Here is a 72,089-nt window from a genome sequence, read left to right on the forward strand (position 1 = left end):
ATTTCCAGTAGCCCCACAATCCAAGAGTGCATGGACCATTATGGGTTTTACTCCAGCAATCTCTAATGTTACACACACATTCATATGTGCTACAGAATTTTGTATCGTGTTGACCAAAGCGGGATAGACCTCTACATTCTCCTGCCTCAAACAAGGGGTCTCTGTCAAGTTTGAGGATATCAGTTTTCCGCCATCTCATCACGAAAATCCACTACTGGCACCTTCTTCACTTCTTGATTGTCTTTGTACTGGGCTTTGGTTTAAGAAGCACAATTCTTGATGAAGTGTCCAGCCTTTCCCCAATACATACACAACTGCAGCTGCCGTCTTCTGTTCCTTTCTTCTGCACTAAGCGGACCTCGTATTCCACTGACTTGCATTGGCTCTGTTCCATCTGCGGATGAAGTGCGCTCCTCCGCCATGGTCTTGGTCTAGTAAACAGGACTCTAGTGTCCACACGCTGCTTATCTCCCTTTCTTTCCTGTAGACGATGATCCACTGGACTGTTATTTCAATTAATTTATCACAAGTAGCTGGCATATGAACAACCTGGGCTAATACATCCTTTAACTCACTTCTTAGTCCTTGATAGAACAGCGATGTTCTTTTTTCCACTGGCCAATCTGTTTCAATGACCAGTCTATTAGATGTAGTGATGTATGTCAAGAGGTCTTGTGACCCCTGCTTAAGTGTGATGAGTTCTCTATCTAAGGAAAGTAAATGTGCCTTCCTATCAACAAGTTTTCTCATCTCCTCGCAGAAGTTAGGGAAATTAGACAAGACTGGGTCATTTCTTTCTATTAATGGGAAGGACCAGCTAGCAGCTTGTCAAGGGGCTGCTCATATACAGCCAGTAACCACACAGGAGCAGAATGCCGCTAAGTCCCCAATACCCCTCTAAGGACCCCCCTGCCAGGTTGGTTGGTACTCCTTGCAGGTAAGTACTAAGGGGGGGAAAGAGAATTGGGATAGAGAAGAGACCGCTCCAAAACTCTTGCCTGTTCTGCTTCTTCCGCTCTTCTTCTTCTTCTGTTTATTAGGCTAAAAATAAGTACTCATATAACCTTTTCTGTTTGCAATAAACTTACTTCCTTATTAAGCATATGAATAACTTATCTTACCAGAGGTTTGTTTTGGGGCTAGCCTCTCTTCTTACTTCTCTTAATGTAATGTCTGTTTCACCAAAAGAAGCTTTCACTAGTTTCTTGTTCTTTTCTTTACAGGTCGTTCAGCTTCCTGATCTGCTCTGTCAAGTATGGAGAAAATAAGGTAAGTGTGTGTTCTTCCTATAATTCTAGTGTAATTGCTAGAGTTCCTTCCTTATTAATACTTACTAAACAAGTAAACGTAGTGGCTTTTAATGGGGGTCTGGAATGCTGTGTCGAATCCTTCACTTCTCTGAAAGAAACCAATTCTCCCTGCCTATGTTTGTTATTTCTTTTTAAAAAGTGAGAAGAAATGATTTTCACATTTACAGACGACTTTCAAAGCTGAAAATCACTGCCTTGTGAAGTTAAAGTTCGACTTTCTAATTGAGCTCAGAAGAATATTTAACGTGGTAAACTGAAGAGCTCACACATGTTTGTATTCCTTAATTAAACACAGTGAGCAACTGTCAAGTAAGATGAATAGCAGGCTTTACTCAAAACACGGCAAGATATTATAGTGCACGTGTTAATATTTAATCATTCTTTTAACTAGAAGGTAAAATCCAGCACGAAAGGAGGAAGTGCTCACATAAACCTTCAATTGAATTTCTGCTCGTTACAAGCCTCAGAGATTTCTTCTCAGACACTGTGTGTTGAAAGGTCACGTCAGTGGCAACTCTTAACTGGAATATTTTACTAAGCTTTATTCTTTGGAAATTAAAACGTTCTTTTATTTCACTGCAACAACATTTCTCGTACTTTTAAACAACCTTATTTCTTTCTTTGAAGCCAAGGTTATTTTTGACAAGGGAAAAGATTAATCATTTAGACTCCAAGAATACATAGAATAATACACTAACCTTTAATTTTTAACCTGTGATAATACCGACAAAACTAAACCCGGATATTTCGAGTCTACCCTGACTAACTTCCACGACGCTCCATTTTCAGATGCTCTTCTAGTAAATTCTTCAGTGAAGTGTGCAGTAGAATGTTAAAGCACACTTCACCAGGCTGTAATTGCTTGGAAGACTAGACTGCTAAACAGAAGTAAGCTGTTGCAGTGTCAGGATGTTGGCAGCCATGTTGGAGTTTACAGAATATGATATGGGTTGAGGGCTTCAAAGATTAGCTAAAAGAATTTTTTCTAGTAAATAAGGATTCAGCAGAGCCTTTCGCGGTATGGGGTGCATTTAAAGCAGAAGCCCGGGGGCAGATTATAGCATGTTCCAGCAATAAAGCAAACGTTCGAAAGGGAAGAATATCCGCCCTGCAGTGTGCTGCCGAGAAGGAGTACGCATTAAAACTGAATCAAAAGCCTAATAAATGGGAACAAGCCAAAGCGTCGCTTAGGGACTTCTTCACTCTAGAAGAGATAAATAATTCAAAAGCCTTTCAGCAAAGGCTGTATGAAGATAGTCAACTTATGGGGAAGCTTCTGGCTAACTCGATTAGAAAAAAACAAGAGTCTTCCATCATTTTGAAAATTCAAGACCCTCTAGGTGGAATAGATACTCGGAGCGAGGGAATCGCGAAAATATTCCTTGATCACTACGAGAGAATTTACTCTACAGATATTCAAGTGGAGGCAATATTGATCAGGGAATATTTTGATAATTTGGATATTCCCAAAATCTCCAATTCCAGACGTAATCAAATAGGCTGCGAAATTAGTTCCCTAGAAATTCAAAATAGTATAAAAGAAACAGCGGGAGCAAAAGCTTCAGGTATGGATGGGTTTCCGATCGAATTTTATAAGGTTTTCTCGAAGGAATTAGAAGATCCCTTGAAAAATGTATTTAATTATATTAGAATAGGCGGAAGGGTTCCTTCCGAGTTTAAAGAGTCCACAATTATTAGTTTCGTCAAGAAAGGTAAAAAACCAGAGGATGTGAATTCCTATAGACCAATTAGTCTATTGAACTCAGACTATAAGGTTCTTATGAAAATCTGGGCTCAAAGATTTGTGTTCGCAGCCCAGGAGGTAATTCACCATGACCAGACGGGTTTTATAGCCGGTCGATATATGGCAGCTAACACAGAATATTTGATACAGGCGTTAGATTATTTTAATGTTAATTCAATCTCTGCATGCATTTTTATGATTGATGCAGAAAAAGCATTTGATTTAGTCAACTGGTCAACGTTATTTTCTTCCTTGGGTTATTTTGGGTTCCCTGCCCCAATTATTAGTATGTTACAGAATATTTATGAGGGGGCATCAGCCCAGGTGATAATAAATGCTAGGCAAGCAGGGAAGATTAAAATAAACCGCGGCACTAGGCAAGGTTGCCCTTTATCTCCCCTGCTTTTCACCTTTTTTATCGAACCTCTGGTAATAAAAATAAGGAATAATGACGCAATATCTCCCCCAATTGCTGGAATGTCAAAGCTAAAACTGTTTGCTGACGATATTATCCTGTATTTGGCTCCCGATAAAGAAAATATTTTTCATCTTATGAAAGAGCTCCAGGAATATGAGAAGATCGGGGGATATAAGATCAACGAGAAAAAGACGGAAGTTCTCATTTTTAATTCAAATTTAGATTTTCTTCCGTTAGATCTTCAGTCTCAAGCAGAAAAAAGGGATCCAATAAGATGCCTAGGGATTTACGTGACCAGAGAGTATCAAGAACTTTTTCGACTGAATTATATAAAAACGAAGAATAAAATCAAGAGCCTGTTTGAACAATGGGATCGATTGCCCTTGTCATTGATTGGCAGAGTGGCATTGATAAAGATGAACGTACTGCCCTTGCTTGTATTCTTGTTTAGCAATATTCCAATTAAAGTTAATATGGCCTTTTTTAACGAACTTGAAACCATGATGAGAAGATTTATTTGGAATAAAAAGGCCACAAGAGTCAAGCTCGCGGTGATACAACTTCCTGTAAAGCAAGGTGGGCTTGCTCTTCCCCATTTTAAGACATACTACGAAGCAGTTTTTTTCGATATAATTGCAGGATTACTAAGGGCTAGACAGACAAGAGACAAATTTTTTTTAGATAGAATGCTTGAGGAATCAGGCTCTCAACTTTTTTTCTTTTTAAAAACTGCAAAGCTTCCCAAGAAAACAAGATATAAGACACTGATAGGGTACTCATCAAGATTACGGCTTTTATTTAAAAAACACGGTTCAGATGGATCCATTTATTTGAAATTGTCAGAATGTGCTAAAATGGGTCTCAAGATATCTTTGAATCACCTGATAGAATGGGAATCTGCCGGATTTTGTGAAATAAGGCACCTACTTATTCAAAATACGGTAATTAGCTGGCATATGGTTAGAGACAGAACGCATCCTAGGCGGCTCATGTTTTTTGAAAACTTACAATTGGTTTATTTTATAAGGAAAGAAGTAGGAGGTTTAGATACAACACCCAATGTCTTGTTAACAGCTCTATATGGGGAAAAACATAAGGGTATTGGATTCTGGTATAAAAAGTTACTCCCTTCTGGATCATCTCCTATAATAGTTAAGCATTTAGTAAAAATAAGTCTCACATTACAGTGTGCTTTATCGGATAAAGACTGGGAAGTAATATGTTATTTAGGAAATAAAGCACTCCAAGCAGCTAATTATAAACGAATGTCCTTTCTTTCTCGCTGGCTGGCGTATTATACCCCGGAGGCCTTGCAGAGAATATTCCCTGAATGTGAGAATAAATGCTTCAGATGCAAAACTAGGGATCAGGGTGGTTGGTATCATATTTTCTTTTCATGCCCAAAGTTAGAATCCTTCTGGAAGGGGATTTTCGCAGACTTGGAGATGGCAACTGGGAAAATTCTATTACCAGAGGCGGAGGTGGCCCTTTTTGGTATCTGTAAAGAAAGGAATAGGTTTAATAAATCAGAAGAAGTGTTTATTTGTATCTCTACTGTTGTAGCACGGTCCCTGATTCTACAAAATTGGAAATGTACGGTGATCCCATGTCAAGTAAAATGGGTTAATAAAATGAGAAGAACATATAACTTTGAGAGAGCTTACGCAGGTAGAGTGGGTGCGATTGCAAGATTTGAAAGGAATTGGAAACATTTTGAGAAGCTTGAATTGATAAAAGGAAGGTGATTGTTGTTTTCTAGTCAATTTTTAGATGTTATTGCATTTGCACTTTAAGAACTGAAAGTATATATTTGCTGTGTTATATTGGCTGTTTGTGAACTTTATCTTATATATTAGCTAATTTTGGTACGATGTTGCACTTGCACTTTAAGAAACGTAATAATATTTTTGCTGCTATACATCGACGGTTTCTCCACTTTATTGCACTAAATGTAAATGTAAATGTAAATGTAGTTGAGCTTATATAGCGCACAGCTACCCGCAAAGCAGGTGTCCCGGCGCTTGCTTAGGGAACCCTTCCTGATATTCCCCTGTGAGATAGCAGGGTATCCACAAGGTGAAAGTCAGGCATCCCGCCGCGAGGGGCCGTTGTGGAGATTAAGCAAGCTGTTGCCCAGAGTCGCAGAGTGTGAACCCGTGAGTTGAGGAGGCACCGGGGTGAGAATTATCGAGTCCGTGGAATTTTTAGCCCAAGACCCGCCGGGGCGGGGAATTGAACCCTGGTCCAGGACCGATCTCAGCTTCCGGGTCTGCTGCCTCTAACCCCTGAGCCACACTTCTCCACTAGTCACTTTATATAAGCCAATTTTGCACGTTACTGCACTAGCACTTTAAGAATTATAATAATATTTGTGCTGCTTTAAATCGTCGGTTCTCGCACCTTTTCGCACTAGCACTTTATGAACCGTATAGTAATTTTGATGCTTTTTATCAGTTGTTTTTATATTAGCCAATTTAGCATGTCTTTGTACTAATATTTTAAGAATAGCAATAATATCTTGGTATAGCCTCATTGCATTATATCAGTAGGTTTATACGAATTATAGCAGAAATTTTGATGTACAATATCAGTTGTTTTTCCTGTACTAGCACTTTATTATCGGTATGTTTAGTCGTACACTATTGCAGTTTTTGTATTTTCGCTGTGGTATTCTATTGTCTAGGGTTGTCTCTTGTATATTGTCTGTAAATTTTTGTCTAATTATGAAGAATTTAATGTACCAATGTTTTCCTACGGCTTGTTCAATAAAAAAAAAATAAAAAAAAAAAAAAAAAGAATACTTCACTTCTCTGAAAGAAACCAATTCTCCCTGCCTGTGTTTGTTATTTCTTTTTAAAAAGTGAGAAGAAATGATTTTCACATTTACAGACGACTTTCAAAGCTGAAAATCACTGCCTTGTGAAGTTAAAGTTCGACTTTCTAATTGAGCTCAGAAGAATATTTAACGTGGTAAACTGAAGAGCTCACACATGTTCCCATTCCTTAATTAAACACAGTGAGCAACTGTCAAGTAAGATGAATAGCAGGCTTTACTCAAAACACGGCAAGATATTATAGTGCACGTGTTATTATTTAATCATTCTTTTAACTAGAAGGTAAAATCCAGCACGAAAGGAGGAAGTGCTCACATAAACCTTCAATTGAATTTCTGCTCGTTACAAACCTCAGAGATTTCTTCTCAGACACTGCGTGTTGAAAGGTCACGTTAGTGGCAACTCTTAACTGGAATATTTTACTAAGCTTTCTTTGAAGCCAAGGTTATTTTTGATAAGGGAAAAGATTAACCATTTAGACTCCAAGAATACATAGAATAATACACTAACCTTTAATTTTTAACCTGTGATAATACCAACAAAACTAAACCCGGATATTTTGAGTCTACCTGACAAACTTCCACGACGCTCCATTTTCAGATGCTCTTCTAGTAAATTCTTCAGTGAAGTGCGCAGTAGAATGTTGAAGCACACTTCACCAGGCTGTGATTGCTTGGAAGACTAGACTGCTAAACAGAAGTAAGCTGTTGCAGTGTCAGGATGTTGGCAGCCATGTTGGAGTTTCTGCGATGCCAACAAGCACTCCAACTCAAAGGATGAATTACTCTCTGAGTTTGGAATGGGAGGGTGGAAGCCACCTAGGAGGTAGGAGGAGGAAACCTCCCGTGATTCCTGACAGTACCCTCTCCCAATGGGGTTTCCTTCTGTCGGGGTTTAGTAGGGAATTTAGCATGAAAAGCTTTAATTAGGCGGGGGGCATGGACATCAGTACTCTTTTCCCAAGAGCGCTCATCAGGTCCATAACCCTTCCAGTCAATGTGGTAAAAGAGATCATTGTGGAGGATTTTGGAATCTAAAATCCATTTAAGTTCATATTCAGTCTCGCCATGAAGGATTAACGGGGTAGGAGGAGAAGACCTCTGCAACTCTGGGTGAATTGGCTACAGGAGAGAAACATGAAATACAGGATGGATTTTTGAAGTACTAGGAAGAGACAGTCTATATGTGACTGGGTTTATGACCTTCTCAATTGGGTAAGGGCCCATAAAACGAGGCTGAAATTTACGAGGACCTTTGAGCCTGAGATTCTTTGTACACAATCAGACTAAATCGCCTACATGAAGTTCAGGAGCTTTTTTACGTTTTCGGTCAGCGAAGTGTTTGTAACGAGCCTTCGCGACTGACAAATTCTGAGTGACTGTGCGATGAATCTTGGTTAATTGGTTAGCAATATCTTGAATCGTAGGGATGGTAGCATTGTCAAAATTAGCAAGGGAATTAGGATGTCTGCCAGAATTTGTAAAGAAGGGGGAGCAGCCTGTGGATACATTAAGGGCATTATTATAGGCAAACTCCGCCGCCCACAAATGATCAGGCCAATCACCCTCTTCGTCTAACAAGTAAAGTCTGAGATGTTGTTCTGATTCCTGATTTATGCGTTCAGTCTGACCGGCAGTTTCTGGGTGAAAACTAGTGGAGTAACGGTGGTCAATATTAAGGCCCTTGATGTAAGCCTTCCAAAATCGGGAAAGGAACTGAGAACCCCTGTCTTAAATGAGTACTTTAGGAATCCCATGAAGGCGAATTATGTGTTGGTTGAAAATTTGTGACAGTTGCTTAGAAGTGGGAGTACCCTTAAAGGGTACAAAGTGTGCCATTTTACTAAAAGTGTCAACAACTACAAGAATTGTATCATAACCATGGGAAGAAGGTAAGTCCACAATCAAATCTAACAAGACTGTGTGCCAAGGATATGGAGGAGTGGGCATGGGTTTTAAAAACCCTTTGGGGGCCTGCCTCTCCGATTTTCCCAGTGCAAAAAGTTCACATCCTAAAACATATTGGCGAACATCACGGCACATATATGGCCACCAAAAGTTTCGTTTGAGCAGATCTTCAGTCTTTAAGATGCCCTTGTGACCAGCCAATGGGTTGTCATGACATTCCTGCATTGCTTTCAACTGGAGGTCCTTGGTGGGTAAATGCAAGGCAGAGTCCTGATAAGGAAGGCCATTGCGGATGAAACGTTGAGGATCTTCGGTGGCCCAAGTTTCCATATCTAGGTCCGACATCGAGTTCCGAACAAGATGCTCAAAAGGTTCCAATGGAATTACTCCAATGAATTTGGTATCGGGAATGATGGGTTTATTTTCAACAACAGAAGATCGATTTTCTGTATCAAGTCGTGAAAGTACATCAGCCTTTCCATTCTTGGATCAAGGACGAAAGGTGATAACAAAATCAAAGTCGGCGTAGTACAGAGACCAACGCAACTGACGTGGTGTGAGGGTACGAGCAGATCGCAAAAATTTTAGGTTGCGGTGGTCTGTGAACACTGTTACCGTATACTTAGTCCCCATGAGGTAATGCCTCCAATCCTTGAAGGCATCCTTGATCGCCAAAAGTACTTTTTCCGTAATCGTATAGTTGCATTCTGCAGGGTTAAGCTTGCGTGAATGATACGCTACCGGATGCAGTTATCCAGTGTCCTTATGCCTCTGAGAAAGTATCCCTCCGATGGCTAGGTCTGAAGCATCAGTCTCCAAATAAAAGGGCTCAGAAGGGTCTGCGTGAAGTAACACTGGTGCAGTGGTGAAACTCTTTTTCATCAATTGAAAGGCCTCTTCCGCCTCCTTAGACCATTGGAACGAAACACCCTTCTTCAAAAGACGAGTCAGAGGGAGTAATTTCGATGAGAAATCATGAGTAAATCGTCTGTAAAAATTGGAGAATCCAATAAAACATTGAACTTCCTTGATGCATGTGGGGGAATTCCAATCCGTTATTGCCTGTACCCTTTGTTCATCCGTTTGAACTCCATTAGGCGAAAGTACAAAGCCTGGAAATTCCACTGTGTCTGTATGAAACAAACACTTCTCCAATTTGACATACAGGGAGTTCTCCCGTAGACGTTGGAGAACAGCTCTGACCTGGTTACGATGTTCCGCCATGGTGTTAGAATAAATCAGGATGTCATCGATGTAGACTATAGCACATTGATCAATAAAGTCGCTCAACACATCGTTAATGAAATACTGGAAGGCCGCAGGTGCATTACAAAGACCATAGGGCATTACCAGATACTCGTAGAGTCCAAATTTGGACCTGAACGCTGTCTTCCACTCGTCACCTTCACGGAGTCTGATCAAATGATACGCTCCCCTTAGATCTAAATCTTGGCTTCCTTTACTCGATCATTTAGTACCGAAATGAGGGGTAACGGGTATCGATTTTTGATAGTGATCTTGTTGATAGCCCTAAAGTCAATGCAAGTCCTGAGATCCCCCCCTTCTTCGGTACAAAAAAGAAGAGGGGAAGAAACGGGGGACTGGGAATGCCTAATAAAACCGTTTTCCAAATTTTTTGTTAAATATTCTTTCAGGTGGATATTCTCTTTTTCAGTTAAGGCATAAACTCTGCTGCAAGGTAGGTTCGCGCCAGGTTCTAGATCAATTTTGCAGTCGTAGGGTCTATGTGGAGGTAGAGTTTCAGCTTTGACCTCGTCAAAACATCTGCAAAATCCTGATAGGGTTCTGGTATTTCTGTAGTCTGAATCAAACATACTGAACCTCCATTAGTACATAACTGAATAACCGGACTTGTAGTCATGGAATGAGTCAAACTTTCAGAACAATGTTTGGTGCAGTATTCTGAATTTAATTGAATAGTACGGGCTCCCCAATCTATCAACGGGTTGTGTTCAGTCAGCCAAGGAAGAACTAGGATCAATTGGAACTGAGGGGCGTCTATCAAATTAAACTGTAAAGTCTCTTGATGGCCTTCAACAGTGGTCATGTGTACCAATTCGGTATGGCAGGTAATTGGTCCAGAAGTCAACTCAGTGCCATCTACTGCTCTGACCTTCTCACTCTTCTCCTTTTGTATAGATTGTAATTAGGCTTTCCTGTTTTCAGTTTCTATTTTTGGTAAATTCTGGTGGTGTTTTTTCAGTGTTTTCCAGTTATTTCCACACCTCAAAAAAACAGTGCTTTTCAGTGTTTACTCATTTTCGCGCCATAAAAAACAACTGAATCGGTGTTTTGCCGGTGTTTATGGAACGCTTTGCTTTTATGATTGCTTTTTCAATTTCTATTCAGAAATTGTATATTGCTCTACAGTTCAGAAGCTTAATAAAGTTATGAAATACTTTCCATTGTTCTTTGATTCTGCAGCTCAAATTTAACAAGCATTTGCAATGCAATAGTTCTCGCATTTATGTGAGTTTAAGCTATTGGCATTGTAAATGACAAAGACTTTTATTTATGTTTTAAAAACAAAAACAAAAATAAAAGGCATTGTTATTCGCAATGTGAATAGCTCAAACTGCTTAAATGCAAGACCTATTGCATTGTAAATGCTTGTTTTAAATGGTAGCATGCATTGGTCGCTCAGCAAGTGTTTGTCAAATATACATAGAGAACTTTTTTTAATGCTATTATGAAATTGCAATGTGGCTGAAGGGGCATATGCAAGTCAAACAAGCATTGGCATAGCCATAAGGTCTCACCTTTGGGACCTTACAAGTGTTTAGTTATCCAACACAATGTCCTTCGTGCATCAACATCAAGTGTTGCATGGCTAAACACTTATAAGGTCCCAAAGGCGAGACCTATTGCCTATGCCAATGCTTCTTTGGCTTTGTGAGCTTGCACATTCTGTGTGCTCAGCGCAGACTTTGAATAATTTTAGCGAGGAGGTCAGGCAGAGGATGTATACAAAGAAAGTTGTTTTTTGTTTTGTTGAAACAATGCACTTTGGTTCTATTCACCTGAGAGTATGGGCTCGCATTACGGCATTAAAGCACCCAAGCCTTAACAAGCTTGTTAAATGGAGAGTAGATAAAGGAGCCCTTTGCTTGTGCTCCCAGGTTACCCTGGTGCCCTACCCTTTTGTTTAACTGGCTATCAGAATTTGGCGCCATTCCACTAATCTGTATTGCCCTGCCTCCATAGCAAGTTTAGTCCTACAACAAACTTACTCTGAGCTTTCCGAGCACGAGCAGCAAGGGTGTAGGAGACATCCCATTTCTGGGGAGAACGCACAGCCTGGGAGAGCTAAGCCAGGGGCTCTGGCTCGGCCCCAAGAGCCAAAGCACGAGCCATCAAATGATGTAAATCCGACAATACGTCATGAAACAATATGATCACGGTTTTAAAATTAAAAAAATAAATGTACCAGTGTCTCGGGTACATAAGATTTACATCAAGGCATTTTTACTTTTTTAAACATTAAATATTCAAGAACACATACATATTCCCATGCCCTGACTACCTTCCCACGAGTTACCCAAAATGCCGGTTTACTTTTTCTAATTGTTTATACAGCCTATATTACTATTAAATGTAAAGCAAGATTGTTTTATGTTACACATAGAGAAGTTCGGTTTTTAGAACACAGATCCTTTACCAAATTATTTCAATGAGCTCGCAAAGTTAATAGCTAAGGAAAATGATACGGAGTTGTGGGGCACTGGAATTTTGCGGCAGAAGAGGGCCAATTATGCTGCATAAGAGGGCCAATTATGCTGCAGAAGAGGGCCAAATTAAGTGGCAGGGTTGACCGAATTATGCAGTAAGAAAATGTAAACTTTGCTGCCTAATGCGGCACATTTGCTGATAGTATTGCTTCACTATTTCAACACTTGTTAACACTGTCTGGGAATAGGTTGTACCTCATTAGTACCAAGTTTAACAGTCAAACATAGCCATAAGCAACAGAAAGGTGACCAGTCAACCTTTACAATGGGCCTTCCGTTACACTGCAACACATGTCCCAAGGCTTTGCCAATGCTTGTAGCTAATTGCGATCAGGAGCTAAACTTTCCTAAAAACACTTTGTTTTCAAAACAGGCGTTCCAGCTGTAGCTTTAACATAAAATAGCACCTTCATTCCCTATCGCTGGGTCCCTTGGCTTACATAACTGAACGATATTGGTAGAAGTTCAATACCTTAAGTACCACAATTAAAAGAAGAAAAAAAAATTAAACAAAGATGTTGTGCAGTCCCCAAAGAACTGAAGAAGATTTGATTATTCTTCATTTGCCACTTAAAAAATCTGGTGGTGGGAATTGCCCCTAAACTCCCCACTCAAAAATCTGGTTGAAGGGTGATACATCCCTCGTAGTTTGTACCCCCACCACGAGCAGTGGGTGTTTACATGTGCACTGTCCGCAGAAGCACGACGGAGAGCACTAGGTCACGAGTGTGATTTATTTATATTTATTTATTAGGAGCTGATACAATGAAGACGAAAGGCGCCGCGAGTCCGCTTTAGGCTGCTCCCTGTTACTGTGTGGCATTATTCTCTGGGCTCGGCAGACCCCCCTTGCCAGGACGATTCTTCTGTGTGGTCCTGCTGGTGATCTGCTACCATACTTACAGAAGGCAATTATTTTTTTAAGCAATTTTCAGACATAATCCTCAAATTACGCAAGTGAGGTTCATTGGAAGGCATAAACTCTTGCCGTATACGAGGCAGGTTATTACGAGTTGATGCCCCATTACAGATGAAGCATTAGCATTAGGGTCTGCTCTGTGACACCTCGGTGCTCTCCGTGACCCCCAACACTGCGGCAACTCTCTCCTCACACCAAGGGGACGAAGCAGGGCCCTGTAGCACCCCGCAGTGCCTGTGTTAACAACATCAAAGCCTTGTTATGGAAATGGTCTTTTTAAAGACCTGTCAAGTACTCAGGAGCGGCCTGCGGCAGTAAGACAGCAGAGCACAACAGCTCCTCACCCCCCACGTGAGCCAGGCTGGGGGCCTGGTGTTGCTATGGCCCTTGGGCCATTCATACCATGGCTCCCCATGTGCATGTGCTGGACCGGCCCAGAAGCACTGTTTTCGCCTCAATCGTCCGCGCCAGGCACCACAGTTTATTATGCTTTGGCTCCCTAATGTGGCCTACACCTGCAACAACGATGAAAATCAGTGACACTCGGTTTAAACCAGGTCAGCTGATTTTCATCCTGTAGGGTATTTTCGAGAAGAGTCGGTTTTAACCGAATTCCGGACAGCCTAATTGTAATCCAATTTGGCTAGCAAATTTGAGATCGCAAAAATTACCAGTTGCCCCGGAATCCACCATCACATTGACTCCAGCCAACATTATACCTCTAAACCTTAGAGTTACAGCCATTATCAAATGAGGAGAAGAAACTTGTAGCGTATTTGGTAACTGGTGACCAATTGGAGTTGTTACTCTATTTGCATCCACAGGTCTAACCCCACTTACCTGTGGTGCCTCTAGTCTTCCTTCTCCTTGGCAGGCAACTTTGGCCTTTTTAAACAATTCTTGACAAAATGTCCACTTCCTCCACAGTATAAAAACAATTTGTTTAATCTTCTTTTTTCCTTTTCCTCTTTAGAAAGAGGACCTCTGACTGCTCCAATTTGCATGGGTTCGATTCCAGTAGAACTCTCGGCAGATCGTGAGGAGTCAGTACTGGCTCGGTCGAAACGAGGAACACTAGACCTGAACTCCCTTTTGAGCTCTCCTTTTCGCTCACTTAGTCGATACTCAATTTCTAGAGTTAAATCCACTAAGGCCGAGATATCAGTTGGTCTATTCGGAATTTGCGAAAGGGCGTCCTTCAATTCTTTTCGTCACCCTCTGTAGAATACTGTGGCTCTTTAATCTTCAGGCTAGTTTATCTCAACCACCAGTTTATTCAATTTGGCTAGATAGGCCACTAATTCTCGGTTTCCCTGTTTTAATTCTAACAGTTTGTTGTCTGAGGCTTGAGATGCAGTTCTACGATCAAAAATACGAAGGAATTCCTTTTTGAAGTTATCTAGGCTGTATAAAATTGGGTCATCTTTGGACACTAGTGGCATGGACCAAGAGGCGGCGGCTCCACTCAGATAGGAAAGGATGAACGCCACACGTGATTGTGCATCAGGGAAAATCGTTGTTGGGTCGGCACATAAAATGCAACGTACACTGAGTCAAATAAATTTGGGCTTTCTGTGGGTCTCCGTTGAATCTCTCTGGAGGGGCAAGAGGAATTACTGGAGACAAGGAATGGATAACTTGTGTAGGGGCATAGGTTGGCCTGCTAGCATTTGGGTTATGTGTTGCAAAGGATGTGGAAGCTTGGCTAGCACCCAAAACTGGCGTTCCTGTTTTAAAGGTTATTATCTCTTGTCTTAATATCTTATTCTCCTCTCTCAGTGCCTCCAAGTCCCTCTGTATATTACTCAAAATGTCGCATAGATTCTTAAGGTCTAGACCTTCTGCCATTCTGCTCAGGTGCTTGTACCAACGTGGGAACTTCACTCTGTCAAGGGGCTGCTCATATACAGCAGTAACCACACAGGAGCAGAATGCCGCTAAGTCCCCCATGCCCCTCTCAGGACCCCCCTGCCAGGTTGGTTGGTACTCCTTGCAGGTAAGTACTAAGGGGGGGAAAGGGAATTGGGATAGAGAAGAGACCGCTCCAAAACTCTTTGCTGTTCTGCTTCTTCCGCTCTTCTTCTTCTTCTGTTTATTAGGCTAAAAATAAGTACTCATATAACCTTTTCTGTTTGCAATAAACTTACTTCCTTATTAAGCATATGAATAACTTATCTTACCAGAGGGTTGTTTTGGGGATAGCCTCTCTTCTTACTTCTCTTAATGTAATGTCTGTTTCACCAAAAGAAGCCTTCACTAGTTTCTTGTTCTTTTCTTTACTGGTCGTTCAGCTTCCTGATCTGCTCTGTCTAGTATGGAGAAAACAAGGTAAGTGTGTGTTCTTCCTTCAATTCTAGTGTAATTGCTAGAGTTCCTTCCTTATTAATACTTACTAAACAAGTAAAGGTAGTGGCTTTTAATGGGGGTCTGGAATGCTGTGTCGAATCCTTCACTTCTCTCCAAGAAACCAATTCTCCCTGCCTATGTTTGTTATTTCTTTTTAAAAAGTGAGAAGAAATGATTTTCAGATTTACAGACGACTTTCAAAGCTGAAAATCACTGCCTTGTGAAGTTAAAGTTCGACTTTCTAATTGAGCTCAGAAGAATATTTAATGTGGTAAACTGAAGAGCTCACACATGTTCCTATTCCTTAATTAAACACAGTGAGCAACTGTCAAATAAGATGAATAGCAGGCTTTACTCAAAACACGGCAAGATATTATAGTGCACGTGTTAATATTTAATCATTCTTTTAACTAGAAGGTAAAATCCAGCACGAAAGGAGGAAGTGCTCACATAAACCTTCAATTGAATTTCTGCTCGTTACAAACCTCAGAGATTTCTTCTCAGACACTGCGTGTTGAAAGGTCACGTTAGTGGCAACTCTTAACTGGAATATTTTACTAAGCTTTATTCTTTGGAAATTAAAACGTTCTTTTATTTCACTGCAACAACATTTCTCGGACTTTTAAACAACCTTTTTTCTTTCTTTGAAGCCAAGGTTATTTTTGATAAGGGAAAAGATTAACCATTTAGACTCCAAGAATACATAGAATAATACACTAACCTTTAATTTTTAACCTGTGATAATACCAACAAAACTAAACCCGGATATTTTGAGTCTACCTGACTAACTTCCACGACGCTCCATTTTCAGATGCTCTTCTAGTAAATTCTTCAGTGAAGTGCGCAGTAGAATGTTGAAGCACACTTCACCAGGCTGTGATTGCTTGGAAGACTAGACTGCTAAACAGCAGTAAGCTGTTGCAGTGTCAGGATGCTGGCAGCCATGTTGGGGTTTCTGCAATGCCAACAAGCACTCCAACTCAAAGGATGAGTTACTCTCTGAGTTTGGAATGGGAGGGTAGAAGCCACCGAGGAGGTATGAGGAGGAAACTTACCGTGATTCCTGACACAGCATTACCTCCCTGATAGGACATGACAAAATCAGTCTTTGACTGGTCATCCGAAAAGACAGCAGGTTTGCACATAAAGTGCAGCTTACATTGTCCCGGAAATATGCAAAATTTTTGGGGATCTCAAAAAAACCTCTCTGGGGGGCTAGTGGCAGTTGGAGTGATTGAATAAGCTGGATAGTAGAAGAACTAGCTCCTCCACTGTGGGCCTGTGTGGAGTCCTGAGATGAGGGAGGAGGACGCGTCCAATTCCCTATGTACGAGGGCCCTCGTGCTCCTGTAGGACTACCACGTGAGAGGCCTGCTACCTCCCTCCTTATGGTTACCATTTCATTACGTAATTCCATGTTTTCCCCATGAAATGCATCTACTTCCATACGCAGGGCTGTCAGGGTTTCTAACACTGACGTAAGGACGGTGTTAGTGTCTATCGCTCAGGCTGTAGTAATCCGTGGGCTTGTCACTCTGTCACGAAGTGAACATAGGTTACCACTAACCTCTTCAGCCGGATACAGTGGGAGCGATGACTGATGCTTGTTCTCCCTGTCCCCCTGTATGGAACCACCTGCGAGTACTAATAAACTCAACAAATTGAACCACACCTGGGGAAGGGGAAAAAGGGACAAAGAAACAATAAAGTTGCAGCAGTTTCAATAATCAATCCTGAACTGGCTGGGAGCTGCGTGGGTCTCACTCCTCTCTAACCCATGAATCCTGCAGGGGAGAGAGAACACGTCATACATACAATACATACGTCTAGCGGGGTAGATCAATATGACTATGTGAGTGAATAAACTTACATTTTAAACTGCTGCAAGTTTTCTTCAAGAAAGTTCAAAAGTAAAAATAAAGTGAAGAAAAAAGAAAACACTCAAGCGTTGATCACTCAAATCCGTGATTGTCAAATAGCAAATAAATGTACTAGTTTGTACATCATAAAACATATACTATAAGAAACTATCTGAATACCAGACGGACTCCTGGTTAATGTAGTTCTGGTTCCTGAAGCTCATGCGATTCTTCTGAGCCTTCCAATTCTCTGTAACTATGAATTCTGGGGCATCTCACTCCCAGAGGTTATCACCATTACGCATGCAATGTGCAAAAAATAAATGAACGAACTAACAGCTACACTTCAGCTGCTATATTTTTTGTAGCGAGCTCGCTACCAATTCTACTTAGAACACCAAAAACAAGTTTCGAGGGTGAAACGCTACCTCGCACTTCCGAGGTCACTATCCTGGCAGTTCCCTAATCCAGCGCGGTAAGCGCTCTTGAACCCAAAGCTCCAATCCAGCGCGGGAAATGCGGTCCAACTCTAGCGCGGTAAGCACTCGTCATCCAGCGCGGCAAGCGGTTCAACTCTAGCGCGGCCAGCGCTCATGATCCAGCGCGGTAAGCGCTCGTTCAAACTCCCCGGAAACAAAAACTGGGTCCTCAGCACGAAGGAACTTCACAAACACTCGGCAACAAAATCAGGTGACAAGCACCTGATCAAGGAAGAGGATGTAGCTAGGACAGACAGAAAAGAAGGAAGGAGAATACATTCCCTTAGCATTCTGGGAATTGTAGTCCCCACATTCATGCCTCACATATTCCTCTCAATGCAATCAACCTAGGGTAGAACGTGACAGAACCCCCTCTCCATGACCGACGTCCCGGCAGTCCACCAGGCTTCCCAGGGAACCGAGCATGGAAATGCCGAAGAAGCACCGGGCAATGTAAGTTGGACCGTGGCTCCCAAGAACGATCTTCAGGACCATATCCTTTCCAATCCACCAGGTAGAGCACTCTCCTCCTAACCCGTTTGGAATCTAGAATGTTATGAACCTCATACTCCATCTCTCCTTCAACCTCCAACGGCAATGGTTTCCTAGTCAACCTAGTGTGGGGAAGACAAGGTTTCAAGAGGGAAACGTGAAACACTGGATGAATATGCCACGTAGAAGGAAGAGTACGTTTCATGGCTACGGGGTTAATGATGCTGTGAATGGTATATGGCCCTACATATCTAGGTTGTAGTCTGGTGTTTCCCTTAAACTTCAAGTGTTTTGTGTTGAGCCACACCTTGTCTCCTACACTAAGACAGCTCAGCTTTTCTCTTCATGTCTGCATTGCGCTTATCTCTATCTCTGAATGCCTCCAAATGTTGTTTAGCCTCCTGTAACACTGCTCTAAGATGTGCATGATGTCCATGATGATGATGTCCCTGTATAGTAGGATGTGAGGAGGTAACTGGCTGTTCAAATGGCATCATATTAGGGCTAGGATAGAAAAGAAGGAAGGAGAATACATTCCCTTAGCATTCTGGGAATTGTAGTCCCCACATTCATGCCTCACATATTCCTCTCTGTTCAATCAACCTAGGGTAGAACGTGACAGGTGTTTCCCTGTAGCAGGGCTGCAGGTTTCACAGCTGTACTCCCCTTTTATTCACCCCACCTGAACACTTAAGTCACAGTTCTACGGAGTCCATCATAAACCAAAAGGCTTCCGTCATCGCTAACTCACAAGACACTACATTTCACCCTTTGTTAATTTTTTTTATATATGTATATATATATCTATACTACTATTATAAAGAGAGAACACAAACCTTTGAGCCAGGTAAACTCAAAAAGTACTGCACCAATCACTACACCCAATACACCATTTGAAAGGGGAGATGTAGCAGAAGGACATAGGCTATAGATGTGGACACCATATACATTAAAAAAGCAAAAACGCCAAAAGTGGGAAAGTAGTCCCTTGTGGGCGTTAGCGTGGGCGTGTCAAAAAAAAGATGTGGGCGTTTAGAGGGGCATGTCAAAGAAAAGATGTGGGCGTTTACAGGGGCATGGCCCAAAGTACAAACAATAAACATATGCCAAACGTTTTCACTGTGCAAGGCACACACTTCACCACACACTTCAATGTGCATAGCGCAAATGCGATTTCAATGATTTCACTGTGCAAGGCACACACTTAACTGTGCATCCCACGCATTTGCAAAGGGCCGCCTATCACTCGCCTCGACATTCGCGCATTCGTCGGTGTTACCCTTCACACATTAACGCCTTCGTGGGATGACATCCAAAAAGGGATGCGCCTTCCATAATAATACAGTGCCACAGGGGGCAGGCTTACAAAAAGGGCCGCCTATCATTCGCGTTGCTTCGCACAGCCCACCAATCACGACACACAATGATTAACACACACACGAGTTGCGATACAAAAATATAACAAATGTTTAACCATTTGACAAACGACAACATTGTCACAGGGGGAGGAACGTAAACAAATAGGCGCCCATTTCTTAGACAAGAAAGCCAATCGACGGAACATGAACGAGACTTTACTCACAAGGCTCCGAATAATTACGTATGCTGCGGACAAAATTTACAACTTACACAAACAGTTCCGAATTTCAAACACTCTGCGTTATCAGTGGAACACTGCCAGTACTTGCGCCGATAAAAACAAAAAAAAAGACATTAGTAAAGGGATCGAAAACGTAAACAAGGAAAGCCCCTTTCACAAACAAGCAATTTCAGGCTAAAACATCTGAGCGACCACTGTAACACTTGCTGCACTTACGGCGCAAATTACAACATTTGGGAAACAACAACATTCGCACACAGGGGGAACACTCAACACGGACAGCAAAACAAAATTAGGTGTGGCTCAATGAAAACCTGTGGATGAATTAAACACACATTACTACGCAAACAAAAAGTAAAGGCAACACTGAATATTGGCCATCCACGGACAACGTCGGGACAGGCTGCTAGTATATATATATATATATATATATATATATATATATATATATATATATACACACTGAAAAAAACAAAGGTTACAGGGACGTTATAGTTAGGGGCAGATTTCACTCATACAACAGTAACATTTGCCAGTTATTTACCTGAGCTAACTATAACTTACACCCCTGTAATACACTGCTTATGACATATTACATCACTCATGACATAGTCAGTGACATAACTAATGACATCACTGATGACATCTCAATTGTATCACTGATGACACCATCCAGTGAGTGTAAGTATTTTGTACGAGTTTATGATTGTTAAACTTATATACTAAGGTACTACAAAATGTAAAGTAGTATACTAGGTGTAGTACTAATGAGTGATACTACTTTTAATATATATCATGTGAGTGGCTGTGTGACTGTATGTATCCTTGTGCGTATAGGTATGTGAGTGGATGTATGGGTGTATAAGTGGTTGTGTAAGTAGCTCTGTGGTTGAGTGAGATGCTGTGTGAGTGGCTGTATTGGTGATTGAGTGGGTGTGTCAGTGGATGTTTGGGTGGGTGAGTGACGGCATAAGTGGCTCTATCAGTGTGTAAGTGGATGTGTAGTGACTAAATGGGTGAGTGAGTTGGTGTCTGAATGGCTGTATGAGTAAGTGACTAGGTGTGTAAGCGGCTGTATGGGTGAGTGTGTGGCTGTCCAAGTAGGTGTTTCTTTAATTGACTTCATGCATGAGTGACTATATTAGACAGTGAGTGTCTGTGTGAAGGGCTGTATGGGTGAGTACAGGAATATGTAAGTGCTTATGTGAGTGAGTGTATGAGGGCTTCTATGGGTGAGTGAGGGGTTGTGTTGATAGGCTTATTGGGTGAGTGAGTAGGTGTGTGTAGGTAAATAAGTGGATGTGTGGTAGCTGTATGGGTGAATAACTGGTTGTATGAGTGGCTATATGGGTGAGTGAATGGTTGTTTGAGTGGGAGTATGAGGGAGTGAGTGGGTGGATGTGTGAATGGCTCTATGGAGGAGTGAGTGGCTGTGTGAGTACTGGTATAGGTCTGTGAATCGGTATGTCAGTTGTACAGGTATATGAGTGGGTGTACAAGATGTTGTATGGGGGTATGAGTAGGTGTGTGAGTGGTTCTGTGGATGAATCCATTAGTGATGTCTTTTGAGATTCCATCAGTGATGTCATCAGGGATGTCACTGAGTGATTTAATATGTGAGGTGATAAGCAGTGCATTGCAGGGGCGTAAGTTATAGTTAGCTCAAGTAACTATAACTGCTGAATTTCACTGATTTTGTACTCGTGAAATCTGACCCTAACTATAACGTTCCTTTAACCTTTGTTTTTTTCAGTGAATTTCTAAGGTTTATCAAATTGTATTTGTTAACTATAATGTCCCTGTAACCTTTTATTTTTTCAGTGAATTTCTATGTTTTTTTAACTAGTAATTGTGTTTGTAGATTGGTAGAGAAAGGGGGCTGGGCCTCCAATCAGCTCTCAGGAACTCCGCTGTGTAGGACTTACAGGCGGCACCTGGAGGGCTTCTTGGCGCCCAAGGTGCCTCAGGAGTAAAGTGGACTTCATCCCCCAACCAATAGTTCACTATGAGCCATATTTACAGAGTGGTGAAGAAAGGGGGCGTGGCCTCTTAAGACCTCTTAGCAATCCCATTGGGTGGTACCACCTGGTGGTACCAGGAGGGCTTCTTGACCCCCAAGTCCCTCAGGAGTAAAGTGGACTTCATCCCCCAACCAATAGTTCACTATGAGCCATGTTTGCCGAGTGGTGGAGAAAGGGTGTGTGGCTTCCTAAGACCTCTTACCAATTCTGCCATGTGGGACTTACTGGGGCCAACTACCCCGCCTGTTACCTCCAATAAGTACCACATCGCGGGATTACTGAGACATCCTAGCAGGCCACGCCCCTTTTTCACACACTCTGCAAACATGCCTCCTGGCACACTACTAGTAGAGGGATGAAGCCGCCTTGGCTATTGAGGGTCTTTGGGGGCCAATTACCCCTCCTGTTATCTCCAGCAAATCCCACACAGTGGGTTCGCTGTGAGTTTTTTGGTGGCAACACCTGCTTTCTTCACCAATCTGCAAACACACCTCCCGGTGCAATACTAGTTGGGGAATGAAGTCCCCTTGGCTCTTGAGGGTCTTTAGGAGCCAACTAGCCCTTTGGTTACCTTCAGTAAGACCCATACAGCTGGATTGTTGAGAGGTTGTCAGAGGCCACGTCCCCTTTCTCCACCACTCTGCAAAGGCATCTTGTGGCACACTGCTGCTTGGGGGATGCAGTCCACTGTAGTCCTGAGGTGCTCAGGAGGCAGGGGGACCTCATCCCTCTACCAGCAGTGTGCAGAGAGGCGCATATGCAGAGTGGTGGGGAAAGGGGGCGTTGCCTTGGACAAACTCTCAGCAATCCCGCTGTTCAGGGCTTACTGGGTGTAACAGGATGACTTTTTGGCCGCTAAAGACCCTCAGCAGTCAAGGGGACTTCGTCCCACACCCAGCAGCACACCAGAAGGCTCATTTGCAGAGTGGTGGAGAAAGAGGGGTGGGGCCTCGGGAAGTTGCTGGCTTAAAAAACATTTTTTTTGCTATTCTTTACCTGGACCATTTTGCACCCAGGGGTCCCCCTTTCACCTGGCCCAGGCCCATTTTTTGTCTTTTTTATTTTTTTTAAAGGGAGGAAGGGGCCATGCGGTCCCCCTTCTCAAGCAATTTTTGGCCCTGGGGACCCCATCCCCGGGGGCCTGCATCTTTTTTTAAGTATAATTTTTTTTTAAAAGGGAAGGTGGCCCGATTTTGGTTCCATGGACCCCATCCCTTGGGGCCAGGCCTTTATATTTTTTTGGGGGGGAAAAGGGAAGGGATGCTGTGCGGGCCCCCTCTCCAGGCAGATTTCAGCCCTGGGGACCCCATCCCCGGAGTCAGGCCTTCATATATATATTTTTAATATTTTATTTTAAATGGGAGGGGTCAGCGCGGCCCCCTACCTTAGACAATTTCGTCCAGAGAACCCCATTCCCCAGGGCCTGGCCTCTCAATTGGGGACCTCGGGGGGGGGCTCAAGACTCCCCATGGTTCCTGCCAGCTCCCCGCCTCCTGCGGGAGCCGGCATTGCTTCTGGACAAAGGGCGCTGCTAAAAAGCAGCTCCCTCTGTCCAAAAGCAATTTTGCTCCGCTTCGTGGAGCAGTGTTTGCTATGGCTTGGCAGGAGCAGGCACCCCGGGACACTGCTGGAGCTAGCCCTGTGAGGTGGCGGTCCCCAGGGCCATCAAGGGTTCCCGGAGGTGGGAGTTGAGCTGCCCCCCTCCTATGATCGCATTTCCGTCAGGGTGGTGGCAGTCCTCGGGGCTGAAGGGGTCTGCGAGGCCCCCCACATAATTTTAATTGGCCCGGAGAGGCAGGAGGAGTCCATGAGGCCCCCCACATCATTTTAATTGGCCCAAGAGGTGGCGGTCCCCTGGGCAGGGGGTGTCCATGAGTCCCCTCACATAAGTACAATTAGATCCGGGGAGGTAGCAGTCTCTGGGGCTTTGTTAAGTCCAATGAGGGGGGGTCCTTTGTGCCCCCCTCCTATATTAATCATATGCCCCCCTGACCTGGCTCACCAGGAGTTATTGTAAAGCAAGTGCGGGAGTCCGCGATTGCTTTTGAAAAACAATTTGCAATGAATTCGCAAAAAATGTTTGAACTGAAAATGAAACTAGGTCCCAACTATAATGACCTACTGGCAACCGCCAGTTTACCTACAGGCAGTTGCTAGTAGGTCATTATAGTTGGACCTAGTCTCTATAGGAGAAGCATTTTTTGACTTGCCTATAACTTTGTAGTTGTTTGACCAATCTCCATGAAATTTTCCAAAACAAGTTTCAAGTAAGTTTTGTGAGTCATTGATATATGTATCCCCCCCCCCCCAAGCGGTCTCACAGTATTTGGCTGCGACTTACTGCTTTGGGGAAAGAGGCTGCAGCGTGTCTGCAGGGGCCCCACCTGGTACCGCGAAAATTATCCCTGAAGACGAGGTCGGGGGTGTGTGAAACTTCGAGTCAAGCCACTGGGCTTTGGCCAGCCATCACTGTATGAGCTGTAACCGAGGACTCGAAATACCAGCATGCCTTTGGCCTCAACATCGTCACAGGAGGCATTACTGCTGAAAGCGGAGGCGGGGGATCTACATCTACAAAAGGAGTGACCAGAGTTATGCTCCGGACCCTGATTATCCCCAGGTGTGAGGAACTATGAGGAAACGAGAACCGGCACTGATGAAAGCTAAGACACTCGCTAGAAACGCGTCTGCCTGGCGTTTCCTGGACTTTGCTGTTATTTTACACGGAATAAATCCTGGTGGGAGCCAGCACATGTCGGGCTCATTCTTTCTTTTGAGGGTGAGCGTGGGGTTCATATATATATATAATTTTTCAAGATCTAATTCTCTCCAGTAAAATACTTCTTTCTTTCAACTGGATAGATAGATTTTTGGCTTAGGCTTCCTTATTTCCACATGATTACAAAGGAAATTTAGATCATTGGATCTAACACCATCCAAAGAATAAATGAAATGTTAAATGTTGATTTAAAACATTTCAATGTGGAATTGGGATTGATTATATAATTGTGAATTTGAAAATATTCATTGATGGCCAAATCATGAGAGCTTGACTTATAATAATGTAGTGGGAGGAGTGACTTGTTGATTTTGGAAACTATGAGCTAAACAATTGTGTTAGAAAGGTGTTGGTTCATTTATACTGTGACCTTGTCCAAGTTGTACCAGTCGGTGACGTGCCGATACACGGCCAGATTCGACCTAAACTCACCGACCAGGGAATTAATTAATTAATTTAATTTATACCTCATTTACTTTGGATGACCAACAAATGATGGAAAATTTGTAATTCCCCAACAACGAGGATCTGATCACAGTAATTGTTCATAGATTTTGAACAATGGGGTTGAATCCTGTATATATATTGTAAATATTTGCAAATAGGGCTGCCGAAATGCCATTTACATGCCGATACACGGCGAGATTTAGTTTACTTTAATAGTTAAACTGGCATGAGTATAACATCTGGTAAACAACACATTGTAAAAATTGCGATTGTGTGAAGTATAACCAACTCAGTAATGGCTGCCCCCTTTTGGATGTAGAATGTTGTCCATCTTTCCTTTTCATGAAACAGTGAATGTATTGTATATATTGTGCCTGGAAATGCGGCGCATGTAAACACTGACGAAGGACTTGATGTCCGAAACGCGTCTGCCTTTTTGTCCAGAAGCCGAATAAAGTATTGCTTTTCAGAAATAACCCCCGCGAGTGCGTTATCTTCTCCGCAAGGGGGGACGAGTGAAGCTGCATATATATATATATATATATATATATATATAAATATATATATATATATATATATATATATATATATATATATATATATATATATATATAAACATATATATATTTATATATATACATATACACACATACATAGTAATTTTGCCATGGGAGATGTATTTGCATGAAGCTTACAATCAATTAAATGACAATCAATGTTATTTTAAAATTACTTAAAGAGAGTATCATGGTTTGAAAGAAGGGTTCTACAGAGATCTCAAAGGATGTCAAGAGATGAGTCTCATAAGCAAGGAAAAATTACGTTTTTTACACATTAAACACCCTAGATTGCTAATCTCGTATCTTTTACCGATGGTACATAAGAACAGTGTAAGCCCCCCCTGGGAGACCAATTATATCAGCAATTGGTAGTTTTTTGGAGAACGTACCAAAATATGTAGAGTACTTCTTTCAACCCTTTGCATGAGCTTTGCCCTCATACTTTCAAGCTAGCACAGATTTCTTGAGCCATACCTTCAACATACAGCGGGAGCCAGAGTTCTAAATGGTGTGTTTAGATGTGAACTCACTCTGTATAAGCATACAACATGCAGATGGAATCAATGCCATACAATATTTTCTGAGAACACGATCGATCCAATACCTAAAACACAATTAGATGCTGATTGATATGATTGAGTGGTGCTTGAAAAGTAATGTGTTCCTTTTCGATGAAGATATGTTTCAACAGCTACAAGGAACTGCGGTGGGCACCTGCTTCGCCCCCAGCTATACAAATTTACACATGGGCTGGTGAGAGGAGCAGGTGCTCCTCAGTACACAGTCACAGGACTGATCATCTAATATTGTCATCTGGCTCAGATATATAGATGACTTATTTATATTTTTGAAAAGATCAGAGATCAATCATCGAATTTGTCAAACAGATCAATGTGAACATTTTGAACCTCACTTTTACTAGTTGAGTGAGTGACAAGTGCATTGACTTCCTCGAAATCAGTTTAGAAGTCATTAGAGATAGGATTACATCAAGGGTATACAGGAAAGTAACATCAGGTAATTCAACCCTACTTGTCACTAGTTCACAACAGGTGCTCTTAAAAAGAGTATACCATATGGAGAACTATTGAGAGCTAAAAGGATCTGCAGTACCCACGATGCATTCCTACAAACTGAAAGGGAAATGACAGAGAGGTTAGGAGCTAGGGGATACAATGAAACTATCCTCAGTCAAGCCAAAGAGAAATCAGCAACAAATCACAAGTGGACTTGTTGTTTAATCAACAATCTAATGCAAATGTCAGGAATGAAGACAGGGTAACAGAAACATAGGGAAACTACACACTCATGAATGAGGAAAGCAGGTTTGTAACTACTTACAGCACAGCACATAACCAGATAAGGATGATTCTGCATAGACAGTGGTATCTGATTAAACAGGATCCAACAATTGGGTTGGATGTAGGAGACAGACAGAGCAAGGTCTGTAAAAGATACCATAGTGAAAAATCAAGTCACAGATCATGAAATGTGGTTAAAACCAGCTAAAGGATTCAGAAAGTGCAAATCCTGGATACATGGTGTGAACACTACGATACTTCACACTGACATAGGAGAGAGAATAACAATAAACAAAGCCTTCAATTGCAAATCGGAATTTGCAATATATATGTTAACTTGTCCTTGTGACAAGAAGTATGTAGGAAGCACTATACTGCAAGTACATAAGAGAGTTTTACAACACATAGAGGCAATTAAGAACTTAGATGAATCCTACCCAGTGGCATGTCACTTCAAGCAATACCATGAATGTAATTCTAAATCTTTGAGGTATACAGTGATTGATCAGATAGAGAAATCACCTAGAGGTTGTGACAGAGAAAGGGCACTCAGGCTTTTAGAATGCAGGTACATTCTCTGACTAAATACGAAAGAACCGATGGGCTTAAATGTAGATGAAGAGATGTACACTTATTTGTAGTAATACTGAAGAGATCAGCCTGTCTCTACATGATTTTGATTGTTTTTAATTTGCACAGTTGATTAAATCATGGTTTTGAATTTGCTAGAAATGTAGGCGCTAATGGAACGTTTGACTTCTATATACTTTTGCATTTTATTATTTTCAGGGCCTGCCTAGCTATAATTGTCTCATTAGAGAACAGATTGACGGTTCATTGAGAGCGACACAAAAGAGCTGAGATAAACCTTTCCTTTTTTCTTTTCTCATTATGTTGTTATGTATGGATTATTCCCCTGTTGAATTCATGTATCTCACAAATATTTAGAAATGTTTAACAAAGTTTGAAAGTTCGGGATTGGGGCCTACAAGATAATGTCTGAGGTAATATGAGTACAGGGTTACATGACATAATGCTACTGTTATTTGCCAACTAGGCCCAATGGGGCAAAATTATTCTATGCCATAAGACTATGCAAGCCCCCCTTTTACTAATTAGGTGACAAGGATTCAACAAGGGGTAACGTTTGCCCAATGGGGCATTATTGGAAAAAATATAGAGACATTTGTACAAACACTGCCAAGGCCGCCAGGTGGTGAGCAATGGGCGATGTATTCAAGAAGGAGAAATTTCCTTTGAAGTTGTGATTAATGGCAAACAACTGAATTTTTCCTAATTTTCCTTTTCTTTGTCTTTTTTACATTAATGATGTAGTATGAGTCGTAATTGAACAACATATAACAAAACGATACTGTTTTTTGTAAGATTGCATGACCAAAAGATGGATTACCCGTTTCTTTTCAATTATGATATTCATTTTGTTTTGGTGTTGTAACCATTTCACAAGATGGCCGCTGTAATTTGAAGAGTTGTTGATGAACTAGTATGCACTAACCCTGGACGTATTGGGCTTAGTGGGGCTACGTGGAGCATCACGAAGTTGGGGGGAATCTACGCACACACGCACACTCCACGTAGCCCCACTACGCGCCGCCCGCCTCCCTCCCGCTCTCTTTTAAATGCCCTTACAATCATTAAAAGTATTGTAAAAGTAATTAAAAAGACTTACCTGAAATGCGGCGTCCCAGGGCTCCCTCTTCCTGGTTTATCGCTGACTTCTCCTCACAAATGTGCATGTGCGTGTGCCCGTTCGTTTCTCGTGAGAAATGCGCATGCTCTCACCCAGCCTCGTGGCAGGGTGAGGGCTGCCGCTCTGGCAGACATGTTGGCCTTCCCAGAAGTGAACCACACCCAGAGCCCCGGCCAATTTAGTCACACTTCTATGCTGGAGTGGCATACGTTGGACCAGCCCACTCTGCTTCTGCATAGAGGGGGGACGACACAGTTACATGACTGAGATCTTCCCTACTGCCTGAGGTAACATGGTTGCATCCAGTGTCCCCAACACTGCAAGCACCAGCAGTATATGTACACATGGAGAGGTCTGTGCTCTGCATAGTGAGGTCTGTCCAGCACATCACCGCTACATTTGGCATTGTGTGCATTGTTATTGATGGGTGACTTGCGTCCTTCACACATACTTGATTGCCACATCTCCCTACATTCAGCTGTTGTGTGGCTGAGGGGCCATGCCGTTTTGGGAAGGTCTGCTGTCTTGTTCTGCACTGCCTCGGTGGTAGTAGGGGGGGCGGTCTGGGGGGAGGTCCTGGGGGGGTGGCGGTGGGTGTTGTGGCCTTCTTAGGTGTTGGAGATGCATGATCAGTAGCTCTATGACATGTTTTGGTCTTCAGATGTGGCTCTGGGTTGGGCTCCGTTTCATATTGTAGGTAGTCATCCTGCTTTACACCAGCAAAAGGCAGATGTTAAATTCTTACTGCTAACGCAGCTTTTCGCCTGTTTTTGGATCGGATCGCAGATTTGGCTGGTCATTGAAAATAGAGGGATGTGGTGTTTTTGTGTTATCTTTGCACGGGAACGCCTACTCTGCATATCATTATAGTTAGTTGTCGCTCTCATTTGTGGCAATTCTTTTTGCGGAAGGTATAGCTGCAAAACTAGCGATATTGGCAATTTTCACCAGGTTGAGAATAGGATGATAATTTAAAATTACTGAAAAAACCATAGGTTTAATTAACATTATAATTAGAGATTAGCATTAAAACAAACCTTAAAAATTCACTGAAAAAAACATAGGTTTCAGGGACATTATAGTTAGTTTGACATTTCATTCGTACAAAACCCGAGAAATTCGGCTGTTATAGTTATTAGAGCTAACTATAACTCACACCCCTGCAATGTACTGCTGATGATGTTACATATTACATCACTCATGACATGGTGAGTGACATCGCTGATGACATTTCAAATGACATCACTGATGACATCATCCATGTCATAGTTTTATGCACCTCCTCACACCCTAATATAAACTTTGATACACCCTCTCTAAAATACAGACTATCATTTTTTGAAACCATAGACAAACCAATAGCAGTTACTACATACCCACTGACTGATTTCTAGGTATACACACACATCCATTCATTCACCCATACAGTTACTCATACATGCAGTCACTCACCATTAAAGCACTATCATATGCACTCATACACCTATACGGACACTCACATACTGCCACTCATCCATAGAGTTATTCACACATCTAGCCAGTCATGTAAAGAATCAATAACACTGCCATTTACTCACCTATACAGTTATACATTCACTACCTCAACTATTCATACAGATACTAACATATACTTACTCTTTTATACAGTCACTGACACAAGCACACACTCATTCATACAGCCACTCTCCGAATGACTCGCTCTCATATATAGTCATCTATATACTCCAACACTCACATATACTGGCTTTCACATATGTAGTTACTCACACATATACCACTGAGACATCCATTCACTCACCAACACACCCATACACACAGTCACCCACCCATACAGCTATTTCCACGTGCACTCTTGAATTCATACACCCAGTGAATCACCCACTCACACATCTATGCACAAAGTCACATGCCCCCACCAAGCCACAGAAACACTCAGGCACCCATACAGATACTCACACAACCAATAAATAACCCATGTAGACACTCATGTAGATACTCACCAACCCATGCAGCAGCTTACACAACAACAGACAGACTGATACAGATATTCACACAGTTTAGTCACTAACCCATGTATTCACTAAGACACAATGAATCACTCACTTATACAGTCAGTCACACACCTATTAAATCCTCCACCCAGACACTTATACACCCACTCATTCTTCAAAACACCTTGGCGTGTATATATAAAGCATATTTAAACTTTATAGAAACACACAGTCACTGGATGATGTCATCAGTGATGTGATTTGAGATGTCATCAGTGATGTCATCAGTGATGTCACTGACCATGTCATGAGTGGTGTAAGATGTGACGTCATCAGCAGTGCATTGTGGGGGTGCAAGTCATAGTTAGCTCAACTAACTATATGGGATGAATTTCTCTGGTTTTGTACGAGTGAAATGTCCTACTAACTATAATGTCTCTGAAACCTATGGTTTTTTCAGTGAAAATAAATAAATAAATAAATATCTATCTATATATCTATTCACTGAAAAAACCATAGGTTATAGACCATATATAGTTAGGAATTAGCATTTAAAAAACCTTATTTTACTCACACAAAACCATTGAAATTCCATATATAGTTAGTTGCACTAACTATATATCGCGCACCCGTAATCCACTGCTGATGATGTCACATATTACATCATTCATGACATGGTCAGTGACATCACTGATGACATCACTGATGACATCTCAAATGACATCACTGATGACAACATCCAGTGATTATGTGTTTCTGTAAAGTTTAAATATGTTTTACATATTGAAGAATGAGTGGATGTATAAGTGTCTCAATGAAGGTTTTAGTAGGTGCGTGATTGACTGTATGAGTGAGTGATTAAATGCGTCTTACTAAATGCACGGGTTAGTGACTAAACTGTCTGAAAGTGTGCATCAGCATGTCTGTTGTTGTGCAAGCTGCTGCATGTGTTGATCAGTAGCTATATAAGTAGCTATATGGGTTATTGATTGGTTGCACAAGTATTTGTATGGGAGACTGAGTGTGTGTATGACTGGCTGGGAGGTGTGTGACTCTGTGCAGATCAATGTGTACTTGTATCAGTGATTCTATAAGAGAGTAAGTATGTGTTAGTATATGTTTTAAAATGTAAGGTACTCTATGTTTAACTGTGTAGATTAGAAAATGGAACTGTGATTGATTCTTTACAGGACTGACTAGGTGTGTGAGTAACTCCATGGATGAGTGGCAGAGTGTGAGTGTCTGTATAGGTGTATGAGTGCATATGATAGTGTTGTAAAGATGAGTGATTGTATGTATGAATGATTGTATGGGTGAATGAGTGAATGTGTGTGTAGACGTAGGAATCAGTGAGTGGGTATGTAGTAACTAGTATTGGTGTGTCAATGGTTTCAAAAATTACACTCTGTATTTAACACTGGGTGTAACAGAGGTTATATTAAAGTGTGAGGAGATGCATTGTATTGTCACATTAATGATATCATCATTAATGTGACCATTGATGTCAAATGAGATATCATCAGTGATGTCATTTGAGATGTCATCAGTGATGTCATCAGTGATGTCACTGACCATGTCATGAATGATGTAATATGTGACATCATCAGCAGTGGATTACGGGTGCGCGATATATAGTTAGTGCAACTAACTATATATGGAATTTCAATGGTTTTGTGTGAGTAAAATAAGGTTTTTTAAATGCTAATTCCTAACTATATATGGTCTATAACCTATGGTTTTTTCAGTGAATTTTCAAGGTTTTGTAAATGCTAATTCCTAACTATATATGGTCTATAACCTATGGTTTTTTCTGTGAATTTCATTGGTTTTTTAACAGCTAATATCTGTAGCTGTAAAATGTATTCTTCTTTAAATCCAAAAATATATTTTATATGTTTATGAATAATTTTTTTTTTTAAATATTTTTTTTTCTTCGTTCCCGCTTCGCGAATCGGGAAGCTTCCCGTTAGCTGACCTTGATGCCGCGAAATAGACCGCGAGCCGGTAAACGTTTCTTTACCGCAACTGCCGCGTTAGAAAACAACATCGTGACGCCTCCCGTCCGCATGACGTTTCGCGTTGTCGCGTGATACGTCATATGACGTGCTACGTTAGCGAACTCGTACGCTTACCGAGTCGCAAAGCACAGGTTTCTGGAAGCAAACCGGGAGGCCCTGCAAAGCGCGTAACGTAAACACAGCAGGTCATGTGACTTGGTAATAACACTTTTCATTGGTTCATTTCACTTTCGGTTTCCTAATGATGTAAGACTAGGTCATATGATCTAAAATGAACACTTTTCATTGGTTGAGAACTATTTTTTTTCCCAAATGGTGAAAATCCCTCCTTCTTTCCTCACTCTGACTTTCATCATTGTGAGAGAAAGACCCTTTGTTACCAGTGAGCAATGGCTTCTTTACTAGCTTCAGCTGGTGCTTCCCCACCACCTCCACCACATCCAAGGAAGAGTGGACCACCTGCTAAAGTTATAATTCAGCAAGAAGAGGAAGAAGAGGAACAGGACGACCTAGATAATCTCCCTATTATGGCCAGAAGATCTGTTGTACCGGAAGTAACGGGACCAGAGGGCAGGGAGATGGTGCCAAATGTACAAACGAGATTTCGTGAAGTAAAACAAGTCTGCGTACATTGCAGTGGAATCATTTGCTACGCAGAAAGTAGCATCACTCTGATCAACAGAGCTATTAACAATCATGCTCATGTTTGTCCGAAACTCCCCAAACAATAAATTCTTTTTTTTGTTTTCTTCCTCCTGTTGAGCCCTTTACAATGAATCGTTTTCGTTGCCCCCTCCGAAAAAAAAACAAAAAAAATATAAAACTGTTCAGAAAAATTCAAAAAAAGTAAAAAAAATGTTCAGAAAAATAATAAAAAAAATATAAAACAACAAAAACAATTTAAAAAAAAGTTCTTTTCAGAACTACCTCCCCGTTATAAAAAAATTGGTACAATATTTGCAACTGTGCCAACCTCTATTTCTCTTAGTTCGCTTCCCAGTTCGCTCCCCGGTACGCGAACCGGAAGCGAACCAAAAAAAATTTTTTATAAAAAAGAACAGTAAGTATAAGGGAAGGAAACAGACAGTTATGTTAAAAGAAAGACAGCTATAGGGGAGTAAACTAGAGATACTATTACCCGTAATCCACTGCTGATGATGTCACATATTACATCATTCATGACATGCTCAGTGACATCATCAGCAGAGGATTGCGGGTAACAGTATCCCTAGTTTATTCCCTATAGCTGTGTTTCTTTTAACATAACTGTCTGTTTCCTTCCCTTATACTTACTGTTCTTTTAAAAAAATTTTTTTTAGATCTGTCAGAAACAGTGAAAGTAATGAAATATAAAAGACTACGTAGAATATGAGCACTGTATGCAACAACTTTGACACTGACAGAAGCCTCACCTTCTCCATGCCTCCTACACAGTTCTACATGTACATCATAAATGCAAACAGAACAGAATTAATTATACATGTTAAATGGTTTATTTTTGCTGTTCTCAGAATGTATCAAATTTCACTAAAACAGTGACTTGAAGGTATTCATCATATAACAGCGGGGAAAAAAAAACACAATCAAAATGATTGTGTTTAAAAAACCCATACATTACAAATCAGAATTCAGAACTCCTTAAAGTTAACTTACTTTCCATGACGGCCAAGGATGTCCTATGAACAGCTTACACTCTGTTGTGCTGTTATTACTTTCAACCCGCCACTTTCTGAAAGAAAACTTCCATCGTTTTCAAAAACATGTTACATACAATAAATGACTTCTCGCTCTCTACCACACGATTCCACAAGGCCAAATCGTGTCAGAGCCATGTATAACTCTTGGATTTCTTGTAAGCCAATCCCGTCTTTTCGCATTTCCGCAACTTTCAGAATTAAAATGTTGAAGATCATTTACACAATCCTGGACTAGTAATATCTTCCCCTTCTTGCTCAATCATGTTCTACATTTCCTATCACACTGATACTGCTTACTATGAAGCAGACTTACACTACCTTTATGACTAGTACAATTATTTAATTCTCTACATCACTTTTAATCACAAAGCAATGTAAAACAGTAGACAGCATTGCAGACTTACATTCCCTCTACTCCATGTTTTGATTCGCTGCTTCAATTAGCTTATAAAAAGAAATAGTTTTTCTGAACTCATTCAAAGTGCAGTTATTTTTCCATGACGTCCAGTCTTATGGTTAGAAGTTATGTCTCTGTACTACACTTATCCTCAAGGCCAAATAGTGTAGGAGCCATAAGAACTTCTTGAAATTCCTCAGAGCACATCCCGAGATTCTTTCCCTAAAATTTTGGTTTTAAAAACACCAGGTAAGAGTTTTTAAGGTCATATGGCAATTTTTTTTTGAAAATTAAAACAGAATCATTGCAGAATGACCAGCCATTTCTACACTTTAAATAAGCTGTATAATGTCCTGATGTTATTGAAGGACCATCATGATATATAATTGCTACAGTTACAAAAGTCCTTCCTGATATTGACAACTGTGAAGCCACAAAATTTTTAATTAAAGTTGTCAATTTTGTTCCATCAGGCCTACATCGTTGGAACATTAAAATGACATACTGGCCATATGTTCGTATAAATAAAGTGGACATCATTTCAGATTTACATTGGCTACACTCCATGTTGTGATCAGCTGCTTTTACTAGCTTATTAAAAGAGACTGATTTACTGTCTGGCAAAGTTAAATATATAAATCTTTCTGAGTCTACACTAGTAGTAGCTGATACCCTACAATTCTCGCAGTCATGCTGCCATTGATAAGAAAGCCCAAACAGGTGATCTACATCTACACCTTCATCATGCAATACATCAAGCATATACATTAAAAACTCCTGACAATCTTGCTGACTATTTTGAGAGAATTGTGTTTGGCCTGAACATCTGTCTAACAGATTTCGAATTTCAGACACACTTTCTATGTTTGTTCTATCAGTGCTACATTTCTCTAACACAGAATTTAACAAACTGCAAAATCTTTGATCCGAATTGACCACAATCTGTTCTTTTAAAGTTTCTAGAGAAAAGACAACATTAACCACTACATTAGCATAGCAGTTGACACCAGAACTGTTTTCAAATTGAAAACCAACAACATCTTCAACAGAATCCTTTTTGTTTCTGCTTATAATTTCAGGTTCATCAACTTTTCGTCTTTTTGCTACAACCTCCCCAGTATTGGTCACATTTCTTCGTTTCCGGCCTACCACACGTTTCTCAAACAAAGGATACTGAGGCAAATGTGGCGCATACTCTCTTCTCAACCTATTGTATTCCTTAACACAATCTAGATCCGCACAAATGTTTGTGACATCACACTCAATCAAGTACAATCCCGATAAAGTCCTAACTCGTGACAATGCCACATATGCCATACCCTCCTTGAACACAGAACTGCCAATATTCACCAATGCACAGTCTACACTTAAACCTTGCGATTTATGGATTGTCACCGCATATGCCAAGCAAACAGGAAACTGCTTACGACGAACATATAAGTCTTTTACAAGCAAAAATCTAGCAGAACAACGAGCAATTAGCTGTACTTCCTCAATGCCATCAAATTTAATTTTTAAAAATTCAATTCCATCTCTATTTCTGTATTTCACAAAATCAACAACATTACCCATTGATCCATTTACCAGACCTCTTTCAACATGTAAATTCCTTCTTAAAATTATACGGCAGTTCAAGCACACATTCAGAGTCTTTTCAAAACCCGCAGTTTTAGATATACTCTTCTCTAATGAATCCAATTTTGTTTTCAGATTCTCAGACAAAATAATTGTTGATCCCATATGCTCTACTCTGTCAATAGCTTCCAATTTCACAATCTCTTGCTTTTCTAAATGCAACATTTTGTTGTTGAATTTGGCACATTCTGCAAGAGTTGGCATCAAACATATTCCAGATTTTTTCTCAGTAACTTTCTGAAAAATATTCTCAGGCACAACATCTTCGTCTGGATATAAATTTGTCAGTAATCGTGCATGTAAAGCTTCTTTCCCATGCTCGGTCACTTTTCCAATTCTAACATCTTGTAGAATAGTCTTGTAAACTTCATCCTTTGCCTGACGCATATTTTCATGCAGTTCAGCATAATTGAAGTTTAACCATATATTGACGTTGCCAATACTCCCTAAGCACTTCCTGGTATCTTCATGCGTGAGCATTTTGAACACAGGTTGCCCTTTCACTGGTGTCAGCTGCAGAAGATCTCCAAAAACAATGATGTGTTTGCCACCAAATAACACATCATACTCTGTTTTGAGAACTTCTTGCATTCTCAAATGCACAAAGGCAAGCATAACATTGGAAACCATGCTTACTTCGTCAATGATAAGAAGTTTCATTTTCCTCAAGACTCTTGAAACTTCAAAACAAGCATCTCCAGATAGCTTGTGATATTCTAATTTGTTGTCATGCTCCACTGGCAGCATCAGTAAACGATGTAAAGTAATCCCTTTAATGTTATGTGCTGCCAGTCCAGTTGGAGCGGTGACAACACAAGACAGCGATGACTCTGTCCTTTCCTGCAAATAACATGAAATTGCTTTAATAAGGAAACTTTTTCCAGTTCCCGCTTCTCCACTCACGTACAGTCGGACAGGCTTCAACGACGTACATGAGCACTCTTTCTTATCATGACTTAATCCATGATCAATTTGCATGGTAAGTTCGTCATATATTTTCCTCTGCTCAACGTTGAGTTGTCTTTCCAACTCTTCTAAGTTAACCGCATCCTCCTGAGCATGTGCCATGGCTCTTTCCACTTCATTCATAGCAGTGGCAGCTTCATTTTCGATAAGAGGTCCTCCTAGTGGATCCTGACTCAATGAAGCAGAACTCTGACTGTCCTGAGAACTGTCTCTGGCAATCTCGGCTGCAATCGTTGCTTCCTGCTCAATTTCCACATTCAACATTTCTACATATTTGAGAAAAGCAGGACATTCTATGGTCTCCTTGGCAGCATTGAAAGAGTCTTCGTAACAGAGGAAATCTCCAAGCAGTTCCTCTTCTGCACGCCAAGGCTTAAAAAGTTGCAAAAGTGCTAAATAGAAAAACTCCTTTTTTTCAGGAGATTCGCCACTCAATTTTCGATGGTTTATCAAGTGGCATTTTCTTTGCTTGACCAGACATCCCTCACTTCCTATTACAGCATACACTCCTTTCTCAGTATCTTCTTTGATGTTCCTCTTGAATATGTAATTTTGCAGAACCTCATACAGACAAACATTCTCGAGGTGACTGCTTCGATTTGGATAATATGTATCCAACATGTTGCTCTTCAAAATGTCGGTACTGTTTGGCTCCTTTTCCGCCAAATACTCAATTTCCCGCACAGGTTTCAGAACTCGATTACGCGTTGCAGCAAGACCAACACTCGCCCAAACGATACTCCTGGACTTGGCATAGAGACTTGCTGAAGACAACCGGTCAGAACATTCGTAAGCTCCGATTTCTCGATGCGACAACATCTTCAGACTGAAACTGTACAACTTCTTGCTGAGGCTCTTTTCATGGGAAATGTCCTCCCACATATCCTTCAATTCTGTCTTCTCTTTTTTGGTGATGTAAGATGTCACATACCTAGCCACAGCCATACAGTTATCAGCCACAAACTGTATATCCATGTTAGCATTCCACATGGACAAAATCACCGGGTTGTAGTCGTTGATGTACTTAGACTCTTCGTTCCTCTTCAAATTGTATGTGTTTTTAGGTGATTTCTTCATCACATTATGTCGCAGCGAAGACATCAAACTGTTCACTCTTCCTTTAGAAATCACCGATCGTGGAAAGCCGAAACGACATTTGGTGTAGAACTTGTCTTTGTTCCGGAATTTACGACGACAGTACTTTCCACATCGATGGCTTTGGAAACGTAGAACTTTTTCTCTTAGGCTTTTTTTCTCCTTTGCGTTTGGAACAGCACACGTAGAATACTGTTCTATGAAACTCATCACTGAGTCGTCTGCATCCGTTCCAAATTTAGGTGCATCCTTGATCCACAGCAACATATGTATATGAGGAGCACCTCTTGCTTGGTACTCCTTCCTCCAGAAGAAATCCAACACCTCTCCAAGAGGTGGATTCTTCTTATTCATGATGAAAGACATCATACCTTCAAATCTATGATTGAAGTACCTACATACATTGACTGGATCCAAAGAGCACAGTTCTCCGGGTGTCTTGAATTCGATGTTTTCTACGTTAGCATTTGCCTCTCGTAGAAATTCAAGTAAGTCTTCCCAGCCATACTCAGCACAGCTCAAAGTGAGGAACCATGTGGGAGTTCCTAAGTTCCTCAGCATACATTTTAAATCACCATGACGACGGTACCAGTACTCATTAGTACCACGCTGACACGCCATGAGATTAATCAGGTGAGAATCCAAAATACTGTCTTGGACATTGACTTTATCCATAAAGTCACTTGCCGAGATGTTTTGCATGTGTATACCACTTTTCAAGATGTGGTTCACTGCATATGACAGTCCAGACAGATCGCTTTCAAACAGGAGATGAAACAAATAAGGAATGCATTGTCGAAACCTAGGATCTCCTGCATACAATCGCAAAGTCCGGTATTCAGAAGCAGGAATTTGATGAGGTCGCTCATCATATCTTCCTCCCTGACCTGTTGGAAAAAGCTGTGGGAAACACCGAGCTTCCAAACTTTCCTCCCAAACACTAATGGGACTCCCTTTCGCTTGTTTCATTTGAAACAACTCAATAGCATTCCCCATGACTTCCTTGGAATGCAAAGGATGAACACTATAATGTTCATATATTTCTTCACTAGTACAGGGTTCTACTTTCTCAATTTGACCAGCACACAAATCGCTATCCTCTTCCTCACTTACTTCCTCTTCTGCAACATATACATTTTTATAGTATTTATTATATTTTTTCAAATACAATGTTGCCCTTTTGACTTTCCTAACATCTACTAAATCTTGCCATATTTTCTTATTCTTTGTCGGAACCCCATTAACTAAGATAACCAGAGGTTCCTCTTCCACTTTTTCTACTCCAATTGTGTTAATGTTTTTCTTCAAATCTAGAGGCAAATAAACAACTCTTCCCTTTAATCCTCTCTGTAAATCTGATGGAGGCAATTTCCCTGTCTTTGGCTCCATTCTTACAATAGCCTGAAAGGGATGGATACTTTGAATCAAAATAGATTCATAAGTATTTAAATCCTTCAATTCAGAAGGAATTTCAACCAATTCCAGATTATTATGAACTGCTCTAGCAGGCATCTGGTTTTGATTTAATTTGTTACAACAATAAGTACACACACGTTGATCCAATCCCAAATCAAAACAATTTTCTACCATCAAGTATGTTGTAAAATCCTTCCATTCACTATTATTTTCCCTTTCACTTTTTCCATATAAATCCACTAACTTAGTTTGATTCTTATAATAAGTGCGTCGACAACACACACAAGTGAAATTTGGCCTCTCACTTGATTTCACCTCAAACGTCGCAATTTCCCTCTGGAAATTATCTGTACTGGAAACCTGTACACTATCTTCCACATTACTCTCTTCTTCTTGGTCAATTTCAACATTCTCCTCTTTACTTCCAAAGTAACAAAACTCAATTTCTTCACATATATTTTTCACATCTATTTCAGAACCATGCAAAAGAGCAGCGCATAATTGTTTTAGCATAATTGCTGGACTCTTAGCATAATACAACATTCTAACTAATTTCCTCACTTTATTATGATGCACTGCTAGCATCCTGAAATGATGAAAAACACTCTGGCATACTCTCCTGGAAAGACAAGCCAGTGAATGACCATGCAAACCTATCACTTCTCTCACTCTGCAAGGATCTAATTCTTGCAACAACTTCATTTTCTGCTTCAAACTTTTCTTACTAAATGACCGTATAAAATCACAAAGCAAATTGATGGAATCCTGTCGTACACTGCAAATACTACTACACTTCCAGGTGTACACAGGACCCTTAGGACGTCTCCCTAAAACCTCATTACCTAACACCTCTTCTATCTCTGTTCTCACAAGTTTTTCTTTTTCAACTGGACAACCATCTTTCACTTCATAAGCTCGACCACTGGTGTCAACTGCATGCACCAAATCATTATCCTGGAAATAACTCTCCTCATTAAAAAATGCCTCAGAGCTTGAACTATGCATCCATTCTCCAGAAAAAACTTCACAAAAATTACTACGATTAACTATTCTCTTCCATCTACTATTTCTTTTGAAATCATAAATTACCTTGTTTAGCTTCCTAATTCTATTGATTGTCAAAATAAATAACTTACGTTTAATTTCAAAGGCCTGATCAATAACTTTCTCAACTATTTTTTTTCTCTTATAAAAAACCACTTTCTGCTGACCTTTCTTAATATTTTTTAACAAATTCCCAATTATCCTGTTGCGGAACATTCGTTTACGAATATCCCTAAACTGTTGTTTCCTTCTACTTTCATGCATAGAGTTATCTCTTACTCTAGCAGTAACATTTCTCATTGGCCTTTCCTTACCATTTGAATTCGGTCTCCTTTTCTGGAGTGAAACATTTTCTGTAGTAATATTTTTTTTACTAGACATATTTCTTATGACTGTTTTTCGACTCTTACCCGGTGCTTTCTTGGTGACTTGACAAATCTTTTTGTTAGAGGACTGCTGCAATATTCCATGCTCCTGCTGTCTTTGACGTTTTCCAGCCTTTCTTACTCTTTCTTTGCTAGGCATCCTAAAATCTTGAAATAATGTGCAGTTGAATCTGTGGTAAAATATAATAAAAAATGTTATTAACCACTATTACCCAACAGTAAATTAATAACAGTCATCAAAAACTTAACACACTACTTAAGTATATAATATACTGAAGCCTATCTTCAATTTTTCACTGAACAGGACTCATCTCTTCTTAACCTTGGATAAACCTCACCTACTCTGTGTCCCCTGCACATAATTAAATGTAAAGGGGCAGATTTATATTAACTAGCACATCCCCAGGGATGCACCAGTTAACGTGCACCGCTGCTCTGCCACCCACGGTGTGCCGCATTTACAATCAGATAGGACAAAGCTACATCAAAACCCTGCGCCTGCTTGAAGCAGGCATAGATCTTGACGCAGGTAGGCTGAAAGCTAAAGCAACAACTAAGTGTCGTGTGCAGAACTTACAAAAAAGGAAAAATGGCGTTTAAACCAGTAATGAGACCATGCTAACGTAATACAGAGTAAAAATATCCAGGATCTACATCAGTTTGGGGTTCACGAACCTGGCAGGTACAAGGCACTGAGGCTTTCCACCGTGCATGTCTCATCCCAAAACATATGTTGTTTGTGAATGAAACAATTTCCCAGACCAAATGCTTTGGATTGGCTACTTCTAAAAAATTAAACACCCCTACTATCCCGGAGTTAGAGGAATACGATGGTTGGAGTAATTTTACTCGTTGTCTATTAAAGATTTACAGGCCCTACTCCGTAATTCTTCCTTTAACATTTCCAGTATAAATCCAAAAGGTTGACTGCTTTGGCAACGTGCCTTATCCACGGTTTAATAACGCTGCCTTTTGCTTTATATAAGTTTTCAAATTGTATGAAATATATACCAATAGGTCGTTATTAACCTTTAGGTAGTGGTTTTCTTCATCAAGTCTGGTCGCTTCCATACACATACAGATTTTCAAAGATGATCAAGAACTTTATCTGAATGGAGAGGAATGCACTGAGACGCCAGATCATTCACTAATGTGTAGGCACAGACAGTTACACGGTTCATGCAACAAACACCGACCAAATATGGCTTGCGTGTTGCAAGGCACGCCAGTTCCTGCTATCATCCCCACGTTCAAGTTCTTGGAAAATGGTAGTTATTTGATGCTCAATAATGAAGATTGTTCTGGGTTAATTAAAAGTATTCATTTTATCGTAACAGTAAATGAACGGGTTATTTGCTGCAGAAATGTTCTATTTCCTCCCACACATGAACATAGGGAGTTTTCAATCTGGCCACAAATACCAACCTTGGGAGCACATTTCAACAGCATGGCAAGAATAAGAGCTCTTTTGTCTCAGAGAGAGGTGGCCTTGAGTTCGGCCCGTGAAACTTTCGTGCTTCACATAGCGAACACCCGTACAGAGGTGCAGACCCTTTTAAATACAGATTCGACTTTGCATTTCAGCAAGATTACCCATTCATTTCCATGCAGCAGGAGGCCCATAGGAATGAAGGTGCAATTTGCGATTAGCAATTACCTCATCGCAAATTACGAATTTTTCCGACGGTGCAGGGGTATCTCAAGAACACCCTGCTGCACCCCTGAAAAAAAAATTTGGGGTCATATGGCGCACATAAATTTTGAAAACATTCCTTTACCTCAAAAACGATTTTCAACTCATAATTTGAAAACACTGCACATGGGGAAATGACTTAAAATGTCCTTAAGACACATAAAAGCATTTTTTGATTGCCTTTGCAGCATGTTTCAGTCACCTTTAACATGCCTATGTAACGGAAACATTCAAAATCTAAATTTGCCATGCACAGGTGGGAGCATATTTACAAGCAATTTGCTCCACAGACAAACTTCTTACATTGAAATGGGAAAGACTCTCAATTACCTTATAAAGAAGCAGACACCATTATGTCCTTCTCATCAATATTAAAACCATTGCTTTTTCTCAAAAACGATTTACAAGTCATAATTTGAAAACACTCCACAGCTCCTATGCACATAAAAGCCCTGTCAGTACTAATACTTCACATTTTCTCCAATTACAATTTCTCAAACAAACAAAATCTATTTGTGAAACACTTGAGACAAAGCAACATTTGAAAAACACAACTTTCTTCATAATTTTCTCCTTAAAGCACACTATTTTCTATCTAAATTAAAGAAATTTTTTCTCACCTTAGCAAGTACTTTGAGTTTCAAAACAGTCTCAGAAACACACCAATTTGTCTTCAGCAGAGCAAAAGGTATGCACTCCAGAGTCTGCAGCTATCAAAAGCACAGAAATGCTGTAATTCCTCACACAGATCTCTCATGTCACCCAATCAAAACTCTTCCCTCACTTTTTTTCAAAGCAAAACCCTTCCCCCCTCTGCCCCCTCTCTGCTTTTTCTGCATAGCAACCACCTCTTGCAAGACCTCTCACACAACAATGTTGCAATTGAACTCTGAACTCTCAGTGCACCTGCATATCCAAAGCATTCTTTCATTTAATGATTTTTTCTTCGCCACTCAAAATACATCTTTCAACGAACTCATCCATGCACACTAACTTTCTGTTTTCAGCAATCAAAATCCACCAATCACTCTTACTGCTTCATTAACACAGAAACTCCTCAGTTTTTTTCATTTTACACTCTCATTTTTTCAACTGCCATTTCATTGCCACACTTCATCTGACTGCAAGAGAACCTTCTCTCGCCATGTTTTCTGTCTGGATTGTTGGACATAGCTACATCTATTGGGCTCAAAGGTACGCTGAAAACAGGAATTTACCTAACCTCAATTTACAAGATGTGGAAATTAAGTGGTTTGGCCACAGAGGATTAAAATGTCACCAATTGATACCATTGGTGAAAACCTTTATGCATTTGCCAAAACCTGACCTGTTAATTGTGCACTGTGGAGGTAATGATTTGGGCACTTTGACTGGGGTAGGTCTGGAAATGCTTTTAAAGGACACCTTTGAGCAATTGATGGCACTTTTTCCTCAGACTGCCTTGGTATATTCAAATATATGCCAAAGACAGAAATGGAGGTGGTCGAACCAATTTTGTCCACAAATTGAGAAATCGAGGAAGCATGTAAACAAATCTGTTTCAGCTTACATGAGAGACCATGGAATGGGCTCCCTGTACAACAATAACTTGCGTTACTACATGCAAGATATCTACAGAGGAGATGGAGTTCACTTCTCAGATGAGGGCAACAGAGTTTTCACTCTGAATTTAAGAATGTGCATTGGTACCTACTTATAAGTACCTAAATGTACCATAAACCCAAAAGCTCTTCTCAGAGCTACCCTACATCTGATCACTCACAATTATTATTGTACTCTAACTTTTTTCACTAATTTTCAAGAAAGTACGCTCCCCAGAACGCTTCCCGGTTCGCGAACCGAGCGCACTCCACGCAAAAAAACTAAAAAAACGGTATATATTTTTTTGCCCTGCGAGAACCTTTCAAAGCCTCCACATCAAACCTAGGGGGTCAGGGACGATCTACTATGCCCCCTTATGGTCATTTGCCCCTTCGCTTTGGCCTCCTCTTGTCTCTCGATCCTACCGAGAGACAAGATGGCGGCCGCTACGGACTGTTTGGAATGTTTACAGACGCCGAAAAACCAATCAGCTTCGCAAACCTCCGTAACGCGAAAAGTACGCGAAGCGGAGCGCTGTTACAGATATATATCTTTTTTTGAACGTTAATTTCTCAAAATCCACTGGAGCACATATATTGAGACCTAGCAAAGGCACATCGGGCTACCAGTCCCTACAATTTTGCCAAGTTTCGTGCAAATCCATTCAGCCGTTCGATTATTATTATTATTTTTTTTTTTGCCCCGCGGGGCCCTTTTAAAACCTCCACATCAAACCTAGGGGGTCAGCGAGGATCTACTATTCCCCCTTATGGTCATTTGCCCCTTCGCTTTCGCCTCCTCTTGTCTCTCGATCCTACCGAGAGACAAGATGGCGGCCGCTACGGACTGTTTGGAATGTTGACAGACGCCGGAGAACCAATCAGCTTCGCTTCACAAAGCTCCGTTGCGCGAAAAGTCCGCGAACCAGACCGCTGCCTGGTCCGCGCTTACAGATATATATCTTTTTTTAAACGTTAATTTCTCAAAATCCACTGGAGCACATATATTGAGACCTACAAAAGGCACATCGGGCTACCAGTCCCTACAATTTTGCCAAGTTTCGTGCAAATCCATTCAGCCGTTCGGGCTAAAAGTGAGGCCAACCGCCCTATGGAAATTAACATGGGAAAAACGCGTTTTGGGACCCCCCTTTTTTCTCGGCCCCCCCTTGACGAACCCCCCCCAAATTTTCAAAGGCTGCTCAGAAACAAAATGTGCCATTTTCCTGAAAATTTCAGCCAATTCCGTCCACAAACGGCAAAGTTATTAGACATAGAATTTTCAAAAAACCCATAGAGAAAAAATCCTAACTATATATACCTACTGGCGACCGCCAGTAGGTAATATCTATATATCTATATATCTATATATCTATATATATATATATATATATATATATATATATAATATATATGGGCACATATACGTATATATATGTATATATATGTATATATATATATATATATACACACACACACACACATATATATATATATATATATATATATATATATATATATATATATATATATATATATATATATATATATATTCAACACAAATTGCCCTGAAGCATTAGGATAGCACACTGTCGCTCTCTGCCCTCCGGCATAAAAATGCAGCCCTCCAATTTACTCCGTTTTTGTTAGTGTTGCCGACGCGTTTCAGGGCTCAGGGCCCCTTCTTCATGGGCTGACAAACTACAAATGGAGACTGCATGCTTCATTAACAACTTTAATTGAGACAGCATCCCACCTCCTGAGGGGCGTGTTTGCATCCACTTCCCACTGGTGAATTATGGGGGATGAAGTTTTGCATTCAGGAGCACGTTTTCCTTTTAGTAAGTCCATTTGTCTTTGTCTTGATTTTATTTCCAATTCTTGCTCTGAGTGAGCCACGGATGAGAAGAGGGGGGCTCAATCCGCATATAGAGAGCGGCGCCGCTTAACCAAGCACAGTCCTGACAGCGGCTCCTCTCAGCTGTTGGTATCTGTATTCAGCAACTGACGGTGGTGCCTATCCCCACGGCCGGGCTGCCGTGTAAGTAAGATTCAACACCAATTGCTCTGAAGCATTAGGATAGCACACTGTCGCTCTCTGCCCTCCGGCATAAAAATGCAGCCCTCCAATTTACTCCGTTTTTGTTAGTGTTGCCGACGCGTTTCAGGGCTCAGGGCCCCTTCTTCATGGGCTGCCAAACTACAAATGGAGACTGCATGCTTCATTAACAACTTTAATTGAGACAGCATCCCACCTCCTGAGGGGCGTGTTTGCATCCACTTCCCACTGGTGAATTATGGGGAATGAAGTTTTGCATACAGGAGCACGTTTTCCTTTTAGTAAGTCCATTTGTCTTTGTCTTGATTTTATTTCCAATTCTTGCTCTGAGTGAGCCACGGATGAGAAGAGGGGGGCTCAATCCGCATATAGAGAGCGGCGCCGCTTTACCAAGCACAGTCCTGACAGCGGCTCCTCTCAGCTGTTGATATCTGTATTCAGCAACTGACAGTGGTGCCTATCCCCACGGCCGGGCTGCCGTGTAAGTAAGATTCAACACAAATTGCCCTGAAGCATTAGGATAGCACACTGTCGCTCTCTGCCCTCCGGCATAAAAATGCAGCCCTCCAATTTACTCCGTTTTTGTTAGTGTTGCCGACGCGTTTCAGGGCTCAGGGCCCCTTCTTCATGGGCTACCAAACGACAAATGGAGACTGCATGCTTCATTAACAACTTTAATTGAGACAGCATCCCACCTCCTGAGGGGCGTGTTTGCATCCACTTCCCACTGGTGAATTATGGGGGATGAAGTTTTGCATACAGGAGCACGTTTTCCTTTTAGTAAGTCCATTTGTCTTTGTCTTGATTTTTTTTCCAATTCTTGCTCTGAGTGAGCCACGGATGAGAAGAGGGGGGCTCAATCCGCATATAGAGAGCGGCGCCGCTTTACCAAGCACAGTCCTGACAGCGGCTCCTCTCAGCTGTTGATATCTGTATTCAGCAACTGACGGTGGTGCCTATCCCCACGGCTGGGCTGCCGTGTAAGTAAGATTCAACACAAATTGCCCTGAAGCATTAGGATAGCACACTGTCGCTCTCTGCCCTCCGGCATAAAAATGCAGCCCTCCAATTTACTCCGTTTTTGTTAGTGTTGCCGACGCGTTTCAGGGCTCAGGGCCCCTTCTTCATGGGCTGCCAAACTACAAATGGAGACTGCATGCTTCATTAACAACTTTAATTGAGACAGCATCCCACCTCCTGAGGGGCGTGTTTGCATCCACTTCCCACTGGGGAATTATGGGGGATGAAGTTTTGCATACAGGAGCACGTTTTCCTTTTAGTAAGTCCATTTGGTTTTGTCTTGATTTTATTTCCAATTCTTGCTCTGAGTGAGCCACGGATGAGAAGAGGGGGGCTCAATCCGCATATAGAGAGCGGCGCCGCTTTACCAAGCACAGTCCTGACAGCGGCTCCTCTCAGCTGTTGATATCTGTATTCAGCAACTGACGGTGGTGCCTATCCCCACGGCCGGGCTGCCGTGTAAGTAAGATTCAACACAAATTGCCCTGAAGCATTAGGATAGCACACTGTCGCTCTCTGCCCTCCGGCATAAAAATGCAGCCCTCCAATTTACTCCGTTTTTGTTAGTGTTGCCGACGCGTTTCAGGGCTCAGGGCCCCTTCTTCATGGGCTGACAAACTACAAATGGAGACTGCATGCTTCATTAACAACTTTAATTGAGACAGCATCCCACCTCCTGAGGGGCGTGTTTGCATCCACTTCCCACTGGTGAATTATGGGGGATGAAGTTTTGCATACAGGAGCACGTTTTCCTTTTAGTAAGTCCATTTGTCTTTGTCTTGATTTTATTTCCAATTCTTGCTCTGAGTGAGCCACGGATGAGAAGAGGGGGGCTCAATCCGCATATAGAGAGCGGCGCCGCTTTACCAAGCACAGTCCTGACAGCGGCTCCTCTCAGCTGTTGATATCTGTATTCAGCAACTGACGGTGGTGCCTATCCCCACGGCCGGGCTGCCGTGTAAGTAAGATTCAACACAAATTGCCCTGAAGCATTAGGATAGCACACTGTCGCTCTCTGCCCTCCGGCATAAAAATGCAGCCCTCCAATTTACTCCGTTTTTGTTAGTGTTGCCGACGCATTTCAGGGCTCAGGGCCCCTTCTTCATGGGCTGACAAACTACAAATGGAGACTGCATGCTTCATTAACAACTTTAATTGAGACAGCATCCCACCTCCTGAGGGGCGTGTTTGCATCCACTTCCCACTGGTGAATTATGGGGGATGAAGTTTTGCATACAGGAGCACGTTTTCCTTTTAGTAAGTCCATTTGTCTTTGTCTTGATTTTATTTCCAATTCTTGCTCTGAGTGAGCCACGGATGAGAAGAGGGGGGCTCAATCCGCATATAGAGAGCGGCGCCGCTTTACCAAGCACAGTCCTGACAGCGGCTCCTCTCAGCTGTTGATATATGTATTCAGCAACTGACGGTGGTGCCTATCCCCACGGCCGGGCTGCCGTGTAAGTAAGATTCAACACAAATTGCCCTGAAGCATTAGGATAGCACACTGTCGCTCTCTGCCCTCCGGCATAAAAATGCAGCCCTCCAATTTACTCAGTTTTTGTTAGTGTTGCCGACGCGTTTCAGGGCTCAGGGCCCCTTCTTCATGGGCTGACAAACTACAAATGGAGACTGCATGCTTCATTAACAACTTTAATTGAGACAGCATCCCACCTCCTGAGGGGCGTGTTTGCATCCACTTCCCACTGGTGAATTATGGGGGATGAAGTTTTGCATACAGGAGCACGTTTTCCTTTTAGTAAGTCCATTTGTCTTTGTCTTAATTTTATTTCCAATTCTTGCTCTGAGTGAGCCACGGATGAGAAGAGGGGGGCTCAATCCGCATATAGAGAGCGGCGCCGCTTTACCAAGCACAGTCCTGACAGCGGCTCCTCTCAGCTGTTGATATCTGTATTCAGCAACTGACGGTGGTGCCTATCCCCACGGCCGGGCTGCCGTGTAAGTAAGATTCAACACAAATTGCCCTGAAGCATTAGGATAGCACACTGTCGCTCTCTGCCCTCCGGCATAAAAATGCAGCCCTCCAATTTACTCCGTTTTTGTTAGTGTTGCCGACGCGTTTCAGGGCTCAGGGCCCCTTCTTCATGGGCTGACAAACTACAAATGGAGACTGCATGCTTCATTAACAACTTTAATTGAGACAGCATCCCACCTCCTGAGGGGCGTGTTTGCATCCACTTCCCACTGGTGAATTATGGGGGATGAAGTTTTGCATACAGGAGCACGTTTTCCTTTTAGTAAGTCCATTTGTCTTTGTCTTGATTTTATTTCCAATTCTTGCTCTGAGTGAGCCATGGATGAGAAGAGGGGGGCTCAATCCGCATTTAGAGAGCGGCGCCGCTTTACCAAGCACAGTCCTGACAGCGGCTCCTCTCAGCTGTTGATATCTGTATTCAGCAACTGACGGTGGTGCCTATCCCCACGGCCGGGCTGCCGTGTAAGTAAGATTCAACACAAATTGCCCTGAAGCATTAGGATAGCACACTGTCGCTCTCTGCCCTCCGGCATAAAAATGCAGCCCTCCAATTTACTCCGTTTTTGTTAGTGTTGCCGACGCGTTTCAGGGCTCAGGGCCCCTTCTTCATGGGCTGACAAACTACAAATGGAGACTGCATGCTTCATTAACAACTTTAATTGAGACAGCATCCCACCTCCTGAGGGGCGTGTTTGCATCCACTTCCCACTGGTGAATTATGGGGTATGGGGATGCCGGAGGGCAGAGAGCGACAGTGTGCTATCCTAATGCTTCAGGGCAATTTGTGTTGAATATATATATATATATATATATATATATTTATATATATTATATATATATATATATATATATATATATATATATATATATATATATATATATATATATATATATATATATATATATATATATATATATATATATATATATATTACCTACTGGCGGTTGCCAGTAGGTAGTTATAGTTAGGAGTCAGACCTAGTTTTCATAGGAAATCCGCAACATTCTATTGGGAATAACTTTGGCGCCGGGTGTTGAATCTTCGCGAATTTCTCAAAGAAGTTGGCCCGCTCCGCTCAGCTCCTTCCCTGAGATTCTCGGGAAGGTTTGTCAAGCGGGGGCCGAGAAAAAAGGGGTCCCAAAACGTGTTTTCCCCATGTTAATTTCCATAGGACGATTAGACACGGCTACAGCCTGAACCGCTGAACGGAATTACACCAAATTTGGGAAAATGGTAGGGTCTGGTACGCAGATCACCCTTTTGGTTAAATGGGGTAAATCCCTCCAGTAGTGCATGAGAAAATCAAAAGAAAAAATATATATATATCTGGGCAGAGCCTAACCACACATCTCATCGTGAGATCTGATTGGCTGTCAGCACTTCATCCAAGAAGTGTTGGCAGCCATCTTGGGACCAATATACATGATAGCACCTCATTAAAAAGCATGGCAGTTAATAGAAGGTTTTAGGACTTTAGTTACATTATAAATCATTTGTTGATGGTACCATACTCATTTTAGGAATTGTGCTGTGTTCTAAGGTGATTTTACCATGTGAAAAAGCCTTCTGCTGGGATATCATGAATCATGCTTAAAAGAAAACTATTATCTCATGCTTTTCCCACAGTGGTTTGGAAGGGGATCTGTAAGCTAAACTGAAAGCATATGTTCTGTAAATTAATTCACATTATCTTTCTCAGTCATGTGAGAATGAAGTCTGACATTCTCAGTAAAACATGTACATCCAACAAGGACAGAGACTGTCAGTTGATTCCTTTGTGTTCTACTGCAGCTTCCCAGAGTGTTCTAAAGAACAACTCGGTGTGCCATTACAAAGGTATGGCACACCTGAAGCCATTTTGAGTGACTTCTCAAATCCTCTTCTATTTCATTAAAAAATTCTGACATGCAGTCTCCCAAGATGGCCACCAGAGACAAAAGAGCCCAAATGTAGCCCAAATATCACCCAGATGTAGCCCAAGTATAGCCCAATGACAGAATGTGCCAGAGTGTTCTAAAGAACAACTAGAGCGCTAACAGTCTTACTTATGACAAAAGTATGGCACACCAGAAGCCATCTTGATTGGAATGAAGTGGTAAGTCTGAAAACATTTAATTTGCAATGGTACAAAATGAGGATTCATTTTGCCATAGAAATTATGATTGTATGGCCTTGCGCTTATCCGGCAATAACCCTGTGGAGGGAGAAGGTATAAAGACAACTAAAGACACTTCCCTCAACAGCACTATCCCTATCTCTCCAGAACCTCTTCGGACTTCTTCAAAAGAAGCTATAGCTGATGATTTGGCGACCACTGGCTCTACTATTATGGGATATGAGAATATTGATTCTCCTCCCTCATCCACCACCACTACCATTAGAGGAGAGACGGCACCAGTCATAATTCATCAATGTGCTCCTGCCCCCTCGGAACCCCCGACACGAACCTCATTGGATCTGATTCTGACGACACTGCTGGAACATCGGCAAGAGGTCCAGCAACATTTTATTCAGTTAAGAGAAGATAACAACAAAATGCAGACCTGCTTGCTAGAAGTTACAAGCAAATTGAATAATGTTACAGTAGAGATTGAGGAAATCCAGCAGAGGGTTGTCACTGTTGAGGAATCTTTAGCGACTACTGTGACTTCTACTAACCAACATGATAGAGATATTGTGATCCTAAAGAATAAAGTCGAAGATTTAGAAAATCGGTAAAGGCGCCAGAACCTGAGACTCTTTGGAGTACCCGAGGGATCGGAGGGTGCGGATGTCCGAGCATTTCTGGTCAAGCTTCTTCCAAAAGCATTCCCCGATTTATCTGATTGGGATTGGGACACACAAATACAACGAGCCCATAGATTACCTATATTTACCAGAAACAAAGACAGCAAATTTCCTCGACCAAGATGTATCTAGGTAACTTTCTCTTACGACAAGCGGTCTCAATCAAGGCGAGGCCAAATAAACCAGTGACGGTGGACGATGTAACTTTCTTCGTAAAATCTGACCTTAGTAAGGTTACGATGGAAAAACGCTGGGGTTTACGTAAATTGATTGATCCTTTTAAATCTGTGGGAGCAGTGGTATATCTTCAAGAGCCTGCACGGCTCAAAGTTGTGAAAGCTGGGCATACTCATTTATTTACTGAAGTTAAAGAGGCTGAGCAACTGCTCTCTAAGATGGTATCGGATAATTAGATGCTAGTTGTTTAATGGTCATGATCTTACTATAAAAGATCTATTTTTTTTTCTCCTTCTCTTCTGCTCTCATTTACATATATTTTCTCATTTACTTTGCTCCGTTTATGAGTGATATATAGAGGGAGGGGGGTCCTTGCGGAGACCTTGCTGGTAGGCTGCCCATTCATCGGCAGCCGATGATAGAGGGAGGCTTCCTGGTAGGTACTTTGGGGGGGGGGAGCTCTAGGGGTTGGAGGATAGGGTTAGGGGGTGAAGTTTGGAGGGGAGGGGAGTTTTCAGGGGGGGAAAAAGATGACACAAGCAGAAAAGATTTAAGGAACAGATTGAGTAAGAGACTGTCTATATTTTTTTGGAGTAAAACAGTTATTCAGAACATATTTGAATTAAGATATGTATCAAGCTAGCTGCTTAGCCTGGAATGTTTCAGGTATCAACAATAAAAGTAAAAGACAACTTGTATTTGAAGAACTTAAAATGTATAATCCCCATTTTGTACTTTTAAGTGAAACCCACATTCGTTTTCAAGATAGAAAAATGTTAGAACATGGGGGGTATGAGCTAATAATATGTACTTCATTAAATGCATCAATCCGGGGGGTGGCTATACTTAAGAAAAAATCATTTAAGGTAGAAGTTCTTAGAGTTGCTGCTGATAAAACCGGTAGGTGGGCAATTGCACAATTATTGTTGTCAAACCGTAAATATATCTTATGTGCAGTGTACGGATCAAATTATGACGATGCGGCAGTCTTTGACCGACTTAATATTGAATTACTAGATTGGGAGGGGGAGCTAATATTAATGGGAGATTTCAACTGTGTAATTAACTATGCAAAAGATACTACGAAGTGCACCCCCTCACAACGTATGCGTAAAACAAGGGCCACCATTTTAGAACTTGCACGTATACATAAGTTAAAAGATGTTTGGAGAAATCTCCATCCAACACTTGCTGGATATACTTACTATTCAATACCGCATAAAATGTACTCCCGCATTGATATGGCTTGGACTACGGATAACATACTTAAAGGTAGTAGAATGGAGATTTGTCCCAAAGTAACCTCAGACCACAATCCCATTCTGTTCGGTTTTAATATTTTATCTAAAAAACAGGAACCCAGGTTATTTTCATTTCCAAGATACTTGTTATCCAATCCCCTATTTATCAACCTGCTGAAGGAACATATAAAAGAATTTCTGGAGTTTAATATTGACTCAGCCCTACCTATTACTGTATGGGATGCTTGCAAAGCAAGTATTAAAGGTTTTGCTCAGCAATTTATTATTCAACAGAATGCTAATCAAAAAAAGGAGATACAGGGCATTACATCTAAGATCAGGGCCTTGGAAGAACACTTGGCTGAAATTACTAAACAGGAGGATGCAGGGTTAATTACTAATTTAAATAAAGCAAGGCTGGAACTTAAATTAATTACTTTACGCTGCGAGACCAAAAAATTTCTTAGGGATAGAGTTAGTACTAAGTTGCACAAGTATAAATTATCACAGTATGAGAGCGGTGACAGAATCGGCAAAATTCTCGCCTATAAGGTTGCAGATGATAGAGCTACCTCTTTAATTAAGAACATAAGAGGAGCCGATGGAATTAATTATACTCTACCTGAGAAGATTCTGCAACAATTTGTTAAATATTATACTAAACTCTATACTCCTGAGAATTTACCTCCGATTGAATCTATTCAAAGGTATATTAGAAATAATTGGTTAATAGAAACAGATGTAGAAGCGATGGAAAAATTGGAAGAAGATTTTAGCCTTGCTGAATTGAAATTGGCTATCTTTTCCCCCCCCTCCGGGAAAGCTGCTGGGGATGACACACTTCCGATTGAAATATATAAAAGTTGTAGTGAGGAGCTTCTTCCCTTTCTTTGCTCAATTATAAATCAAATAGGGATAACTAGTAAGGCTCCGAGTTCTTGGAATACTGCTAAAATCATTTTCTTTTTAAAAAAGAATAAAACATCTTCAGAGTGTGGGTCTTATAGGCCCATTTCCCTGATTAATTCAGATGCCAAAGCATATGCTAAATTAATTGCTACAAGATTATCTCCTCTTATGCCCAAACTAGTTAGCCAACATCAACACGGTTTTGTGGTAGGGAGAGACACAACATTGCACGTTAATATGGCTATCACTGCTTTTGATGTTGCTGCAACGAATTCCTCCCCACTCGGCATGGTATTACTCGATGCTGAGAAAGCATTTGACCGAGTGGGGTGGGAATACCTTTGGGCTACTCTTAAAGAAATTGGTTTTAAAAAACACTTCCTAATGAAAATACAAGCACTTTATGATTGTCCAAATGCTATAATAGGGTACGATAATCTGCTGTCCTCTAGATTTCCAATTTTAAGAGGGACACGCCAGGGGTGCCCGCTATCACCTCTTTTATTTGCTCTTGCTATGGAGCCCTTTATTAATGCTATACAATCCCAGGAACATATAAAATCATTTAACTTTGGCATTAATTCACTTAAAATTACAGCATACGCTGACGAGTTGGCGATTTATACCACAGATGTCGCAGAAGCCATGGACGGAATTATTAAAGAAGCTGACGCCTTTGGTGCAGTATCGGGCTACAAATTAAATCTAAATAAAACACAAATCATAGTTAATTATAAACCACGGATCCCAGTCGCCGGCATATGCCACACAGATACCTACTTAGGTATTAAAATTACATCCAACATCAAATGTATTATTGCACTGAACTATGATGTTTTATTAAAGAATACTAGCATTCTTCATAAAAAATGGCATAAAGTTCCCCTAAACCTTATTGGTCGAATAAATCTCATCAAAATGAACATTCTGCCAAAGTTTTTGTATTTATTTAGGTGTATTCCTTTAAAAATTACCAAATTATTCTTTAGAAAACTTGATGGCATTCTAGGCAGCTTTATATGGGGGTTTAAAAAAAAACGCAGATCATTATCTACTTTAAAGTTACCATTCAGTAAGGGTGGCCTTAACTTTCCAGACTTTAGAACTTATTTTTTTGCATCCTTTTTGGGACGTCTACAGAGCCTTTTTAATTCCAATAATCCTTATTACTTTTACCAATTTATGCTTGGTACCGACTCCATTCAATACCTTGCAAGAACCAATGACCCAAACTATTTTAAAAGAGTCAGGTTTAAGACCGCCAAAGATATAATAAATATATGGAATATAATACTTGTACTCAACAAAACGTCAATCTTTCACCCTGATTTAACTCTCTGGAATAATCCGGGTTTACCAGGTATTTTTAGTGACTTGGCGTGCAGGATTTGGTCCAACTTAGGCATAATCAAACTGGGCGATTTATACGGCTCCTCCGGTTTGTTAGAGTTTGAAACACTTAGGATACTATATAAATTACCGGGGTATGCGTACTTTAAATACATACAAATTCGAGATTTCCTTATTGGAAAACTAAAGCTTAAACAGATCTTAGATTCAGATTTATGGAATTGTATGTATGGAGGAGGCGGGAAGAACAAAGCTATGATCAGCGTAGGGTATAAATGTTTTAATCAATATAAGATAGATGACTGCCCTAGATTGGCTCAGAAATGGTCCTTAAAATTTGCGACCGGTATTTCATCAAACATTATTTTAAAATTTTTAAATAATATTGATACTTTAGTTCATTCATCTAGTTTAAAACTCCAAGCCTACAAGACTATTTGCCAGCTTTATTACACCCCGCAACAATTTTGTAAATGGTCTTCTAATAATGTTTACCATGATCGTATGAAATGCCCAAAATGTCAACTACAGGCTGCTGATTTAGAACATATGATTGTTTCATGTCCGGTTTTGTTTTCATTTTGGGATAGTTTAGAAAACATTTGAAACAGAAATTATTAATTGACACATCATTAGGATCTGAAATGATTCTTCTTGGTATTCAACCTACTATTTCCCCATTTCGAGATGTTGTTTTCATTTTGTTATCATGCGCAAGATTGGTTATTGCAAGGGCATGGATTTCGGACCAACCACCTCATGTGAACGAATGGTGGTTTCTGGTGAAGGAGATATATGATATGGAATTATCTTTAGCTAGGAAAAGGGGTGATAAAGCACTTAAGAAAATAGACAGAATATGGGGATGTCTTTTCGCTTGTTCAAATTTGAATTGATTTATTTAAGGGTCTTGTCAACCTTGATATTTTATTATCTGTCTCTTAGATAATATATGAATTTGCTCTGATCACTTGATGTCTTTTTTTTATATTTTTATTTTTTATTTCTATTCTTTTTTATGTATTACTCTCTGTAATTATTACAAAGAAGCTCAAGAAATAGTATGTACTAATCAAAATGTATTCTTGTTTATACTTCTCCTTTTTGTTTTTCTTTTTTTTTATTAACTATCAGCTGCTTGTGTTATCAATAAAAAAAGTTTAAAAAAAAAAAGAAATTATGATTAGTGCTGAAGAAAGAAAAAATAGGGCACATTTTGACTTCTCAAATCCTCTTCTATTTCATTAAAAAAATTCTGACATGCAGACTGAAACATGCACTTTGAATACCAGCAGCAGGTTTTCTGGTGAGCCGTAGCTTTACTACAGTGATCTAATGAGCAACTAGAGTGCTAACATTCAGAATTTATGACAAATGTGTGACACATCAGAATGCCTTCTTGATGGAACCAAAGTAAACAAGCATTGAGAATGCAATAGATCTCGCCCTCGTTTAAGTTAAAGCCATTCTGTTTGTAATGAGGTGGCTTTTTAGCTTTGCTTTTATTAGTGTTTTTCAAACTTTCATGTAAATAACATGCATATGTATGCATATATGTATATGTATGCATGCATTTATATTTGTATTTATATAGATATGCAGATTATATATGTTTATATATGTATGTATGTATATATATATATATATATATATATACACATACATATATATAAATGCATATGCATATATATGCATATATATATATGTGTATATGTGTGCGTGTAGAGAGAGGTAGAGAGGTACAGGTGTAGAGGTAGAGGTGTAGAGGTAGAGAGGTAGAGACTAGTAGAGAGAGAAGTAGAGAGAGGTAGAGAGTAGAGAGTAGAGAGTGAGTAATAGAGAGTAGAGAGTGAGTAGTAGAGAGTAGTAGAGAGCAGTAGAGAGAGTAGCAGAGAGTGAGTAGTAGAGAGTTAGTAGAGTGAATAGTAGAGTGAGTAGTAGAGAGTAGTAGAGAGTGAGTAGTAGAGAGTAGTAGAGAGTAAGTAGTAGAGTGAGTAGTAGAGAGTGAGTAGTAGAGAATAGTAAAGAGTGAGTAGTAGAGAGTAGTAGAGAGTGAGTAGTAGAGAGTGAGTAGTAGAGAGTAGTAGAGAGTGAGTAGTAGAGAATGAGTAGCAGAGAGAGAGACTAGTAGAGAGTAGTAGAGAGTGAGTAGTAGAGTGAGTAGTAGAGAGTAGTAGAGAGAGAGTAGTAGAGAGTGAGTAGTAGAGAGTGAGTAGTAGAGTGAGTAGTAGAGTGAGTAGTAGAGAGTGAGTAGTTGAGAGTAGTAGAGAGTGAGTAGTAGAGAGTAGTAGAGAGTGAGAAGTAGAGAGTAAGTAGTAGAGAGTAGTAGAGAGTGAGTAGTAAAGAGTGAGTAGTAGAGAGAGAGCAGTAGAGAGTGAGTAGTAGAGAGTAGTACAGAGTAAGTAGTAGAGTGAGTAGTAGAGAGCAGTAGAGAGTGAGTAGTAGAGATATAGTAAAGAGTGAGTAGTAGAGAGTGAGTAGTAGAGAGTGAGTAGTAGAGAGTGAGTAGTAGAGAGTGAGTAGCAGAGAGAGAATAGTAGAGAGTAGTAGAGAGTGAGTAGTAGAGTGAGTAGTAGAGAGTAGTAGAGAGGGAGTAGTAGAGAGTGAGTAGTAGAGAGTAGTAGAGAGTGAGTAGTAGAGAGTGAGTAGTAGAGTGAGTAGTAGAGTGAGTAGTAGAGAGTGAGTAGTTGAGAGTAGTAATGAGAGAGTAGTAGAGAGTGAGTAGTAGAGAGTAGTAGAGAGTGAGAAGTAGAGAGTAAGTAGTAGAGAGTAGTAGAGAGTGAGTAGAAAAGAGTGAGTAGTAGAGAGAGAGCAGTAGAGAGTGAGTAGTAGAGAGTAGAGAGTAGTAGAGATTGAGTAGTAGAGAGTAGTAGATAGTGAGTAGTAGGGAGTGAGTAGTAAAGAGAGAGTAGTAGAGAGTAGTGGAGTAGTAGAGAGTGAGTAGTAGAGAGTAGTGGAGAATATTCCAATGTTTGGCACAGCACCACTTGCACAACAAGTCCAATCAAATCATATCACTTAGGTCCAGATGTAGGAAGGCAAATACCGGTCGGTAACGGCCGATTTCGGCCGTTACCGACCGGTATTTGGAGTTTGGGATGTAGGGGCATGTTAAAATACAGATTCTGTAATTTTACCGAATCGGTAAAATACCGAATCGGTATAATTACCGAATCTGTATTTTGACATGCAGGTAGAACTGTAATCAGTGCTACAAGTGTTTAAGAATTTTATGAAAACCCTTTAAAAAGAATTTCTATTGCTTTTTGAACAGTGCCATGTTGCAGACATACATGCCCTAAGGGCATGTATGTCTGCAACATGTGCACCCATGCACAATTGAGGGGTGTAACAGGGTGTCAAAGTGACACCCTGCCACCCTTCAATGTTTCCCCCAATTACCAAATTGGTATTTACCGATTCCGTAATTGCCATTCATTCCTATGGACCTGGAGGCCCATAGGAATGAATGGCAATTACCGAATCGGTAAATACCGTTTTGGTAATTACCGAATCACACCGATTCGGTAATTACATGAGTAAAATTACCTACATCCCGATTGCCAGTTCTTAAATACCGAATCAGTATGATTCGGTATTTAAGAATCGGTAATCTGGGATTACCTACATCTGGCCCTTAGAGTCCTTATTGAAGCGCTGAATCTTGGTGTATATTCAAATGCTTTTATTTTCCTTAAGTTTATGTACCACAGCCAGCCGACGCGTTTCGTTCTGTACAACAGAACTTCTTCAGGGCGTTCTTATTTCTTTCAAGTTATGTCGGTATCCTGTTATCATATAACTAGATATTTCTTCCAAATGTTAGACGAGTTGTAAGTACATTCTTATTCAAAGTGACTAGGTATCAATTTTACCCACACAATTCGGGCAGACTTTAGTAATTTATAGCATCCTAAAAGTCAGTCTTTCAAAAATTCCAAAGTATAGGACATGATAATCCAAATCCAAATGTTTCTCAAGAAAAGTCATTTTCAATCTTTCGGAATATCGGCGTTTGGGCAGATATGACCCACGGACACGGTTTATGACTTTTCTTGAGAAACATTTGAATTTGGATTATCATGTCCTATACTTTAGAATTTTTGAAAGACTGACTTTGAGGATGCTATAAATTACTCAAGTCCATGGATGCTGCTGGGAACGCCCCCAGCAACACCAATTGCATGCCCCTTTAACGCAGGACACTGCGTTAAAGGGACTGATATTTACCAGGCAGGATTACGCCACAAAAAGTGGCTCAGTCCTACCTGATAAATATCACTCAGTCTTCTGCGCCACCGGAACATCACAAAAAGTGACGTTCCGGAGGCGCAAGGGGCTCGTAAATAAGGCCCCATTGGTTTCACACTCGTTATAGTTAGGAATTAGCATTTAAAAAACCTTTGAAATTCACTGAAAAAACCATAGGTTTCACACCAGTTATAGTTAGCTGGACATTTTACTCATACAAAACCATTGAAATTCCCCAGTTATAGTTAGTTGTACTCACTATAACTCGCGCGCTCGCAATCCACTGCTGATGTTGTCACATATTACATCATTCATGACATAGTCAGTGACATCACTGATGACATCACTGATGACATCTCAAATGACATCACTCATGACATCACTGGTGACATCATCCAGTGAATGTGGTTTGCTTTGCTATTTAAATATGTATTATAAATACACTACTTTGCATTGAAGAATGAGTGGATATATAAATATAAATGTGTGGATGGTGGATTTAGTAACAGTGTTATTGATTGTTTCCTTGACTAATTTGTAGAGTCTCACTATATATAATGTGTAGTTACTAAACTGTGTGAAAGTCTCTATTGCTTTGTCTTAATTGCTATGTTAAAGACTATATTTGTTATTGGTTTCTTAACTGAGTATTTGTATGGGTAAATGAATGTCTATGTGGTTTGGTGGGGGGTGTGATTGCCAAAAAATGTGTGAATAGTTCATTCAGTAGGTATATGAGGTTAAGACTACATGTTATAGCAGTTGTTTCACTGAGTGTATATGTTTATGGGTGTGGTGGTGATGAAATATTTCTCTCAATGGTACATCTCCATTAAACTTGAAAAAAAAAGGCAGTATATGTGACAGTTATATCTAATTAAGTGTGCCTAAGACTTAGTGATTGTATGAGTCACTATATGGATAACTGTATACTTGTAATAGTGATTTTATAACACACTAAGTGTGAGTTACTATCTATATAAATAGATGAAGAGGTGTTTGTATAAGTGTGTAGGTGAGTAAATGTAAGTATAATCAATTGTTTGCATAAGTCAGAAGGATGTCTTTATAAGTGAATACAATGTGTGCTGGTGTGTAATGTTGAAAAAGGTGTATAACTATATAATATAGTGTTCTGTTGATTATTCACTGCATATAACAATGAATCTATAGGTAAGTGATTAGATGTGTGTATCGTTCTATGAATGAGTCGGTGTTTAGAAATTTCTATTGGTGTGTCAATGGTTTCAAATATGGCACTTTATATTTTACAGTGAGTGATGAAAGATTATACTAGTGTGTGATGAGGTGTATTTGATTGTCACATGGATGATGTCATCAGTGATGTCATCAGTGATGTCATTTGAGATGTCATCAGTGATGTCACTGACCATGTCATGAATGATGTAATATGTGACATCATCAGCAGTGGATTGCAGGCGTGCGAGTTACAGTGAGTACAACTAACTATAACAGGGGAATTTCAATGGTTTTGTATGAGTAAAATGTCCAGCTAACTATAACTGGTGTGAAACCTATGTTTTTTTCAGTGAATATATATATATATATATATATATATATATATATATATATATATATATATATATATATATATATATATATATACACACACACACACTTATAGAGTAGTTGTAATTAAACAGACTGCACTCCTGGGGTTTACATTGACAAGATTTTATTACGAGAACGCGTTTCGGCGTGTCTGCCTTCTTCCATCTCATATTACAAAGCAGTCAACACAACGTAAAGGAGCTTTTGAATACAGAGATTGATTCTCATTGGACATTGGCGCAACCAAAGGGAAGAGATTGATCAGTTCTTTTATAGCAACAATTGTTACAAAAGTTCCACACATACTCGGGCAATTCATTTCAAGATGTTGCAAGTCTGGATAACACATTGTACCCCGCCACAGAATGGGCATTCTCACAAGTAGAGGAAACATATTCTGATTTTCCCTTTGTTGAGAAGCAATTCGAAAGTACCTTTCACATTGTTAGTGTGACTGCTGAACACCACTCATCCAACTATGCGGCACTGTGGTTCACGGGGCAGGGGACGGCATATTTCCGTTGTCCCTCCAATCTGCATGATTGACGACGATGTCGACTCCATTACCCAAAATGCTACACTGGCGGTGCAAGGCGTCTGCAGTTTTATACACTGCTCCAAGTCCACCAAAAGACGCAAGCTGCACTCTTCTGTACGGGTGCAGTTAGATGGTGGTGGGTCCATTTATCATAACCAAGCTCACGTGTTTGTAAAAACACACTGCACAAGATTTTATTACGAGGACACATTCACAAGATTTTATTACGAGGACACGTTTCGGCATGTCTGCCTTCTTCCACTTCATATTACCAAGCAGTCAACACAATGTAAAGGTGCTTTTGAATACAGAGATGGATTCTGGATTCTGATTGGATGTTGGTGCAACCAAAGGGAAGAGATTGGTCAGTTCTTTTATAGTAACAACTGTTACAACAGTTCCACACATACTCGGGCAATTCATTTCAAGATGTTGCAAGTCTGGATGACACCTTGACCCCGCCACAGAATGTGCATTCTCACAAGTAGAGGAAACATATTGTGATTTTCCCTTTGTTGTGAAGCAATTCGAAAGTACCTTTCACTTGCTAGTGTGACTGCTGAACACCCCTCGTCCAACCATGCAGCACTGCGGTTCACGGAGCAGGGGACGGCATATTTCCGTTGTCCCTCCAATCTGCATGTTTGACGACGATGTCAACTCTATTACCCAAAATGCCACACTGGCGGTGCAAGGCGTCTGTAGTTTAATACACGGCTCCAAGACCACCAAAAGATGCAAGCTGCACTCTTCTGGGTGGGTGCAGTTAGATTGTGGTGGGTCCATTTAACATAACCAAGCTCACATGTTTCTAAAAACACACTGCACTCCCGGGGTTTACATTCACAAGACTTTATTATGAGGACACGTTTTGGCATGTCTGAATTCTTCCAGCTAGTATTACAAAGCAGTCAACACAACAAAAGGTGCTTTTGAATACAGAGATGGATTCTCATTGGACGTTGGCACAACCAAAGGGAAGAGATTGGTCATATATATATATCACTACTCCTCTATAAGTCATTGTACAGCTCTGATGAAACACCCAGATCATGTCCTCTGAGGCTGTAAAGAGAGAAATGAAGCATCCAAGACTGGCACTGGTGATGTAGGGATAGATGCAGTCAGGGGGTTCGCTACAGTCTCACTCAAGCCAGTTTCATCTCTGACATCAGGAAGTGGCGAATGATGGGGTAGATGCCTGAAGTGGCAAAGAATCTCGTGTAATGGAATATCCAGGACGGTGAGCAGCCACCATGTGACCTTTACTAGTCACAACTTTAAAGGGTTCAGCATCAAAGGGTGCACCAAATTTGCATTTTTTCTGTTGTCGTACCAATACTCGATCTCGTTCATAGATAGTAGTGTTCTTGGCACATCGACGCTTGTTGGCTTATGCTTTCATCTTTTGCTTACAGCACAAGTCTGTTTGATGAAGCTCACCATCTGTTGTAGATCTTCTGTTGGTCCATTGTGGTAACTTGGTCATCATGGCTCTAGCAAACCTCAGGGTAGCAGTACTTTCACCTGTCGTTGAATGCAGAGTTGATTGGTAAGCTTGAAGAGCCGGAGCTGTGATATCCAATCTCCACAACTTTGCCGGATTTGGCAGCTGGTAGTAATTTGGAACCTTATGCGCCTTACTGAAAATAAAGACATAAAAGGAAAAGAAAAAGTTTAAACACGAGACGACTTCTCCAAGATTGGTACTCCACTTACAGACAGTCTTTTTGGGTTGGAAGTATCACCGAACATAAGAGAACTCAGGACACGGACATTAGCCATGAAGAAGACGTGGGGTAATCCCATGTAACAGCGACGAAACACGTGTTATCTAAGAAATGAACTGAGTGAAGTACAGAAACTACTTTGCTAACAGACAAACCAGAATAAATGACCACGATAAATACAAGACATGCCATATTGTGATAGATAGATGCTATTTCATGCTTAAATTTTAAATGTGTGCTGAGGATCACTCTTTGAAGCTTGAAGAGCGGCATGGAGAGCGGACTTCAGATCAAGCTTTTCCAATGTAGCATGCTGGATGGTCATTTTAAGTGTTCTCCTAAAGCGTTCAACAACGCCATTTACTTATTGCCAAAGAGGCATGCTTTTCTGATGTTTCACATTGAGATGATTAAGAAAGTGTCACCTAACCTCTCAATGAATCTTTCTTGAGTGGGCAATGAGAGATGTTCTACCAATGGAAAAATGAAGTATTCATTGATAAACGCCATCAGGTGATGTCCATTGTCAAGACGACCAAAGAAATCAACAGCAATTCTTCCCCATACATATTTTGATAAATCCGACATGTTCAAGTTATGTTGAGTGCTTTTGGGTGAAAATAAATTGCATAACTTATAGGCCTTTAACTCTTTTACAACTCTCTTGTCAAGATGAGGAAACCAAACTTGGTCTCGGAGAGCTTGTTTAGTGGCAACAATTTCACAATGTCCTTCATGGACCACTTCAAGTACTTGTTGTCGCAGACTCTCTGTTATGACAATTCTTGACCCTCGTAAGACAATATGACCTTAAGTAACAGACACTTTATCTTTTCCATTTTTTAACTTCTGGTATTTGTTGTCATGAGTAAGAGGCTGAGTGTGCTGTTTCCTGGATTGTTGTGCAATAACGTCTTTGAGTATCAACGGGTCACTATCTTTGCTCGTTGCAGCAATGATATGCTCTAATTAAATAGCAGCAGGGGTACTGGACTATATGAAGAAGTTAATGTAGGCTTCAGCCGCTTTGGAAAGGGTACCATGACATTGTACTGGCCCTCGTGAAAAGTCATCAGCAGGGTTCTGATCTTTCCCTGGTCGGTGCATGATAGTGTAGTCTTATTCCTGTAGTCTCGAACCCCAGTGCCCAATTCTAGGAGGCATCTCCACTTTTGTGTTGCCAAAGATGGCAAGTAATACTTGATGATCTGAAAGATTTTCCATACAATAAGACGTGGAAATGTTCACAAGCTCACACCACTGCTAAGCAATGGCGGCCACCACAAACAAAAAGTGGTGGGTGCATAGAGTGGGTGCGACGGTAGCGTACAAGGGGGAACGTGGGGGGTAGTTTAATAATAATTTAAAAAAAGGAAGGCTTACCTAGGGTTGCCGGCAGCCTCCCGTGTCGGACCTCGGTGTGCTTCCTGGTCACATCACAGGCTCCTTGTCCACTCCTCGCGATGCTCCGATGCTATGAGAGAAGCTCAGTTATTGGCCTGAGCAGGCTGCATGATGCTCTGCTCAGGACAGGGAGTCTGTGGTGTTTCTCCAGGGAGTTTGTTTGTTACAGCCGGGTTGGAGTAACCTAAGTGCGCATGTGTGTTTGACTGGCCTGAGACAGACGGCCAAACACACATGCGCACTTAGAAGTGCATAAGTCAGTCCTCCTTCCGACTCCCATGGCCCAGGGATGCATGGCCCATCCCTCACCATGCACGCTGGCTCAGCCAGCAGGTGAAAAATAAAATACTGATAGAACATCGTCTTATTTTTCACTTGCTGGCTCTGAGCAATTACGGATGAGCAACCCCTGCTGCTAAACTTTCTTTCTCAGGTTTGTGACAAACCTCTGATTGCATATGCCACAATATGCCTTCGAGCATTTGGATGTCCGCTGTGTGTGCAAGGATCGTGCCCAACCCGACCAGGCTTCCATCAGCAACAATCTCTTTATAAAGTTTTGGATCAAAGTGGCGTTTTCAATTGCATGCTTTATTTTCTTAAAACCTTGTTCACATTGATGGGACCAGTAAAATGTAACATTTCTTTTTGTGAAGTCTCTTAAGGGAGCATTTACTGTGGCAAAATCAAACATGTATCTGGAACTGTAACTGGCAATGCCAAGGAATGAACGTAACATGGTAACGTCTTGTGGGGGATTGGTGAATGAAATAGCTTGTATTTTAGCTAGAGCGGGCGTCATACCTTCATAAGAAAAGATATGCCCAAAGAATTGGAGTTTTTTTGTGAGGAACTCACATTTATCAGCAGTCAAAGCTAAACCTGCATCAGCAAGTAAACTACATACTTGTGTACGAGCTTTATCATGTTTCTTTTGTGTAGTTCCGAAAACCAATAGGTCATCACTGTCATTAAAAGCATTCATGACAAGTTGTATGATACATCTAATTACATTTTGAAAATGTTCTGCAGCTGATGACACATTGAAAATAATAGTTTATATCTCAACAAACCAATATGGGTAGAAATGGTGGTATTGTACCTGCAATTTTCTTCGAGTTCCAATTGATTATATCCTTTGTTCAGATCAAGGCAAGAGAAGATTTCGGCACCATTTTCCTTTATGATCAGGTTAGCAATGTGCAGACCGGGATGTTGTTCTCTTTCAATTGCCTTGTTAGCTTGAAGCATATCAACACAGATGTCCTTTTTGGGCACTACTTTTACGGGCGAAACCCACAGAGTTGGACCAGTAGATCACTCAATCATATCATACTTTATTAATGTCTCAAGCACTTTCTCAGCAGCTTCTTGTAAATGAAATGCAATTCATCTATGTTAGAACTGGGATTTCTGGTTGGGTAAGGCTTGAGCCAAAGCCAGGCGGAAACCACCACTCTAGTCAGGGCAAGCGAGTTACACGCCAAAGATAACCCCTGCACACCGCCTTGGTAGCTTGGCACGAGCAGTCAGGCTTATCCTGGAGGCAATGTGTAAAGCGTTTGCGCAACACACACACATACAGCAGCAACACACTAGGTACACCACAAAAAGGAACTCCACACAAGGTTATATATAAAAATAGCCTTTGTATTACCATAAAAACATTAGATCATAATCACACAGATACACTGTGCCAATTAGCACTGGGCAGTATTTACAGGGGATTATTTACACATGACAGGGCCACGTGGGCCACTGTCAGAATCAGCACTTAGTAGAAATAGCACTTCTAGAACATGGAATAATTGTAGCACAAAATAACAATTGTAGGACACAACCAGTAACCACTGGTAAAAGGTAGGTAACCACTACGCAATACTAATCACCATAGGCATAGATCACGCAGGAAAACATAAACTTACTAGCATAAACTATACTAGCCAAAACAACCTCCTAAGCATGAAAACACAGTTAGAGGTATCACAGGCATAAAGGCATTGCACATTACGCATAAATCACATTAGGCATCAACAATGTACCCCTAGCGAGGGCACAACACATGAGGACTGTCCCCCAGGCCAACTGGCCTTCTGTAGTGTAGTTCCTATATTCCCAATAGGCTCTGCGCATAGGAATAACATAAACAATAGTTTAGACGTAGGACTGAGGTCGACTAGGTCTCTACTGAATATGTTAGACCTAATTATGAATGCCAGCTAGCTCAGAGGTCACTAGAAACTTTCTCGAGTGAACAGGAAGGAGTTAACTTTTCTGAATAGACAAGAAGGGATTAGTTTCTGACAACCGCATTAACATGACAACTTTGCTCCCTCCAGAATAAGGAGTATATCTCCAGAGTCGCGGAAACAATAGATAACTATTTCACTCAGTCAATCGCCCATACTTAGTTTCACCAGAAGCGCAGAGAAATAGAGAGACGGGTGTTTTCAATAAAAGTGGTTATTTATTGAACAGTCTTCTTTCTCATGCAAGAGAAGTGAGTTGCCACAATTGCAATACTTGTTATAAAGTAAAGTACGTACAGTAAAAGGAGTATTATGAAATAATACTGTAAAAGGATGGTACAGTTTCTAAGCCATACCGTGTTTAAAATAGATAAAATTAGTACATATATAAAACCATGACTAAACGTACTCAACTGGTGCTTCTAAGATACGCCTACCCCGGTGTACCTAACCTTAGCCTAGTACGTGGGAAGGAGTAAGTGAGCTGCAGTTTATGTTGAAGAACTGTAATCTTCATTCTCAGGGAATACTTACTAATATAACAAAGATCTTTGCACAGAAGCTGAAATATGAAAAGACATCTTTATTAAACTTAATTAAGTGAGGCCACGTCACACAGAAGCCGTAGCAACTGAATGAGGTAGTCTGCAGAGTACAGAAAGCAGAGGCCTTTTATATGTTTAGGGTTACAAACTTCAGCATACAAGTAAGGGGCAGTCCTAGCTTTTGCAAGCATGCAAAAATGCCTAACATTCCTTCTTACACAAGCCGGCCAAACCCATAATAAAAGACCACAACCCATATCGTAAACAGGTCATAAAAGAAGGAACAGAAATAGATGAGAAGTAGGATAAGGGGTGTGTATGTGCATACCAAACTTTACAATCTCCTGTGCTCTGATCCTGAATCTTGATCAGCTACTGGGCAAGGAACTGGCCTAACAAGGTCAGCTTCAGGCAACAGGGTCAGTTCACTCAGGTCATCTAAAAGTCAGCTAAAGTCATCTGCCTATGTGAGGGCAACCACAAAATGGCTGCCATGCACAAAATGGAACCCAAGGGTTCAGAACGAAATCTTCAAATACACAGTGAATCCATCGGTGAAACATGATGAAAACACTCATACTTGCTGAGCTCACTGTTTACGGTTCGCTGTTACCAAAATCGTAACAGAACCACGACCTTTATGGCCCAGGTTCAGAATTCACGGAACCTCAGACCCTCCTTTTGCCCTTACATAGGCAATAACCTAAACTCACGTCAATCAGAATCCAGGTCTATATTCATCAGATCATCAAGATGTTGCTGGAGCATAATCCTATTACTTAGCAACTCTTTCGGGACAGGTCTCCTTACACACGTAGTAGCACAAAGGCTGCATATGGCAGGACAAAATAGGGAATACCTCTATCTGTAGTATGTGGCATAAGACCACACACCCAACAATTAGTGATGTTCACTACTAACTGGTGTTGATGCAAAAGCTGTACAAAGGAATTATTAATAAACTCTGACCTCCAAACCAGTTCATGTTCAGGTAAAGTATGGAAAGAATGCAAAGAAGTAGTAGTAGGAAGAGACATAGGTTGGGAGGTGGGTACAGATGTGAATTGGGTAGCAAAAAAAACAATCCCACTCATAAAAGACAATGTCATAGTTAAAAACACTAAAAAAACACGTTGTTAAGAACATATTGGATTCAGGCCTCCCATGAAAAAAATTCTTCTCAGTATCTGTTGGAGTGCCCTCCTGGCAAACACTCATAGCTCATTCAAAAAGTCTCAATGTCTCAAGGCAGTGCACCAGTATCTCTCCTCTGCGGCAGACACTACAGATATTGTGCTCTTCATTGGTCATGGGCACAGATCATCTCGTGCAGACCCGGGACCATTCTCAGGCTCCAACACTCATCATTCAGTGTCAGAGGACGCTCAGGCTGCTCTTTCATGGGCACCAGAATGTAGTGCCTTTTGCCAATCTTGGATCCTCCGGTGCACTGCACTTCCGTTGGAGCAAAGGAAAAAGGAGGTGCGTGGCCAAAACTCAGGCCAAGGGGCTCAAGGGACTACACACTGTCAGAGGTTACCAGTACATGACAGGCGCTCTTTTGCACTGAAATTCTGGTTCTGTGGCAAAACCAGCTCCTCCTTTTTTTCTGATGTTGAACGCCTTCTGATGAAGCAAGTGCGATGCTTTAAACAATTCATTGTATAGCAAGGGGACTGCAAACAGGTGGCCTGCGATCTTCAAAGGAGTGGCCACACGCCATGGGACAATTTTGGTCTAGAATGCACTGTCATTTTCAAAAAGCAATACAAATATAAAGCAGTAGGCAAAACAGTGCCTCTAGGCTTTTCAATTGTGTTTCCGTGTGAGAGCATATCCTCCATCATCTAAGGGTAGATAGCGACATGAGAATTCTATCTAAATGGATGTCTTCACACATAGTGGCATCGTCTAATGGGGTAAACACATTTTTTCTCAATGATTACATATAGGTGTTCCTAAATACCTTATCTAGACCACCTCAAAAGAGAGATCACATAATACATATTATCAGGGACATGAAATACCTCCCTTTAATAATTGTGCTTCAGGTGGACTATGCAATACAAAAGCTAATGATCAAGATGTAGAAACAAAAAGACAAGAACTAGAGAGTCCTGGTATTTCCATTATTTAAAATACATCTGGTCCATCAAAAATTAAAGCAGCAGAAAAAAGGAACTAAAAACCAAATTAGAATAGGCATTGAATTTGTCATATTTAAAAAAAAACGTAAGGTGTCACCTATTGAGGTGGAAAACTTATCTTACTACAGTATTGAGTCAATTAATCAGTCCATCACTACCCTAACAGTCAGACTAGAAAACATCAGAGTAGGCCTAAAGAAATTTTTTGAAAACCAGTCTGGTCATACAAAAGGGAATTATACATAATATGGGGTCTCTGGTACATTACTGCAGTCTGGAAGTGTGAACCTAATACAATAATAACAAAAAGAAGGCTAACTGGTGAAAGGAATATGGAAAAGGGAAAATGGGACTAGGACACAGCTAACATCCCCAATTACTAGGGACGATGCAACATCAATCAGGGGAAAAATTAAGCCTTGTTTCCTTTATGGTACAAAGCCATACACTATTCAGGAAGCAGAACAAAACTGACTAATGTAATATAAAAATTAGGTCACCATGCACAAAAGTCACAGATCTATAATTTATCCTTACGTCCAATTCAGGATACATAATTTTAGGGCTGCCTGTTCCTTACAGGAAAGGGGGCAGTAATGTGACTGTAGGTGAAACCTTGTTTCCTGTATATCTTTTTTATTTTCCTTCAAATACCATTAAAGCCAAATTTGACATACACTGATGAAGTGTTGTCTGTCTTTCTGTGAAATTTAGTGTCAAAGCAATTCTACCCAACTGTTTGCAGGATACACATCGTCATGTATATCCCTTCACAACACAGGTAAACTTGTAATAGTATCATAAGCAGCAACATAAAACATAAAACATGCACAAAAAAAACCGCACAAAACGGACAAGTCAAGCCATCAGATAGACTCGCTGTATATCAAGCACAAAAAAAGCATAGACAAAACAATAGCATATATAAATGAGCGGTGATGCATAATATCGTGTCAGGTTTAAAATCCTTACCCTCCTTTTTGACAGTAGATCACCAATTAGTGGATATCTGCTGTCAAATACAACTTTCAGACACACAGAACCAGCAAGAACAATTCATGATAGAACCAAATACACAAACATGAAAAAAACGCATGGACATTTCTTTCTCACGTGTCTTGTCAGCCTTAAAATCACCCAGAACAATCCATGAATGATCTGCGGGCAGAAGCAGGAAAAAAAAAACACAACACACAAAAGAGAGACATTTTTCATAGCAAACAAATATCAATTATAACTTTTAATCAGAAGACAAAACATAATACACATTAACAGACACAAAAATAAATTTCCATTACTTAACTGTTACCATCTAGTCAGTCACCTTGGAACATGAAGCCCTTTTAACTTTCCAAAAGTACAATTCTTTCACCGACACTCCATGTTAGCCTTGCCCCACAATTCGTTCTCACTTGGGCATGTAGCCTTCAACATTTGAATAAAGAGCTTCCTCTTATTTTCTGTCCAAAACTTAATGCAATGCCTCATTTTCTGTTAAATAAAAGCAACTAGCGGACATCATTTTTTAGAGCAGAAATGCAAATGTATCATTTCTGCAGAGCATTTAGCATGTGTTGGGACTTTCAAAGAAACCTTTTTCATATTTTTCCCTTTGGAATTAAGTTCTTTAATTTTGTGGAGAAACCAGAAACCCTTCCTTTTAGAGGCCTGTTTAGCAAGATCATTCTGCATTTCACAGAGACAAGTCCTAATTTAAAAGGT

The sequence above is a fragment of the Lissotriton helveticus genome, chromosome 1_1 (genome assembly GCF_964261635.1).
Source record: "Lissotriton helveticus chromosome 1_1, aLisHel1.1, whole genome shotgun sequence".
Classification (NCBI taxonomy): Eukaryota; Metazoa; Chordata; class Amphibia; order Caudata; family Salamandridae; genus Lissotriton; species Lissotriton helveticus.